Below are 68900 nucleotides of genomic sequence, written 5' to 3'. Positions count from 1 at the left end.
GTGTATAGTCTAGTGAGGGAGGCAAACAATAAAACACCCACTCCCACACACAACATATAAAATTATAACCGAGTCACATATTAAGAAGAGAGGTACAAAGTGCTCTGACAGCCCCATAGCAGGTTTTCTGTTACCTGGAAATTGCCTTTTCTGCAGACAAGGTGCCTGCTGAGCTACAATCTGAAGGATGAGGAAGAATAAAGCAGCCAAAGAAGAGCAGTGTTAGGCTGCAATTCTCCATGGGTCGCCTGCATTTCCTGCACAGCTTATGCGCACAGGCACCGGCTTCTTTGTTCTAGGCAATCTTTTTAGTGATGTTTGCACAGCAAACAGCCTTGGAAGATAGAAAGAGTGTCCCCCTCCAGACCAAAAGGCAGATTTGTTTACTGTCCAGTAATAAAGACAATGTCTCCCTTATCTTGGGCTGGCCAAGGTGAGGAAGGCTTACTGCTCAACACGAAAGATTTGGGTTCCTTAAACTAGTGATTCCTCTGCTGTGATGTAACTCATTGCATTCACAGCATCTACCCAGGCTCCTCCAACACTGCCCTTGTGGGACTTGGGGGCTAAGGGGAACTGACCTAAACATGAAGTTCATGCTGCTTGCTGTGCCATGGATAATAAAGTCTTTTGTCTCTGACCTAGGAGTCTCCTGTCTTCTGCCAACATCCATGAAACTGTAACTATCTCATTAATTTGCAAGCAACATAAAATCTCAGATCTTTCATAGTTATTTACAGGCAAGTGGATGTCATATATAAAGGCCCTGTGGTGGGAGTCAGTAGAGCAAATATAAGGATTAAAAAAAAGACATACAAGCATGAGTGGAATATAGGGAGTGTGGGGGTCATGGCCTGAGATAAGGCTGGGAGGTGGTGAGCCTATGGGACGCTTGGCAAATCCTGTCGACACAGGCCCAGGGGGTATCTTGGCCATTCGTTGTGACAAAGCTGACTTCAGACAGAACATGTGGAATTAATAAACTGAGCTGGAGGGAGCATAGGACAGCAAGGCTTGGGCCAATGTAAGCCTATGAAATAATTTTTAACAGAGGAAGATAGTGAAAATAGGAGGTGTTTTCTTAACATCCTGTGCTCTGTGGTGAAAAATTTTGCATTTGCATGCCACTTCATAATATCACTATTAGAAATTAGAAGTCCACCTCTCAGCGCCCCAAGTGAACAAGAAGAAGCTATCATTGACTATCATTGCTGTCAGTCATCTTGGGTACAAAAGGAGGCAATCATCTTAAAAAGGAAAACTGATGCCCCTTTAGTATTCACCAAGCATGATTCTGGACAAGCACTTTTTGTCCACCCCTCTTACAATGAAGGGAAGGGACTGGCTGAGTTTTAAAGGAAGACAAAAGGGAAAGAGGGAGAGAAGAGGGAGAGAGGAGAGAGACCTCACCAAGAGAGAGCTGCAAAACCAGCCTGGACAAGATTCGATTATGACCTAACATTAGTGAAAAATAAACGTCCTTTCTTGAGAAGCCCTCGGATCCATTCTGGCTCTTGGAGATCTGAACTTTTCACTCACTGTCTATTAAGCCTGCAAAGAATGGAGTTGTCCTGGATATTTGGCCAAAAAAAAAAGTATCCACAAACAGGGGCGTAATCAAGCAGAGAGCCTCGTTAAGAAGTTTTATTCTTGTCCTAGGAGTGATGAGAGATCACCGAAGGATTTAGAGAGGGGCTGTATCATCAGGCTTGGGTTCCAAAGCCTCACTGAGAAAGCCGGGGAGCTGACTGATCTGAGATGCTCCATGCAGCTGCCCTGTAGGGCCTGTACTTCTCCGTAGTGCCTCACTGCAGCACCGAGCTTGCAAAAGATCCTATCTCACTCATCTTTATGGGAATTTCAAAACGGAAACAAAATAGCACCAGGGCTGAAACCATCCTTGGGAATTTCCCCGTCTTTCCCTCTAAATAATCAGCACATAAACTGCAAAAAAAAAAAAAGGAAAAAAAGCAGACATGGGCCCAAAAGGGAGTGCTCAGTTTCAGGCTGTTTGCTTTCCTTCCTCCCAAGGCTCTCTGGCCCTTACCCAGCCTGAAGACACAGAGAAAGTGTGAGGGGGAGGGTAGGAGGGTAGGTCAGGCAGGGCAATGCTGAGCCTGGGAAGAAAACAACAGCCTTGTTTAGGGTACTGTGGCTTATGTAACTCAATTGTGCCCAGTTTCCACCTGGCCAGGGGCCTGGAGTGAATGCTGAAGATGCAAAGGTAGAGGCTGCCAGAAAAGCCAGGAAATTGCTGGCAAGAGCACCAGTGGTGGGGTGCAGGAGTGGGAGGAAGGCTGGGAAATGCGGCTGAGTCACATCTCCGGAAGCCCCCCATCATCACCCTGGTGGCTCCTCTGCTGGCAGGTGCCTCATGAAGACCTGACCCAAAGTTTTCAAAACTCTGTGGTTTCTCAACCCTCCTCTGGTAATCCATAGTACTCCCCCGCCTCCACTTGCCAGCCTCGTGATTCCTTCATTGACACATAGCTCAGTTCCCATAAAAGGGCTGGTTTGCTGCATCGGGGAGTGGAGTGGGACAGGTATATAAAGGAAGTACAGGGCCTGGGGAAGAGGCCCTGTCTAGGTAGCTGGCACCAGGAGCCGTGGGCAAGGGAAGAGGCTACACCCTGACCTGCTCTGCGACAGCCAGAATGTGTGTGAAGGCGGCTCAAACAGGTACCTGGGCTAGTCAAGCTCAATCCATCAGAGTTGTGTTTTCAGGCCCAGACAGCCCGCAGAGCCATCTACCTGCTGGGTAGGGGACTAAGGGAGTGGGGAAAGCAGGAGGGGAAGCAGAGCCAGGGGCCAGCGGAGGGACTGAGGCTGCAACCAGGAGGTGGGGGCAGGGGGACAGTGTTGGGAGGGGGTTCTCAATTGCTTGGGGGAGGGAGCAGGGCAGAAGGGCAGGATGCACTTGCAGGGGTCTGACCCTGGATTTCTCTTCAGGCTTTGTGGTCCTGGTGCTGCTCCAGTGCTGTGAGTAATCCCTCCACCCCTACTTTAAGTCCAGAGGTGTGGCAAGGGCACAGGGCAGGTGTGGAAGAGGTCTTAGATCTAGGGGAACACTTTGCCAATTTCTTCTGTGCTTTCAATGGCTTGGAAATATTCACGTTTGCTAAACCGGAGTGAGGAGTATATGGATGTTTATTTTACTATACTCTTTGGTTATGTGAAAATTCTCAAAATAAGAAACTTTAAAAGGTCCTGGTTCAGTGAAGGCTTTGACTAACAGTCCCTGGGAGCCGCTAGTACAGTTGCCCAGTAGCTGCTTGGATGAGGGACGCCCACATTGTTTGCAGCAGGAGAAAGGGAATTAGAGGCGAGGAAGGACTTCCTGGTCCATTGTGATATTGTGCCCCAGCTTGGGGGACATGCTGAGGGAGCACAGGACTGCCATTCTGGGTGGGTTACAAGTTAAAGGCACTCTCACCAGGAGGCAGAGAAAGGTGGGCCAGAGTCCCTCATGGATGAAGGACCTCACTGCAGGTCACTAAAGGTGCCAGCCTGAAAGCCAGAGCCATCTGTGACACAGGCTGTCTTGGGCCTTCCCCTCCCACAAAGCCACTGCTTCCAAGAAGCCTGTTGTGCTGGCACCAGGTCCCATTTCACCCTTATTCACCAGCTCCTACCCTTCCCCCACACAATGCCTGTAGCGTATTCATCCCCTGCATTTGATCTTTTCTAAGCATTTTCAGAACAGGCCTTATTTTCACCAGTCAGGGAACTCCCCAGAGGCAGGGGGACCTGAACCAGCTCTTTTCATTTAAGAATTATGACTTTGCTCACAATCTGCACCCCACTCCTCCTCACCCACCCCCACACCCCATTGGTGCTCAGCTCTGGGCTCAGCCTGAGGTCTCTTGCCGAATCCTGGCCTGGGCCCCACCCCTGACTTCTCCTTCAGGCTCTGCATACAAACTGGTCTGCTACTACACCAGCTGGTCCCAGTACCGGGAAGGCGACGGGAGCTGCTTCCCAGATGCCATTGACCGCTTCCTCTGTACCCACATCATCTACAGCTTTGCCAATATAAGCAACGATCACATCGACACCTGGGAGTGGAATGATGTGACGCTCTACGGCATGCTCAACACACTCAAGAACAGGTTGGGCCAGGGCTGGCCAGGAGCGGAGGGACCAGCTGGCCTGGTCCCAGGGCAGGGCAACCCCACCCAGAAGGATGGGCAAGGCCCCACCCTACTCATCTATGATTGGAGAATTAGAGGCGCTTGGCTTAAATGGGCGGAGGGGATGACCGTAGGTGCTGGGCAATATTTGGGGGTGATGAGCGAGTGTAGATGGAAGCACAGCTGAGCCCCTGTGGGAAGGGGGAACCCTCTCCCCGCCACCAACGTGCTCTCCAGGGAGCATGGAAAATGTGCATGACTCGACTTTGCCATACTCTGTCTTCTCCACTGGGGGAAACAAAAATGGGCAGCAGACCTCAGAGTAACTCCCACGAAGCCTGTGACCCCTCAGAGATCCACCACTATGAATCTCTATGGGATTCCCAAGAAGTCCTATGGGAGGACATCAGCGACCTAACCCAGCCTCTCACCCAAAGCAGGAAACCTACTATGGCCTCTAAGACATGGGGCCACCCAGTGTCATGACAACCACATTCCACCCCTGCCCTCCCCACCTCCCTGTGCCCCACAGGAACCCCAATCTGAAGACGCTCTTGTCTGTCGGAGGATGGAACTTTGGCTCTCAAAGGTAGGAGCCTCTCCCCAGGGGCAGGACGGCAGAGGATGATGGCATAGGAGTGAGGAGCTTGGGTCTCCCCCACCCACGGTATGGATGTTCCAGGGGCTCCAGACTGGTTAGGTACAAGGCCTGCCTGGTTGTCAGGGGCCTGCCTGATGTGTAGCAAAGAAAGCAGAGCCCAGAGAGGGAACGGGACTTGCCAAGAGTCACATAGCAAGTTAACAGTGGATCTCCCAATTCCCTGCTGACGCTCTATTTACTACCTTACAGGCCCAAAGATATGGGACTTCTGGGGCTACTGCCATTAGGGCTGGAAAGAGACGGATGGAAACTAATGGTGAAATTGAGGAGTGGGGAGACCCTGGGAGGAGTCTTCGGATTAGGTGGGGTTGGAGCAGGGCTTGAAATGGGGGTGGGTATGGCCATTGTTGGCACCTATGTGCTGGGTGCTCTCTCTGTCCAGCACCCTGTATCCCCATGATCCCGTGTCATCCTCACAACAGCATGGTGAGCTGTTATAATTGTCCCCATTTTACAGATGATGAAACTGAGACTCAGGTTATAACCTTTCACAGTGGCTGGCTAGTAAGTGATAGAGTAGGACTTGGAAACCTGGAATGCCTGGCTCTAAGGCACATGCATGCCTGGAGGTGACCCCTCTCCCAGTCATACCCTCCCAGAGCTGTGTGGCCTCAGGCTCCCAGCTCTACAGGTCCTGGAAACCCCACCAAGGGCCCAAGGCACCTAGCATATCAGTGCTGAGCACACCATGGGGCTGATTTGGTCCTAGATTTTCCAAGATGGCCTCCAACACCCAGAGTCGCCAGACTTTCATCAAGTCAGTACCGCCATTTCTGCGCACCCATGGCTTTGATGGGCTGGACCTTGCCTGGCTCTACCCTGGATGGAGAGACAAGCAGCATTTTACCACCCTAATCAAGGTGCTGGTCAGGTCAGGGACAGGGAGGGAGGTGGGCAGGTAGGAGGGAATGGGGTGGGCTAGAAGCTGGCTTCAGCTGCTGTCCTCCTGAGGACAGGTAAAGAGGGACTTCAGCCTTGCTGCAGTGTCCTGGGACCCTGTGCCCTGAGACCCTGTGCCCTGAAGACCTCACACAGCAAGGAAGGCTTCTTGTGACCATGGTGGGAGGTAGGAGTGGGGTTCTAAGAGGTGGAAAGTTGTGACTGAGCGGAGCACCCACTCGTCACTACCCACTTAGTGCAATGCCCATTGTCCACCCTGCGATCCCATCCTGATGCCACCCATACCCAGCATGCACTGCATCCAGCGGCTCTCAGCTCTGTCTGGGGCAGCCCAAGCATCTCCAGTTACCAGGGGCAGAAGGAAGTCTCAACAAATTGTTCACAATACTAATAGAAACCACTTTAACTTTGGGATTTCACGTACCAGCTAGAACAAAGCACAGACCGAAAGGCAAATGTCTCCCAAAGTCATCTGCAGGCCAATAGGGGTCACCCACTGTTCTGATGCTCCCTCCAGGACAGGGAGTAATTGAGTGCTGACAGGTGTGCATGGGTCTGGGGACAAGAGTAGTCAGATTTTTAGGAAAAGGATGGGTCACCTGAGGATAGGACAACTGATGAGCCACTTTATCACTTCCACTAGGCCCCAGGCAGATTGGAGATCATAGCAAATGGGATGCACAGAGACCTAGGCCCCCTCTACAAGTCTACCTCTCATGGCCTCTGGGACCCTCTCTCTCACCTGCCTGTCTCCCATCTAGGAAATGAAGGCCGAATTTGCAAAGGAAGCCCAGCCAGGGAAAAAGCAGCTCCTGCTCAGTGCAGCAGTGTCTGCGGGGAAGGTCACCATTGACAGCAGCTATGACATTGCCCAGATATCTGAGTGAGTCTCCTGCCCCAGGCAGCCTCCCCAGAACCTCTGTCAACACTCCTGTTTCCCCGCCACCCCCAGCCCTAGCACTGCATGTAGACTGAGGACACTGGGCTTCCAGTCCCAGTTCTTCCAAAGCCTTGATGTGTGACCTTGAGCAGGTCGCTTACCTGCCCTGTGCCTCAGTTGCCCTATCTGTCAAATGGGGCATAACAATCCTTGCCTTTCCTTTTTCACTTGGGCTGTTGTTGAGCAGTTGAGAGAGTTGCTATGAAAGTATTTTGGAAAGGGAAATGGAAAAAGCTATTCAAACCCTCTGGCCATTGCAGAGTATTTTCTCCATGCCAGGCTGAGCAGAGTGCTGGGCCCTGGAAAGGCCAACCGCAGCCTCTTTCTAGAGTGCTGGGGAGTCCTCAAGGCTCTCTCACACACACAGGCCTCCCCCTTTCCTGTTGGCCCCACGCCTCATCCTCACCCCGCCCCTCATGCCTGTGAGGAACAAGGAACAGCCAAGCAGCCTCATCTCTCCAGAGAGCAGAGCCATGGGTCTCGGGAAACCCAGGAGTAAGGAACAAAGACTCTTCAAAATGACTTCAGAGCTTCCTTTAGGATCCCAGGGAGGTGTGAACTCAGTGCTTAATTAAATGGATTCTTTAGAGGGTGGGAAACAGGTGGCTCTCAAACATTTGCCCCACATATCCAAAGAAGCTCGTATTCGTGCAATCCGCCCCCAGTGGGCTCACCGGGTTTTGCGGGTGTGCAAAACCTCCTTCCACCCAGTGCCTCTTAGGTTCAGGTCATCCTTTGGCCTTGCTCTTTCCCCGCCAGGCTGTCTGTTGATGCTACTTTGAATCTGCTTTCACTGAGATAAGCATGGCAGGAGTGGTGGGGGTAAGGTGGGATACAGGCCAGCTCCCAAACGTGTGCTGGGCATAACAGAGGACCCAGTCTTGACTGAAGTGCCCTTGTGGGACCCTGAGCCCGTGCCCTGGAGTGGCACAGGGTGGTGTGCCAGCAATGGGGTTCAGGCTAGCAGCCTGTCCGGCTGCTGTCTGCTTCCCTTGTTCACATCCTGCTGGAGCCTTAAATGGGAGCCCAAAAGCTTTCCTCTTCTTTTGTTTGTTTTTTTGTTTTTTTGAGATGAAATCTGATGAAATCTCACTGTGTTGCCCAGGCTGGAGTGCAGTGGTGCAACCTCTGCAGCCCAGGTTCAAGCAATTCTCCTGCCTCAGCCTCCCGAGTAGCTGGGATTACAGGCACCTGCCACCGCGTCTGGCTTATTTAGTAGAGACGGGGGTGTTTCACCATCTTGGCCAGGCTGATCTTGAACTCCTGGCCTCATGATCCACCCTCCCCAGCCTCCCAAAATGCTGAGATTCCAGGTGTGAGCCACCGCACCTGGCCTAAATCTTTTCGATTAATAATTTCCTGCCTCACCCTCCATCCCCTTCCTCCTCAGACACCTGGATTTCATTAGCATCATGACGTACGATTTTCATGGAGCCTGGCGTGGGACCACAGGCCATCATAGTCCCCTGTTCCGAGGCCAGGAAGATGCGAGTCCTGACAGATATAGCAACACTGTGAGTTCTCAGAAGAAGGGAGGGCCAGGAAGGGGCCGCAAGACCTGCCATCTGCCAGTGCTCACACACCAACCCCTCTAGTCCTCAGTACAGTCCTGCAAGACAGGGGTTATGACGCCCACTCCACAGATTAGGAAACTGAGGCCCAAAGTCTGGGCATGCTCCATGGCTTTGGGAAGGTGGTCTGCAGGAAAATGGAGTGTAGGCAGGGGGCAGAATGGGGAGAAGCTGGGAACTGAGGAGGTGGGAGCCATTGTGCCCCCAGAGCCAATCACCTGATTTCTGCATCTGTCAAATAGTAATAGTCCCTCCCTATGCCTCAAAGGATTTTTTTCAAGAATGCAACTGTAAAATTCACTTTAAAGTGACATGATCAGTTCCCAGAGGGACAGGGGAATCCCCAGTGCACCGTATACCTATCATGGCTGTCAAGACAGCAGCAGTATTAATTGCTCAATCTTCCGCACCTGCACACTAACTGCTCACGTTGTTCCCACCCTACCCCACCCAGGACTATGCTGTGGGGTACATGTTGAGGCTGGGGGCTCCTGCCGGCAAGCTGGTGATGGGCATCCCCGCCTTCGGGAAAAGCTTCACTCTGGCCTCTTCTGAGACTGGTGTTGGAGCCCCAATCTCCGGACCAGGAATTCCAGGCCGGTTCACCAAGGAGGCAGGGACCCTTGCCTACTATGAGGTAATGGAGTTAGGGAAGAAGGTAGGATTCCCCCCACACCACCAGCAGCCCTGGGGAAGGTGATTCCCCACCACCTTCTTGCTTTTTCTCCTTTGGGAATAAAGAAAATGTCCGGTTGCCCCAGCATGCCTGAGGAAATGGAAGGGAAAGGTTAGGACATTTGTTGCTGAAAGTCTCCAGCAGGTACAGGCACATGGGCCTGCACCACTAGGCCCCTGGGATATCCCTCTGGCTATAGGGCTGAAGTCTTCCTTCCAGCCCAGGAAAGAGCAGAGGTCAAGAGGCAGCTTTTTGTTTCATCTAGCCTCCGCTGCTCTGTGTGTCCTTGGGCCTGTCCTCAGTGTCAACCAGCAGGCCTCACATCTCTGTTTAAATGGAAGAAGCTAAGCAGGGCCAAGGCAGCCACCATCTCTGGGACATTTGCATCTGTTTTACATACACTTGTGTGACACATGCAGCCCGCAGACCCTGGAGAGAGTGAGGCCGCAGGATGGAGCAGGAGCTAAAAGAGATTTGGAGAGTGGCGTCTCCTGGTGACCTGCAAGGTGTCAGAACGACTCCCCACACGACCTTTCCCCTGTTATCTGCTCAGATCTGTGACTTCCTCCGCGGAGCCACAGTCCATAGAATCCTCGGCCAGCAGGTCCCCTATGCCACCAAAGGCAACCAGTGGGTAGGATACGACGACCAGGAAAGCGTCAAAAGCAAGGTAGGCTTCCCCAAGGCCACGCCTCAGGACAAAGAGAAAGAAGGAGGCCCTGCTCCCAGCAGCCAGATTCCTATCCCTTGCACTGAGGGCTGGGCTGGGCTCACAGAGCACATGTGCCCTGTACACACTCTGTGCCAGGGAACCCAGCCCTGCTCCTCTGGGCCTCCCCTGCCAGGTGCAGTACCTGAAGGACAGGCAGCTGGCAGGCGCCATGGTATGGGCCCTGGACCTGGATGACTTCCAGGGCTCCTTCTGTGGCCAGGATCTGCGCTTCCCTCTCACCAATGCCATCAAGGATGCACTCGCCACAACTTAGCCCTCTGTTCTTCTGCACACAGCCCGGGGGCCAAGGATGCCCCATCCCCCTCTGGCTCCAGCTGGCCAGGAGCCTGATCACCTGCCCTGCTGAGTCCCAGGTTGAGCCTCAGTCTCCCTCCCTTGGAGCCTATGCAGAGGGCCACAACACACAGATTTGAGCTCAGCCCTGGTGGGCAGGGAGGTAGGGATAGGGCTGCGGGGATAGTGAGGCATCACAGTGTAAGACTCGGGATTAGTACACACTTATTGATTAATGGAAATATTTACAGATCCCCAAGCCTGGCAAGGGAATTTCTTAAACTCCCTGCCCCCCAGTTCTTATCAAAGGACACCATTTTGGCAAGCTCTATCACCAAGTAGCCAAACATCCTACAAGACACAGTGACCATACTAATTATACCCTCTGCAAAGCCCAGTTTGAAATCTTCACTTAGGAACGTAATCGTGCCCCCTATCCTACTTCCCCTTCCTAATTCCACAGCTGCTCAATAAAGTACAAGAGCTTAACAGTGTGTTGGCGCTTTGCTTTGGTCTATCTTTGAGCGCCCACTAGACCCATTGGACTCACCTCCCCCATCTCTTCTGGATTCCTTCCTCTGAGGCTTGGGACCCCTGAGCTTGCAGAGATGAGGCCACCATGTCCTCTGCCTAGCCGCAGAGAGCCCCAGTAGGAGGCCAGCATCCTCAGATTCACCTGCCTTGGACTTAACCCAAGCATGGCTGATGACCTTCCAAATATTAAGAGGTCGAGTCAGGGTGGATCACAAGGTCAGGAGATCAAGACCATCCTGGCTAGCATGGTTAAACCCCGTCTCTACTAAAAATATTAAAAAATTAGCCGGGCGTGGTGGCAGGTGCCTGTAGTCCCAGCTACTTGGGAGGCTGAAGCGGGAGAATGGCGTGAACCAGGGAGGTGGAGCTTGCAGTGAGCCGAGATCACACCACTGCACTCCAATCTGGGCAACATAGCTAGACTCCATCTCAAAAAAAAAAAAAAAAAGTCACTGCCATCCAGATTTCTAAATTAAATTCCCTGTTGAAAGAAACTTTTTCTGTTTCCCGAAGGTTAGCAGGCCCTGGGAAAGAAGTCTTTTCATCCCAACGCTCCATCTCTTCCGACCCACGGGAAGGTGGTGGGAGCTCATCACAGGACCAGGTTAGAAAGCCCTGAACTCTGGACCCTCAGGGCCAGCAGGAAATGCAGATGTCATCTCATGCACCCTTCCTGCCTATTGGGACTGGAGTCCCTTCAGAGTGCTTAAGAGATGGCCCTCCAGCCTCCCAGTGAGGGGCAGCTCATTACCTTGAAAGCAACCCATTCCATTGCTGGACTGAAATCTGTCAACAGTCCTAGTGCCAGGCTTAGCCCTTTGTTCTGCTCATCCCTCCCCTAACACTCATCACTCCACCCATCCAGAGATCAAAGTACCTCTGCTCAAGCTGGACTGAGATAGGAGGTCGGGAGGATGTGATGGGGTGGTTCAGAAGAATAGACAGATTTCCAGCCTTTATGAGATGGAGATGCTCTCATCAGGCTTCTGTTGAATTCCCAGAGCCCCAGGAATGCCTTTATCCAAAGAGACTCCAGATATACACTCCAAAACTAAAGAGAATTGATTTGTGGATTCTCTGATGTTTGGATTATCTGTGACTTGGGATAATCACAAGTTGGCCTGATGGTTTGTGACTCTGGTTTGAAGTGGAGGGAAGGAGGAAATATCTGAAATCTGAACCAGCTGGAGCTGGGCAGATGCTACTGATCCCAAGGTCATAGCCCTGCTGAAGGCGAAGAAAGCAAGGACTCGGCAAGGCGTGGGGTGGGATGTGGGGAGGGGGTACCTGGCATCTCACCTTTGGCTGGTGGGGCCACCACACCAGTGGCAGGGGCAGATCCCTGCCACTGCCAACCCCACCACACAGGGATCTTTGAAACCCCAGGGCTGCAAGCCCTCATGGGCAGCCAACCGCCCTCCCCTGGGGCCACCCTTCCCCCAGCCTGGGACAGGCTCTCCAGGGCTGACTCAGGGTCCTGTGGGGTTAGTCACATTCGCTTATAGCTGCAGAGTCAGAGGCCAAGGATGGAGATCGGACCAGCTGGGCACCAGCACCCTGGCTGTTGAAGGCCAGTCGGGGTGATGGATAAGGGAGTGACTCCTCAAGGGGCCCTTGTGGTTCCAGGACCCGCTCCCTGCCTGGCAAGACATGAAGTCACCTAGCAGAGGGCAAGGGCATCCAGGGAGGGCCAGATCCAGAGGCTCCCAGGTCCTGCACTGCCACTCCCCAGCCGAGACAACAGGGTTGAGAGGCAGCCATACCCTGGTGTCCCCAGTCCCCAGGAAAGGGAAGAGCATGCATGCTGCTGAGGCCCCTGAATAAATCACATTTACTTATTTTTACATTGTGAGCACGTCTTACATGCTAAAGAGTGCATAGATGTATTTGATTTGAAGAATGACTATGTAGTGAGAACCTGTGTAACCACCATCCGGGTCAGGAAAGGAAACCTCATTAGCACCCCTGCAGCCATCATGATCACATACACCCTGTTCCTCCACCTAGAGGTCATCGCCATCCCAACTTTTGTACTGGCCTCATCTTCTTTTCTGGCCTTACCACCTATGGATGCACCTTGAAGAAGAGAGCCCGGTGTTGACTGCATTTGGATTTAATGTAGATGAGACAGATGAGACGCACCATTTCTGTGTGCCTTGCTCTTCTGCTCATCACTGGGTCTGTGAGCAGCTGAAGTTGCTCATTTGATCCCATGCTTTGCTTTATATTTGCATAAACACTCCACAGTTATTTATCCATCACACTGTTGAGGGACAGCTGTTTCCCCCACATTTTACAATTACAAAGAGCATTACCATGAACCTTCTTCTTCACGGCTCCTGGGGCAGGTGTGGGTGTTACATGAGTGGCACGGCTGGGTCACGGAGTAGGCACCTCATCCATTTTACTAGGCACTAGTAAAACTCTCACATTTTCCAGAGTGACTGCTCCAACACCAGCAATAAAAGTTCTTAATGCTCTCCCTCCTTCCTGACACATGGTGTTTTCTGGCTTTCCAGTGATTCCCAGTCTTAACATTTTATTGAATAAATGAATCAACAACTAGAAATCTGGCCATATCTGCCTCCTTTGGCACACTGAGAAAGCCCATGCCCACAGCCTGCTTGGAAGAGTCTAGAAGCTTCAGAGTGCTCTCCTCCACTGGGGCGTCTTCAAGATCTGCCTACGACTGCACCCCACCCCGAAGGGCAAGGGGTTCTCTGTAATAGGTGGAAAACTGAGGCCCACGACAGGCATCAGGAGAGACCAGCTCCTTACCACCCGCCCAACAGAGACAGGAGCCAGGGGACTAGTCCCCCTTTCCGGGGTTCCAATGCTGGAGGACCATCCTCCGAGCAGCTCCACCCTCAGCATCTCAATTCCCTCCCTCTCTAGGGCCCTCAGCCTCATACAGCACAAGCAAGAGTCCCTGGGAACTGTGGGAGCCCGGGGAATGTGGGCCCCAGAGGCAAAGCTGGGAGTGCTCACAAGGAAGACTGTTCCAAACTCTCAGGGCCCAGTCTGAGAAGCTCTGGGCACAAATGGCCCCATAGAGGCCAGACACACAGAGCCTGAGCTGGGCTCATTCTCCAGATAGAAGTTCTTCCTCCCATTGCCCTGACACCTGGCACACGGCCTGCTTGCTGTCCCATCTCACCCATCTGCGCCCTCCCCCAGCTGGGCACCAGCACCCTGGCTGTTGAAGGCCAGTCGGGGTGATGGAGGAGGGAGTGACTCCTCAAGGGGCCCTTGTGGTTCCTCCCCCAGAGCTATTCCTGGCCTGGGCGCCTCTCCACCCTCCAGTCCTCCTGCTTGACCTGACCCCACAGCTGGGAATCGTTTGCTGGGGGTGGGGCAGCCCCTGACTATATAAGCCTGGACCTAGGTGTCCCGGGCACCCTAGAGGCCCAGGCCCCCCAGCGGCTGACCCCTGCACACTCCAGCCTGGCCCCCCAGCCAGTCCAGCAATGATGGAGAAAACCACCTCCGAGGACCCTGCCTGCAGTACAGAAGAGACGGCAACTGAATCTGCCAAGGTGCCCACCGCAGAGCCTCCCCGAGAAGCGGCAGTATCAGAGTCCACCGGGGAAGAGCAGGTGCCCAAGCCACAGGCCCCTGCCCCTCAGGCCCCTGCAGCCCCCGCAACCACTAAGTCTGCACCCCCAAGTGAAGGTGACTGAAGGTGGGGCAGGGGAAGGAGGGAGGCAGGCATGTCGGGGGTGGAGGGGAGCTCTTGGCCGTGAACCTCTTCATCTCCCCAGATGTCCCCAGTGCCCCACTGCTGCTGACCCTGGAGGATGTGAGCAACAGCTCTGTGACTGTGAGCTGGGAGCCCCCAGAGAGCCTGGGGAGGCTGGGCCTCCAGGGCTATGTGCTGGAGCTCTGCAGAGAGGGAGGTGAGTGCTGGGCTAAGTCTTGCATACACCCAGGGGAGGTTGTCATGGAGGGTTGCAGGGACAAGTGCACAGGCCCTGTTGTTGGTCAGTCTGGGAGAGACGCAGAAGGGGGTGATGCAAGCAGTGGGCTCCTCAACCCACCTATCCTTTCTTGCTCCACCAGCAGGAGAGCAAGAAAGGGTAGGTAGGTGGGTTGAGGGGCTCCCCTGTCCTCAGTTCCAAGGAGTCTCTGAGTAAGAGAAGGGTAAAGGGACTCTGGGTTCTCCTTTGGCAAGAAGGGAAGGAAGTGCTAAGTCTCAGAGGACCCGGAAGTGTAGGAAGTGGAGAGGGAGGAGCAGGAGAGGGGAATGTTAGCATAAGAGACAGTGAGGAGAAAGCAGGAATGGGGTGAGAGTATGGGGGCTACATCCCTGATGCCACTGTCCCCCTCCATGGCCCAAGTCCAGCCTGGCCTCTGCCTCTGCCCCTACCTTGCTGTGTGACTTTGCAATTGTGTCCAACCCTCTCTGGGCTTCAACAACCTCATCTCTGGCCATGACTTCAGGGCTCTAACATCAGGTGTCTTTTATGCCATTTGACAAGAAGTCAGGGAAGGCAAAGAAGGGAAAAATGAGGCCCAGAGAGGGAGGCCGATTTCCCCAGATCACCAGCAGGCAAAGAAGCCCCACGGAGAGGGGCGCCTGTGGCCACACTGCCAAGACCTCACACTCTCTCCATCCCCTCAGCCTCGGAGTGGGTGCCTGTGAGTGCCCGGCCCATGATGGTGACCCAGCAGACCGTGCGGAACCTGGCTCTGGGAGACAAGCTCCTCCTGCGGGTGTCTGCAGTGAGTTCTGCAGGAGCTGGCCCGCCAGCCATGCTGGACCAGCCTGTCCACATCCGAGAGAATATCGGTAAAGCCCATCCTGGCCTTCAGCTCCCCAGCCCTTCCCAAACACCTCATCTAATGGAGAAACTGAGGCCAGCAGGTAGAGGGAGCCAGGCAGTCATTTCCCCCGTCCCACACTCACATGCACAAGCCACGCACTATCACATCTTGCCTGAAGAAAGTTCCAGGTTCCTCAGCAGCAAGGGGTCTCTGGAGGTCTAAGAAGCCATTTCCCTGAGTGGTCCAGCCCCCATGCCTTGAGGAAGGGGCTTCCTGATGCTCAGAAACAAAAGGTCAAGTTCCCTGGGTCACCTGCTCAATGCTAAGAGTCCATCTGTTCTTTCTCCCATCTAATCTCAATTCTTCCAGTGGCTATAAACACTCATTTTCTGCCCATTTCCTGTGTCCTGGGTTCCAGATTCTCTCAAAGGTCTTGAAACAGAGAGAAGGCCCTACTTGCCCCTCGTTCCACCACGGCCCTAGTGGAAAGAAAAAGAGGGTCTGCGAAAGGTCCGTGAAGACTTCTCCATCGCAGAGGGCGTACCTCACTGGGGCCCCGCAGGCCAGCTGCCATCCCCATTGCTAATATTTCTATTTGCAAGGTGCATTAGCCTCCCCCTGCTCCCCTCCCAGAGCTGATCGGGTTTCAGTCTGTTAATGACAGTGAGTCATTTGGTGTGATCTGAGGTCTCTGGGGACAGCACAGTCCCCCAGGGTGAGGAGAGACACAGGCAGGCAGGTGGCCTGAGGCCTTCTCCACATTCCTTCTTGTTCCTCCACAAGGGGATGGATGGTTCCTGGGAGAGGTTAAACAGAACTCTGTAGCTCTAGGCAAGGCCTCCAGAAGGAGAGGGGATCCACAGGAGGGGTCAAGTCTGGATTCAAAAGGAAATGTTCAGCTCTGAGGCCTGAGAGACATGGGAACCATGGGGTTAGGGAGCTTAGATTCACAGACTATTGAGGCCAAACAGATCCCAAGGAGCCCAGAGCATCCCTTGAGGTCACCCAGCCTTTTATTGGCAGTCCCAGAGTCTGATGCCTACACGGGACCACTCATGCCCCACTGCACTTCAGGGCATCTTCTCCGGTGGCACCCAAAACCCAAGGACATTCCCAGCCTTTGGCTCTGAGTGAGATGTGGCCCCACCTGGCAGCTGCAGTATGGCTGTGTCGACTCTAGTCTTGGAGGTGCCAGGAAGGCCTCTTGGTTGGGAGGGTGCTGGGCCTTCCCCATGGAACCAGGGAGCTCAGCCTCTGAGAGGCCCCTGAGGCCCAGCATTGATGGACCCAGCCAGACTCAGCACCCACTTCTCCATTCAAATTCCTCTGGCAGGAGAGAAGGGGATTTCCTGGAGAGAAGAGGGAGAGGAGGCTGTGAATAAGTGGGGAACAGCCAGGCTTGTCATGGGCAGGGCAGAGTGGGGGCCCTGTCCAGGATCCTTGACTGCTCAGCTGTCCCTCCTCAGCCACCTGGAGCTGCCAAGCATTCTTGACCCCCTGCAGCTGTCCCTAGAGCATTCCATGCCTGAGCTCCCAGAGCCAAGTGCCCACTCAGCTAATCCTCAGAGACACCGTGTTCCTTCTCACTGTCTCATCCTCCTCCGCCCTGCACACCACCAACCAACTGCTGCCACCTGTTTGCTGCAAAGGAGCCTCAGTCATGGGCCCAGCACCCGCCCAGGGGGACGGGGTGGTGGCCACTGCAGCTTCCTTTAGAATGCCCAGGGGCTTCAGTGGTTGCCCCTGACCAGGTGAGGGTCAGAAGGTCATTCCTTAGCATAACAGGTGGCTGAAATAGGACTTCAGGAAGGACTTCCCAGCTCTGAAACTAACAGATTATGGGAGGGTGACAGAGGAAGAAGGGGGGATACCTGCCCTGGCTTCACTTAGGAAGGGAAAGATCCTAATCCTCTCAATAAGGCCTGGATACAGAGGAAGAGACCAACAGGGTTTCATAAGGACTTCTCTGAAAGTCCTGGGCTTGTGGAGGGTCGGGAGTATTAGAGCAGGAAGACGGCAGTGGCCTCCCCTTCTTAGAAGTGCAGCCGGACAGGTGCAGCACCTGCTCCCCAGCAGGGGGAGACAGAGAGTCAGCTGGGGCCCATCTGGTGCTTGGGAATGCCTGGGCTGCAAGGCAAATCCCATCCTGGCAGAGTCGAGGCGCCAAGGGAGTGCCCAGGATGCTTACCAGTTCACACCATGGAGGCGCTGACCTCCTGAAACCTCCTGCTCCCTTAAGGGATGTGGGCCCCTAGACCTCAGGAGTGAAAGCTTCACCCTTCCTGCAAGGAGGGACCCCACGGCAGCCAGGCACACGCAGGACCCTCCTCCCAGCCAGCATCCCTCACCAGCTATCCCCTGCCACCTCAGAAACCCCAATCAGCCACCCCACTGCCCTGCTAAGCCCAGACTCTTGCTTTGATCCAGAGGCCCCCAAGATCCGTGTCCCCCGCCACCTCCGTCAGACCCACATCCGCCAGGTGGGAGAGACGGTCAACCTGCAAATCCCCTTCCAGGTGAGTATTACCCCCACCAAGGGTAAGAGGCTGGGTGGGAACCAGGCCCATTTAAGGGGAGCCTGGGAAGTGGCAGGATCTCCAAGGGTCGGGCTGAGACCCAGCGAGACGGCCTCATCCTCCCACAATCATGCACATGACTCATTGGTGATTCTCAGCCTGGGGATGGGCAGGTGGGCCCCAGAGCGGGCTGGACACCTGGAGGATGTGGCTCAGGGCAGCCCCTGTGGCTCCAGCCTCTGCTGCCCCTCCTGAGAAGGGCCAAAGGGACAGGCTTCCCCGAGAACAGCTCGAGACTCCTGGAGTTAAGGGGGTGTGGGGACGCTGGCACCTCCCTACACTCACCCTGGGGGCTCCTCCCTGCCAGGGGAAGCCTAAGCCTCAGGCCACATGGACCCACAATGGCCATGCCCTGGACAGCCAGCGGGTGAGCGTGCGCACTGGGGACCAGGACTCCATCCTCTTCATTCGCTCGGCCCAGCGCTCTGACTCGGGCCGCTACGAGCTCACCGTGCACGTGGAAGGCCTGGAGGCCAAGGCAGCCATTGACATCCTGGTGATTGGTATGGAGTCAGGGGAACAGTGCTGCCTCAAGGGGGACCTGGAGCCCCCGACCGCCTATCCCAGAGCTGACGGCTGATGGGAGCAGGCCAAGGGAATGTGGCAGGAGCCAAATCTTGGATGTAGGGGCTCTGTGGCCAGCCTGGCCCTCATGCTCACTTCCCCTCGCACTCTGGGCCTACAGAGAAACCTGGACCTCCCAGCAGCATCCAGCTCCTGGATGTCTGGGGCTGCAACGCTGCTCTTCAGTGGACGCCACCCCAGGACACAGGCAACACAGAGCTCCTGGGCTACACGGTGCAGAAGGCAGACAAAAAGACAGGGGTGAGGCAGAGCGGGGTCGGGGTACGAAGTGGTCAAGGTGGTGGAGAAGGCCCATCCCACTGAGTCTAGGGAGGGAGTCTAGGGATCCAGTTCTGGTCTGCCCACTGCTAACCTGACTCCCTAGGAGGCCCTTAACAAGACTTTTCCTCTCTGGACCTCAGATGCCTCCTGAAGACTGTGAGGAGGGCTGGCCCGGGCTGTCTGAAGCCTTTCAAGCTCTGGAGCCACACTTCTCAAATCTTAATGTCCACATGAGTCACCTGGGGAGCTTGCTAAGAGGCAGAGTGTGACTCAGTAGGTCCAGGGTGGGGGCTGAAGGCCTGCATTTCTAAGAAGTTTCCAGGTGATGCTGAAGTTGCACATCTGTGGGCCACACTTTGCACACGAAGGCTCTAGGATTCTCTGAGGACCCTTCAGAGGTCACCTGAGTGACCCAGGGAGCCCTTCTTCCAATTCAATGTCCCTGAGGTCCAAAGCTGGATGGTTCAGCATCCCAGGGTTGGGGGCATGGAATGAGTTCTGTGAGGAGAGGGCTCCAGGGTAAGCAGGGAGGGCGAGGACGGGGTGAGAAATGAGGGTGACGCCCAGGGCCCTGCAGCAATGGTTCACAGTGCTGGAGCGCTACCACCCAACCACCTGCACCATCTCTGACCTCATCATCGGCAACTCGTACTCCTTCCGGGTCTTCTCAGAAAACCTGTGCGGACTCAGCGCCTCAGCCACCGTCACCAAGGAGCTCGCCCACATCCAGAAGGCAGGTGGGTTTGGGCCCAGAGCTGGCTGTGCTAATTCTCTCCCTGTCCCTGCCTCTTCCTTGGCATCTCTGCACCCCTCTGTCTGGGCTTCTCCTGGGCGTCTGCCCCTGGAACACGTGCTGTCCCCTCACTCCACAGCTATGCCTACACACACACAGAATGGCTGTAAAGTAGTGGATGTGGCTGGTTGATTTTAACAAACACATCAGAGCAAATCCACACAAATGAAAGATGCCCCTTTGGAGGCTGTGTACTTATTCCAGAGATGCGTGTGCATCCGCCAAGTTTCAGGCAGAGAGTGCCTGAAGGGAATCTAAAGGGTGACCTGTGCATGGATGGGTAGTGTGCTAAAAAGGGTGAGTTTGCTAAAAACAAGCCTCCCAACCCTAATACACACCACATAGATGGACAAGAGAGATAGGAGTATTTACTGTCTCCACACAGGCACCCGACCCTCTTGCGTCAAATGTTAAACCCCGGGCCCTTTTCCCTGTCCCTTGTGTGCCCTGAGGCCCTCTCCGACCCACAGTCTGTGTGGGTTCCAGAAGGCAAACTTTTTTTAACACTAGCCTGAACTGCACAGAATTAGGAAGAAATTTTTGTTTAGAAAAGGAAAGCCAGTCAAGTCTCCAATGACAAACACAAAGGAAATATGGCATCTCTGAGTTACTAACCTCCACCTTCTGCCAAGATGCTCTCATCTCTGCTTTTTCCACCTTCTCTTCTCTGCTCACCACACTGACCCACCCAGCTACAGTCTCAGCTTTCTCTGCCTCTTTGAGATTGTCCAGGTTCCCGCAAATAAGCCATGACTTGCTATCCATAGATCATGGATCACAGTCAGTCCTAACAGGTCTCCTTCACTCCTGTAAGCTCAGATTCACCCGACTTTCTCCCCCGAACCCAGATATTGCTGCCAAACCTAAAGGGTTTATTGAGCGAGACTTCTCAGAAGCCCCCTCATTCACCCAGCCCCTGGCTGACCACACCTCCACCCCTGGCTACAGCACCCAGCTGTTCTGCAGTGTCCGAGCTTCACCCAAGGTGAGGGTCCAGGCCCTGCTGTGCCCTGGGCTAGTGGGGGCAGATGGGGACAGCAGGGCTGAGGAATCCTCCAGGCATCCGCACCTTAGCCTGGGGATAGCCTTTGAGTGCCCCGCTCCAGTCCACACTTCCCCAGCTCTCTTCTGACCATGCCTCCCAGCCCAAGATCATCTGGATGAAAAACAAGATGGAGATCCAGGGCAACCCCAAATACCGCGCCCTCTCTGAGCAAGGCGTCTGCACCCTAGAGATCCGGAAACCCAGCCCCTTTGATTCTGGGGTCTACACCTGCAAGGCCATCAACGTGCTGGGGGAGGCATCTGTGGACTGCCGGCTGGAGGTCAAAGGTGAGAGTTTGAGGATGGGAGAGCAGGAGTCAGCACCTCTCTGGAGCTGAACTACAGGCAGCGGAGAGCTTAAAATCAAGGCACAAAAGAAGGGGTAGTAAGATTGGGGTCAGGCTGTGCCAATTACTTTCCAAACGGGAGGGTGGACAGGTGTAGAAGAGGGTGTGTAACCGTGAACCTTGTCAGTTCCCCGCCACTTCCCCCAAACTCTAACTGCAGCCTCTCTTCCAGCCTCAGCCACGCACTGAAGAGCCACAGGAGGAGGCTGTGATGAGGAGCCAGGTAAATGGTAAATGGCCTGGCCCACCCTCTCTGTTACCTCTGCAGGTGGCACAGAAGCGGAGAGGAGGCCGGGAGCAGGGGGTGGGAGTGAGAAGGAAAGGTGGTGGTCAGCTCTAGGTACAAACTTGAGGACACAGGCAACTAGCACGCATGTCCAGAGACTCGCAGTGATGTTGCAGGGCCAGGCGATGCCAGTGTGGTCCGGAAGGGGGTTGATTCCGTGGACCGCCACATGACCAGAGTCTACTCCCAGCTCTGAGTGACCTTCAGCAAAGGTGTTCTGTTTGGACACATTTCCTCATCCGAAAACTGGGGATAACAACCTTTCCCTGCCTTCCCTCCCCTGGTGGTGGTTCTGAGGCTCTGCATAAGTACAGAAGTATCTAGAACTGCAGTGGGCAGAGTTCAGACCTGGGCTTGGTCCTGAGGGAGGGAGGCCTGGTGAGAAAGAGGGTGCTGCTCCCCCTCCCCTCTCTGCACCTCTTTGGCCTGCAGCTGAGGTCTGTTCACACCAGGGGCTCAGGAAGCATGTCCTCCTCCAGGTGCTGCAGGCCTGAAGGGTCAGGTCCGCCAGGCCCACAGTCAAACTCCAGAGATGTCCAAGACCCCCACTTCCATAGCGACGGCTGATGGAACCGCCCCTGGTACCTGCTGGCCTCCCTCCCATAGAGGCTGTTGTCCAGAACTCAGGACTGGGCCTGGTAGGCCCCGGGCCAGACTATCTGAGCTCAAGGGGTGCTGGAAGGCACAGAGATTGGAGTGCCCTGCGGAGTTGCACACTGGGTGGGAAGCACTCTAATAAAGATGCGTGGTGTTACAGTGCCGGGCCTCTGTGCCACTGAGCGACATCATCTAGGGGGAGGTGCTATGTCACCAGGAGGCGGGGGTGTCTGAATGTTTCACCATGAGGGATTCTCCAGATATGTCACCATGAGGAAGATGCCAGTGGGAGAGGTCTCAGGATGTCATGGCTGGGGTGGGGGGTGGGGGTTCTGGACATGTGAGTTTTCAGGATCTCACTTCCTGATCAGGGTTTGCTACCCCAAGTGTGTAACTATGGAAACAGACACACCCTCTCTGGAACCTTCCTTCCTTGAACGCCTCCACAGGCCCACTCCCGCAGCTCCTCCCGGCCCCCGCCATTGCTTCCTCTCTGCTGAAGCTGTCTTGTTGCCCTCAACAGTGGTGGGGGTGGGCGCCCAACAATGTGCTCTCCACAGGGTTCACAGTTTTTTATTAGTCACATGGGCCTCCCTTGGGAGCCAGGGCACCCCATTTCCAACAGAGGGAAGGGCCTGGAAGCAAGGCCTGGAGTTGACACTCATGTTCAGAAAGTCAACTCAATGACCACCTCCCCTCCCCCGCCTCACCCTCCCCCCACATGGGGGCTCCAGACTCCCCCGCCTTACGCCCCCTCCACGGGGGCTCCAGGTTCCCCTGCCTCGCCACCCCCCACAGGGGCTCCAGGCTTGGCAGGGCATGGGTTGGTCCTTCCCTAGATCCCTGAAGTCCTAGACCCCCAGACACCTGCAATAGAGCTTCCAAAGTCCCTGAAAACCCAGCCAAATACTAGGGGTATTGAGGGATTCACATGACAGCAAGGCCTCCCACACAGTCTCGGGGGTGCTCTCCTCTGCCTGCTGCAGCCTGCTAAACCCACCCCAGGGGGACCCACAGTCAACACTGAGTCCTTACAGACCCTTTCCTTCGTCCACTCCGTCCCCAGGCAGGCAGAATGTCTAGGGTTCTCCTCTCCATTAGGCCCAGAAGCAGCAGAGATGGGGTCACCTAGGACAGTTCAGGCCCAGCATCGGGCGGGCCAGTGGAGCTGGTGGCCCAGATGACAGGTAATTACACTCCAGGCTCCTCCCTGGAAAACTCAGGGCAAGAAAGAGGGCTCAGAGCTGCCACCTCATGGCTGTTTGAAGCCAGCACCTACCGCACCAAGCTCACTCCCCAGGGCATGCAGCCAGCACTCCAGCAAATATCAGAAATGATTTCTGAACCTACCCTTTCTGCCTCTCCCACGTACAACCCTGGGCTGACCCAGGGCAAGGAGAGCAGGCACCCTAGCACCTGGTATGGCCTGGGGTCCAGAGTCCTCAGAGGTGGGAATGGAGGCTCCTTGATTCCTGCCCCTTAGCTGCCTCTGGCCACCCTCTCCTACAGAACAGGAGAGACAGCCAGGCCAGTGCGTCCTCGACCTCTCTCCTTCCATCCGTCTCAGAGGGGATGCTCTCCTCTCCTTAAGCTTGGTTGGTGGGGCTGCACCACCAACATCTAAGACAAGCAGACTCCCCTGCCTCACTGCAGAAGCCCAAGCACCTTCTCCCAGCCCAGGTGGCTCCTCTGCAGTCTTGGCCTCCCCAGGACCTGCCCAGCCCTGAAGCGCTGGACTGCTCATGGGATGGTCAGGCAGGTGGAGGCTCAGGACACTCTTGCCTCTGGACACCCGGTCCCTCTGTAGGATCCTTGCCCTCCCAAGCCTCCTGCAGGGCCCAGAAGTATAGGGTAGTTAACTCCTAGTGGAGGGACCACACTCTGTGGGTATCTCTTCAGAGCCTCCCCCGTGCCCCTGGCCCACAGCCCAGCTGGGGCAGGCTCAGGGAGACCCCTGGGACAGTGAGCAAGTGAGGACTGGACTGAGACCCCACTGGATGTGGGCTGGTGGGAGCAGAAGGTGGGGTCTAGTCATCAGGCCTCTCTTCTGGGAGATCCTCATCAATGGGGGGTGCGGGCTGGCAGCGGAAATGGTCATTCCAAATCTTAAGGAAGGTGACGCGGAACTTCTGGATGCGGAAGGCGTAGACGATAGGGTTCATGGCCGAGTTGCCGTGCGTAAGGAAGATGGCAATGTAGGTGAGGATGCTGGGCTTGTGGCAGGACGGGCAGAAGAGGGTGATGCAGTTGAGGATGTGCAAAGGCAGCCAGCTGAGAGCAAAGAGGAAGAGGATGAGGGCCAGCGACTTGGCGATCTTCAGCTCCTTCCCATAGTACTTCTGTGGGTCACCAGAGGAGGCCGATACCTTCTTGTTGAGCTGCTTGCGGATTAGGTAGAAGACCTCCAGGTAGATGAGGACCATGAGGAGAAGCGGGGGCAGCACCCACACAAAGAAGTTGAAGTAGACCATGTACTCCATGCTGATGACCTTCTCGAACTCGCACTTGATCACGGGCTCCCCCATGCTGCCGTTGGCTGCCCAGGCCCGCTCCACTGCACTCAGATTGTTCCAGCCAAACATAGGGGTCAGCCCCACCACCAAGGAGAGGATCCAGCAGCCGGCGATGGCCACCGCCGCCCTCCGGGGGGTCACCACCATCTTGTATCTGGGGGAGAAGAGGGCAGAGTGTTAGGATCTGCCTCCTAGCTGCCTTGAAAGGCCCCTCCGAGGCACACCTGGCCTCCAGGGGCCTCTAAGAGGAGCACCCTCCCCATCCAGGAAGAGGTGCATGTCTTTTGCTTGAGGGCCGAGTTTTCAGGATCTAAGATTTAGTGCTTGCCATGCATTGGCTCATTCTCCTGCAGAGAAAGGAAATCCTGATTAATGACAAAAATAATAATAGAAAATCACAGAGGAGCTCCTTTAGGAATTTCAAGGAAAAGTAAAAATTCCTCCCATGCACTCAGCACACCCCCACTGGTTATCTCACCCTTGCTTCATGACAGCCTTCATCACGTAGGAAGTTACCGGCAGAATGTGGGCTACCCAATCGACAGATGAGGAAACTGAGGTTCAGAGTAGTCACAGGATCTGCCCAAGGCCACATGGAAGGTAGCAGTGCCGTCCCGTGCTTCCTAAAACATGTCTACACTGACCGAAACACCCAGGTGATTAACAAACCATCCCTTCTCTTAGGCCAGCAGACACAACTGCCATTTCAAAAAATCTTTCACACAACCCCCCTTCTCTTGGCCTTGTCCCATACTCCCCTGCCATACCACGTCTCCCACCTCTACATTAACCTCCTGTTTCCCCTTCCAGTCACTGTGCAGCACTTAACTCCTAACGGCTTGATCTCAAGAACCAGCCCTGCACTGTCAAGCTAACTGGAAATGATGCTCAGGAAAGAAAACTGATATTCACTGAGCATCTACTACATGCTGGATACTTTCACTCATTCATTCAAGCATTTATGCACGCATACATGGATGCATTCATTCAGCAAGCATTTGTCAAGTGCTTTCTGTGCTAGGCATTGCTCTCTGTGCTGAGAATAAGATAAAAGATCCCTGCTTCTACATATCTCACATTTTGGGTGAAGAGACAGGTAACACCAAAGCAAGAAAATAAACAAGACAACTACAGATCATGATATGTTATTTAAAGGAAATAAGTTGAGTCAAGGGCCAGAACTCTCTAAATTTTTTCATGTCATGACCCACAAAGAAGATGGAAACATCTGGATGACGAGGCTGCTCATGAGCCACAAGGGTTGGGCGTTTTCACATCTCAGGGGTTCCTGCTTCCCTTTAAACCAATCTAGCCAACAGCCATCATGGCTTCTGACTACACACTGGCCTTGGAGACAGTGCCAAGGGCTGGGTCTCACCCAGCTCTGTGCTGAGGAGCTGGCTGAGCAGCAGCAGCTTGCCCAGTTGTTATTTTCCAATGCAGCTTCTGAAATGGATGGAGTGCCCTCCTGAGCATGTAAACAGCTTCTGAGACCCGGGAGTGTGAAGGGAGAGGCTGCCGACTGTTTCCTTCTGCCCCAGGGATGCAGAATCTGCGGCTTTCTCCTGCATGGTGATGATGCTTAAAGTCTGTCTCACCCCAGACAACACTTCTCCTAGATCCTTTACCATCCATCAAAGCCCACCTGCTCTGTGAAGGCTATAGAGGTAGGAAGGGAGACAATTTGCAGAGTGGGAGGAACCAGATGCCCCCTCTCCACCCCATCTAGAAGATAAGGACTAGAAGAGACCTTTGGAATCTCATTTTCTATCCCTTCATTGTCCCAGTGAAGAAATTGAGGACTAGATGACTCCAACACCTTCGGAGCAGTTCCCCTCTCCTACTCTGTGATCATAGGATTCTTGTGCCCCAAACCACCACCAAGGGGCCTTGAGAGGTGACTGGTTCACTTGTGACTCTGAAGTTTCCTTAGATCCAATCCTCACTCTCTTGCTGTAATTGAAGCCCATTCCCTCCTCTGTATCCTCAGCAGAATGACCAGGCCTGGTGCAGACACTGTGAGTCAGAAGACCCAAACTTGGGCCGCCAGTCTGCAACTTGCTAGATCAATGTCTCCTCTGTAAAAGAGACCTACTTCAGAGGGGGAGGATCAAATGAGATACTATGTGTGCAAGTACTCTGTAAACACCCGACCAGTGTTCGTTTGCCTGAGCTCTTCTTACCCCTCCAAGCTCCTAGACAAATGGCCACCTGGAAAACTCCAGTATCTCTGGATGCTCAGCAAACACAGCCTAAGGGCTATTTAAACATCTTCCTCACATCTTGTTCCTGACCATCTCAAAGTGTTCCCCATGTGTCCTCTTAGACATGGTGGAAAAAGTTCTGGGAATGCGTCTACAGGAAAAGACCAAAGGAACGTTGGTCATTCTGAAGGCTGAGAGATGCTATCTCAGCAGCTACACAGCAGAGAGTAGGGCCAGATCCCCAGGTGAACCTCAGCAGGGAAAGAGAGCTGCTGCTTCAGAGAGGACGGGGCCAGGTGTCCTGCCTACCCCTACCACCCATCACATCTGCTATTTATTACCACATTTATCATGTACAAATCCCTTTCTCAGTCCTATCTCGGGTAATCCCCATAACCGCTGCTGTGGTGAGCACAGCAGATAAGGGAATGCCCATTTCACAGATTAGAAACTCCACTGGCCTGGGTCTCCTGACTCCAAGCCCAGCTCACCTTCAGGGTGCCAGGCTGACTGTGGGTTGCTGAGATGCAGATGATCGGCAAGTTGAAAATATCCCTTGCCTATTAGAGTTAAAAGGGGAACTTCTAGACCTCGCCCAAGGAAGGCACCACCCAGAGTCAGTGGGGTGGGCCAGGTGACCTCTGGTGCTGCCGTCCAGCCTATGGATTGAGGGATCTAGCCTGGGACTGACATCAGGGCAGTGATGACCTATGGAGAGAGGAGAGGTAGACAGTGACAGTCTAGACACTGACAGGAGAGAGGGAAGAGACAACTTCTAGCTACAGAGGTGGCTCCCTCCCCTCTTCTCTCCTCACCCCTCACCCTTCTGACCGCTTGGAGCCCCCGGGGTTAAAGCTTTTCTGGGGCTCCTCCAGTTCCCAGTCCCAGCAGACCCTGCAGCTTAGGGTATCAGCTCTCATCTGTTTTTCTTGCTATTTTCTCCCTGGTGGGAAAGGGCTGGACCCAAGACCTTGGCTGAGGTGGGGCAGGCTCTCACAGGAAGGGCTGCCTCCCAGGGCGAGGGGAGAAGCTCACCTCTCCTTACGCGTGGGAAAGGAAGCAGAGGCTGCAAGTCCTGGGGCATGCGTGGGGTGGGGGTGGGGGTGTATGGAAGGTGCCTCTGACTTGGGAATGCCCCTCCCAAGTCCACAGCATCCCCGAGGGCTGTGCTGGGAGCCAAGCAGGGAGATGCTGCTCTCAGGAGCGTGCAGCTCAGGCGTGCACGAACGGGAGAGCAATGGAACAGAAACAGGAAAACACCAAGTGGGGTCCCGTCCACAGGCCAGCAGGGCAGACAGCGCCTTAACGATAGCCCTGAGGGGACTGGGCGCAGTGGCTCATGCCTGTAATCCCAGCACTTTGGGAGGCCAAGGCGGGATCACGTGAGGTCAGGAGTTCAAGACCAGCCTGGGCAACATGGTGAAACCCTGTCTCTACTAAAAAAAAAAAAAAAACATACAAAATTAGCCAGGCATGGTGGCGCATGCTTGCAATCCCAGCTACTCGGGAGGCCGAGGTAGGAGAATTGCTTGAACCCAGGAGGCAGAGGTTGCAGTGAGCCGAGATCGCGAGATTGCGCCCTTGCACTCCAGCCTGGGCAACAAGAGCGAAACTCTGTCTCAAAAAAAAAAAAAAAAAAAAATAGCCCTGAGGCAACTAGGGAGAGCCCCACCTCCAGAATCTCCTTCAAAGTGCATAAAATCCCATAAGGAATGAGACATTCCTTTGGGTTAAGTAAGAGTTGCCTTCTCTGTGTGCTATTTATTTATTTAGTTTATTGAGACGGGGTCTCCCTGTGTTGCCCAGGTTGGTCTCGAGCACCTGTGCTCAAGCAATTCTGCCCCCTCGACCTCCTGAAGTTCTAGAATTACAGGTATGAGCCACCACGCCCACCTGTGTGTTTTTTTAAAAGCTAAAATGACATGAACTCCATAGTATGAATTAGTTTATTAGTCGGAACTTCTCATTGATGATGATAACATGAAAAGACTGAGTCCCCAGAGCAATGGGCTACAGAGACCCTGAGAGGCAAAGGGATCGCTTGAGGAAAGAAATGGAAGGCGGTTCCTGTTGAGCCTCTCAGTGATGGCAAGAGCTGGTGGCTGAACAGAAAAGGATTTCGTATCATAGCTGCTGCAAGAGTGTCAATATGGTTTAGAGGTGGAAATGAGGGAACGAAGTCTACAAATCCTGTGTCCAAATAGGGCAGGGCAGAGAGAGCCATTGGTTCTTCCCAGGACACCCTGGCAGGGCTGCCATAGGAGGGGTGGGAGATTCTGGAGGCTAAGTGAGGAAGGAGTTCAAAATAATAGTTATCTGATCGATAATAACAACAATAAAAATGCTGGTAAGCATTAACATTTATTTCTATGCGCTGGGCACTATTTATTTATTTATTTATTTATTTATTTAAGAGATAGGCTCTCACTCTGTCTCCTAGGCTGGATTGCAGTGGTGCAATCACAGTTAACTGTAACCTCAAACTCCTGGGCTCAAGAGATCCTTCCACCTCAGCCTCCTCAGTAGTGGGGACAAGTGTGGGCCACCATGCCCAGTTATTTTTAAGTGTTTTTGTAGAGATGGGGGTTTCACTATGTTGACCAGGCTGATCTTAAACTCCAGGGCTCAAGTGATCCTCCTGCTCTGGCCTCCCAAAGTGCTGGGATTACAGGCGTGCGCCACTGCGCCCAGCCCTGGGTGCTGACTTTATAGACATGGTTTTATTGATACTTCAGCACAAGCCTATCACTTAGATACTACAGGTTGAGCATCCCTAATGTGAAAATCCAAAAGCCCAAATGCTCCAAAATTCAACACTACTTGAATGCCAACAAGACACTCAAAGAAAATGTTCATTTGAGCATTTCAGATTTCCAGATTAGGGATGCTCAACCAGTGAGTATAATGCAAATATTCCAAAATCTGAAAAAATCCAAAATTGGAAACACTTCTGGTCCCACACATTTTGGATAAGGGATACTCAACCTGTGTCATTATTCTTATTTCTTAATTGCAGTAACTGAGACTTGGAGAGATTAGAAAACATGTCCAAGGCCACTCTGCCAGGAAAAAGCAGGAAAAGAATTTCTAAGACGCCAATATGTCCAAGTGCAAAGCCCATATTGGACCCGGCTCTGCCACTCTGGGAGACAGAGGACACGTGAGGATTGGAGGGCGGAAGCTTGGAGCAGAAGAAGGGAGCCATGGCTAGGGCCTGCAAGGCAAGCCTCTCCTGCCCCAGGCAAATCTCCCTGGACTAAGCAGTTGTGAGGACGCCATTGTGCCTTGCCTAGGAGCCTCACTCCTCCCGCAAAGTCTGACCTCTTTCTGAGCCATCAGAATGACCTGTTCACATGCATGTGCTGCCCAGCTATTTAGTTGGTGTCTTGTTCCTTCTGGGGGCAATCAGGTGGTTGAGACTCACCCTTTCATTTATTGAAGGGGTATTCATTGAGCACCTATCAGGTGCCAGGTTCTAGGTGTTAGGGTTCAGGAATATAGAAGAGAACAGACTCATGAAAGCATCATTCTGCAGACAGAGAAACAGGCAATAGATATGCAAACAAATAAACTAGATCATTTTAGAGAGTGAAAAGACCTACCAAGCGAAATAAGCAGGGTAACCCAGGAGTGAGTGAGTGGGCAGGGCACGCTGCTGATACGCAGGGCAGCCTCTCTGAGGATGAGACAATGAGCCGAGAGCCAAAGGACCACCAATGAGTCAGCCAGGGAAAGATCTGGGTCAGAGCCTTCTAGGCAGAAGGCACCATCGGGGAGAGGTGCTGAGGCCAGAGTGGCAAGAGAGGGCTAGTGTGAAGGAGCCTCAGGGGTGAAGGCCCGAGAGAGGCCAGCTCAGTCAGAGAAGAGGCCTAGGGCTGAGAGGGCTGCAGTAAGTATTCTGGGGTTTATTCTAAGTACAAGGAAAAGTCATTTTAAGCAAAGGAATAATATAATCGAATTTCTGTTTTTAAAAAACAACTCAGGCTGCTGTGTGGAGAATGTGTTGCAGCAGGGAATGAGGGAAGGCAAGAAAACCAGCAGGAGGCTATTTTAGCCGTCCAGGCAGATGAGGGTGGGATGCTGTAGCAGGCGGCATGGGAATTGAGAAGAAGCATATGGCTTTGAGATGTATTTAGGAACAGGGCCAACAGGACCTGCTGCTGAGTTTGGATGTTGCTATGGTTTGAATGTGTCCCCCAAAGCTCATGTGTTGGAAATTTAATCCCCAATGCAACAGTGATGAAAGGTGGGACCTTTGAGAGGTCATTAGATCCTGGGAGCTCCGCCCTCTTGAATGGATTAATGCCATTGTTGCAGAAGTGGGTTCATTATCACAGGAGTGGAGTCTTTATAAAAGATGAGTTTGGCCACCTTCTTTTCTTTCTTGAGAGTGTGCTCTTTTGTCCTTCTACCCTTGAGCCATAGGATGAGCCAGAAAAAAAGGCCCTTGTCAGATGCAGACCCTCGATCTTACACTTCTCAGCTTCCAGAAATGTGAGCTAACTTCTTTTCTTTATAAATTACCCAGTTTCAGGTATTCTGTTATAGCAGCACAAAATGGACTAAGACAGAAAATTGGTACCAGAAGCGGGGTTGTTGCTATAACAAATACCTGAAAATGTGGAAGCAGCTTTAGAACTGGGTAACAGGTATAGGCTGGAAGAGTTTGGAGGAGTAGACAAAAAAAAAAAAAAAAAAAAAAAACTGCCTAGACTGCCATAAATGGAGCATTAAGGGTAATTCTGGTGAAAGCTCAGAAGACAAGAGCTGTAGAGAGCAACTGAATCTTTTAAGGGATGATTTGAATGGTCGTGATTAGAATGCTAGCAGAAAATCTGGACACTAAAGAAATTTGGATGAGGTCTCAGATGCAAACAAGAAACAAGATACTGAAAACTGGAGTAAAGGTCATCTTTGTTATGTAGTTGTAAAGAACTTGGTGAAATTGTGTCTTGTGGAAGGCAGAACTTTAGAGCAACTAACTGGGATATCTAGTAGAAGGAATATCCAAGCAACAAAACATTCAAGGTGCTACATGGTTTCTTTTTGCCATTTATAGCAAAATGAAGGAAGATAGAGATGATTTAAAGATGAAAGTTATCATTAAAAGGGAAGCAGAATGGAAAGATTTGGAAAACTCTCAGCCTGGCCATGTAAAGAATTAAAAAGTATGTTCAGGAGAGAATACTAAGGATGTGGCCAAAACACCATTTGCTAAAGAGAATAACATGGATAGAAAGAAGCCAGATTCTATTCATCAAGATGATGGGAGAGTGACCACACAGGCATTTCAGAGATTTTCAGGGCAGGTGAGGACCTTTAGAGCAAGGTTTCCAGAGACACCAGGCGGGACCTCGGCGTTTGCTGCCCAGGGCCACCTCAGGACTCTGCTCTACCACAGTGCTCCTTGGCAGCCCCAGTCATGGCTCAAGCAGGCCCAGATGTAGCTTGTGCTGCTGCTGCAGAGAGCACAAGTGGTAGGTAGGTCTTGGCAGTGTCCACATGGTGTGGATTCTGCAGGTGCACAGAGTGTGGGAGCTGTGGGGTCATGCCAGCCTCCAGTTAGATTTCAAAGGATATCATGGACAGCCTGGAGGCCCAGGCAGCAACTTGTCACAGGGACAGAGCCACCACAGAGATCCCTCACCAGGGCAATGTCTCCTGGAGTCATGGGAGTGAGGCCACTGTACAGACCCCAGCACTGTAGGACCACCAGCATGCAACTCCAGCATGGGAGAGCTGCAGGCATGAGACTCCAGTCCACGAGCGTTGCTTCATGGGCTGAGCCCAGTACAGCCAATATGTCCAGAAGGTGGTACCTGGAGTAAAAGGCTATTCTAGACTCTTAAGATTTAATGTTGTCTGGCTTGTTGGGGTTTGGACTTACTTGGGTCCTGTTACTGCTTTCTTCTTGCCTATTTCTCCCCTTTGGAATGGGGATACCTATCCTATTCCTGTCCCACTATTGTATTTTGGAAGCATGTAACTTGTTTTGATTTCATAGGCTCACAACTAGAAGGAAATTTGCCTTAGGATGAATCCTGTCTTGAGCCTCACCCATATCTGATTTAGATGAGACTCCAGACTTTGGACTTTTGAGTAGATGCTGGATCTAGTTAAGACTTTGGGGGCTACTGGGATGGAATAAATGTATTTTGCATGCAAGAAGGACATGAAGTTTGAAGGCCAGGGCAGAATGCCGTGGTTTGAATGTGTCCCTCAAAGCTCATATATTGGAAACCATCCCCATTGCAACAGTGCAGAGAGGTAGGACCTTTAAGAGGTAATTAGGTCATGAGGCTCCACCCATATGAATGGATTAATGCCAATACTGCAGGAACAGGTTCGTTATCACAGAAGTGGGGTCCTTCTGAAGGATGAGTTCAGCTCCTGCCTGTGTGATGCCTTCAGCATGTTATGAGGCAGCAAGAAGGTCCTTATCAGACATGGTCCCCTAATCTTGGACTTCCTAGCCTCTAGAACTGTGAGTCAAATAAACTTCTGTTCATTATGAATTACCTAGACTGTGCTATTCCATTATAGCAGCAGAAAATGAAATAAGACAGATGTCCAGGTGAGAGAAAGAATCAACAAGATGACTCTGGTTTTGATCCTGACCACTGAGCAGAGGGTGCCCTATCCTTCCCCCAGTCTCCCTGACCCTTCTCTCCCCTCAGGGCCCATCCCCTTACCTTGAACTCCACTTCACTCTCCCTGAACTCCACTCTACTCTCACCATGCTAGTAGACACTCTTTTGTTTACATACCTGGGGCACTCTCCCACCTCAGGGCCTTTGCACTTCCTGTTCATCTCCTGAAATGTCTGGGAAGGCGCATTCTCCATTCACTCAGGTCTCCACTCAGATGGCAGGTCCTAAGGGAAGATCCCTGACTCTCCTGAAAAATAGTCTCTATCACTGTATCCTCTTGCCAGATTTAATTTTCCTGATAGAGCTTATCACTTCCTGATCCTCTCCCTCCTCTGTCTCTCTCACACCCTCTCTTCCCCCACTATCTATCTATCTATCTATGCATTTATTATCAGTTTCTCTCCAGTACTCCAGTAGAATGTGAGCCCCATTAGGACAGAACCTTTATTTGGCATGTTTACCACTGCATCCCCAGTACCTATATCAGTGCTCAATAACTATTTGTTGAATGAATGAATAAATACATGTAAAAATGCATTAATGAAACCATACATCCACTTATTCAGAAATGATTGCTTGAGGACCTGCCATGTGAGTACATCTCAGGAAACAAGAGATAAGGATTAAATGATAGGTGCTCAATCAGACAGTCAGATTAGAAAGGCATGACCCTAGCCCTGAAGGCAATTATGATGCCCTGGATGAGGAAAATCATTCCCTGGTTCATTCCCTGCTGTGTTGGGAGCCGTAGGGGATCCACTGCTGAATCAGACAACTCCTGGTCCCCTGCGTAGGTCCTGCAACGTAAAGCTGCTATGACAAGGGCCTCTTATGAAATGTATGAGAAACCGCCACCAGGTCACCAGCCAGCCACCAACACGTCCACAGTGGCTTGGAGTCCCAGCATTGCCCTGCACACTGTGAGACCAGCAGAGGCTTCCCTGGCCAGAACTTGCCTCCCCAGAGTCTCTTAGCCTGCACCCTAGAAAAGCAAGTCTTCATCTCATGCTAATTCCCAGCAGACATCATGAGAATGCCCAAGCTCCTCATTGGTCCTTTACCTCATGCATCGTCCTTTTCAGGGATGAGATCACTTCTAGTTGGAGGCCCAGCGGTGCACAGAGGGGTGGCCTCTCCTTGTCTATACCCTCAGAGAGCACTCCTGGATGCCATTGGGGACTGATTGTTAGGCTGATTCAGAGAACATAAACGATAAGCCACTTTAGAATAGGAAGAGCTCAGTCCGGGTGCAGTGGCTCATGCCTGTAATCCCAGCACTTTAGGAGGCCAAGGTAGGCGGTCACTTGAGGTCAGAAGTTCAAGACCACCCTGGCCAACATGGTGAAACCTCATTTCTACTAAAAATACAAAAACTGGCTGAGCATGGTGGCAGGTACCTATAGTCCCAGCCACTCAGGAGGCTGAGGCAGGAGAATCGCTTGAACCTGGAAGGCAGAGGTTGCAGTGAGCCATGCCACTGCACTCCAGCCTGGGTGACAGAGTGAGACTCCATCTCAAAAAAATAATGGAAAAAAAAAAATAGGAAGATGCCATCAGATGGTGAACACACCATGGGACCAATCAGCGAAGACACATCTGACAGAGAAAAAAGAAGGAAGAGGGAGTGAGCATAGAGGCCCTACAGAATTCTCTTTGGTGAATGCAGAACAGCCAAAGTGAGAAAGGTGTGAAGACGCCAGCCACCACTGCAGGGATGAGACTGGAGCGCGCTGGTTCTGAAGCTGTCTGTCCTTGGCTTTCTCTCCTGGCCCTGCCCTGCTTTGTATCACCACGGGGCTGACCCCGGCAGGCTGCCTTTCCCAAGCCCTGGGGCTATCCAGGTCCACAGGAAATACTGCAGTGCTGGAGCAATGGGGACGGGTGGTGGGGGGAGCTGTCCACCTCCCTGTCCCAGCCGTGCACTAGGCAGTGGTTATGACTCCTCCATGGCTCCACCACACATCAGACAAACCCACCACGGGTGCAGCTTCTACCAGCCAACTACAGCCCGTGGGCTCTGGGATCACCACCTCCTCACTTTGTCCTTCTGCCTCGGGGTAGCTTCCTGTTGTTACTCATCTCTGGGTTACTTCACTCTCCTTGTTTGTGTCTCGGCTGCTTCATCACCAATTCCTGGTATAAGGCCTTCAGCTGTAAACACCTAAAATGATTTCTGTGTTCCTGGTTAGACTCAGATGGTTCAAGAGTAAAGCTGCATCAGGAAGAACTGAGCACAGTCATCTCTAAGAACCCCCTGCCAGAGGTATAGGTATGAGTGAGCCACCCAACTCTTACAAACGCCTTCACTCAGAGGCGAGAGAACCCACACGTGGGTTTGGAAAATGCTAACAGGATGACACAGTGTCCTGTCAACTGCTGAGACCGGAGCAGGGTCCTCAGGCCTGGCCATCCCTGTTTCTCATCACCTGTTCCTCATGGAAGGACATGGGTGCAGGGAGGTGGAGGGCCGGAGGATGCCAGAGGTCCACGTCTTTCTGCGGTCCTGCGGTTTGGATAGTTAGGGACTGAATCCTCCCTCTTTCTTTCCCTCGCCCTTGGCTGGGAGGGAGTGACAGTTCATAGCTCTGGTCCCCTCCTTCCCACCTCCTCTCTTATCAAGGATCTCAGCCACTTGTAACTGGAAACTTGGATCTCAAGAGCAAGAAAATAAGGCTTTCAGACTATTAAACTACTTCCTGCAGAGAAATTCTTCCTCCCCAAGGAGAACAGGAAACCAGATATAATCAAAAGTGCTGGGCACACTCCAGGGGCCAAATATTTAACAGTAACATTGCCCAGGGGAGTCTGCTTCAGGGGCCCTGGGGAGGGGGCAGGATACCGGGCCTAAGAATCCTGCCTTGAATCCCACTGTGAGGGGCTCTGTGGCATCAGTCACCATCCAGAACATCAGTGCCCATCAGTCCCCAAAAGGAGACTCGGGCTGACACCCCAGGGCCAGCCTGCAGGGCTACAGGGATGGGGAAGACACTCTGTGTCTTGAAAGAAAAGAGCAGGATAAATTGATTAGGTCATTAGTGTAATGGGCCTTGGAAATCACTCCTGGTCACTTGCTGAGGACAAATAACTCCTCAGCCTGGTGGGAAAAATAATGAGGTTCCTGTGTGTGACTCGGTAACACCCTCTATTCTGAGCAACCTCCCCCACCATCTGTCCTTCGGATTCAGGGCCCCTTTCTGAGTGCTGGACATGAGCAGAATAAATATAGCCCCCACCATGAAGAAACTCTGAGTCCACAGGAGAGGCCCAGCACCTGAGCAAAGGGATCCCCAGTCTGATGAAAGTGGCGTGTGCTGCAACGCACAGGGCAGAGATCCCCATCAGCCCCCCCACTCAAAGGTTTCATGGATGACTGACTGCACAAGCTCCCCGGAGACCTGTGTGCCTGCAGAGAGCTCTTCTCTCTCTCTCTCTCGGTGGACGTTCTTATCCCAACAAACAGAAGTTTGGATTTGCCCTGTGGTTCTGATCCAGAGGGGGCTTCAGAGGGTGGGGTGCAAAGTGGGAGGCTTTCAGATTTGGAGGAGGCATGTTTTCAAAGTATATTTGCCTCTGATCTTCATCCCTTTCTCCCAGTCCAGGGCATATCCTATGGAATGTTTATCCACAGCCAGGAGGCCAAGGTATCGCACTTTGAGACAATGCCCTGGGCGATTTCACACTGCAGCCACCTCCTCACCTCCCAAATTCAGGTATAGCCCCCACATCCCCGTGAGGGGTTGGTCCTCGAGGAGGAGGGTGTCTCGCCTGGACAGTAAACGCAGGAAAACTGGACCCAGACCTCGGCATTCTCAGCTCTTTCTGCACTGAGATTTGATTCTCTCCACCTCTCCAAGGAAGACCAGGATGGCAAAAGGACCAAGGCCAACTGGCCCCACCTGCTATGGGTGACTGTTTCTGACTCATCCCGTGGGACAGGAAAAAACCATCCCATCTGCATTCAGACTCAATGACCTGTGAGTAGCTGCTGCAGGAAGACCTCACTGAGATGGCCAGGGTGCTAACAGGGGCAAAATTCCTTTTCCAGCGAAGTGGAAAGGCCTGCCGTGGTGGGAAGGGAGCTGATGGCTTTATGTGGCTTCCCATAGACCTCTCTGGTCTTTGCAGACTGTGGCCACTTAGGAGAGCAGCAGAGAATTCTCCAGCCCAGCTGGCACATGGGGAGAGCCCAGGCAGGTGGGAGCCAGGAAGCAGCAGAATTCTGCAGGCTCAGGAGAGCAGAGGGGCCCAGGCTGGACCCCCAAAGGAGGGCAGTCCTCCTTGGAATACCTCACTGTGGTGGGAATCGGGAGACCCTTGTTCTGGTCCAGGCTGTGCCAGAAGTGAGCTGATCTTGGGGGAGACCCTTTCCCTTTTGGGGCCTCTGTGTCCGTGTCGGGATGATGAGGGATTGAATGAGATCTTTTCTGGGCTCTAGCAGGTCACAGTTCCCTTCTTCTGGAATGCATCAAATCATCTTCTATGGAGAGCTGAGTTCAGCACTAGCAAAGGGAGGGAGGGGCACTGAGCACCGAACTCCTCATGGGGAAGAGACCAGGGGCGGTGGTGAGGGGCACCCACACCTCCCCGGAAGGGGGCCCCTCCTGAAAGGATTGCATGTTCTAGCTCTGTGCCCCATGGAGAGGAAGATGGGGGGCAAGATGGAATGTAAAGAGAAATAAATATGTATTGAGTGGAATGAATGAATGAAGTGTGCTGTGGGGTGAGATCCGAGTTCAAACTGTGACTCCACCATTAACAGCTTGTGGCCTTGAGCAAGTAACAATTCTTTGAGCCTTTGTTTTGTCTGGGCACGATGGGAAGAGAAGGCTGGCTTGGCAGTTCCCCTGTGAGGATGAGGCTGGCGCAGTAACTTATCTGGGCACTCAATGAACAGTAGCACCAGGTGACCATTGCTATCTCCAACAGGAGCATACCCCTGATTCTACTGGAATACACAATCGGCCCCTGAAGAGATACAAAACAGGCTGCAAGGACATAGATAAACAAAAAAATTACTTCTGTTTCACTCTGGAAGGCAAGTCACATGGTTTCCATATCTATTTCACAGCCAGCTCTCCTACTTCACTCAACCTCGTACAGAACGGGTCTGTATTCCCTGATCTAACTGACGAAAGTGTCTGAGTCTGGGGTGGGGGTTTGGGAACCTGCTCAGCCCAGCACTAAACCCTACACAGGGTCCTGGAGAAGCCACACTCCCTGGAGAACCCCAGTAAAGCTCCACCGGGGAAGTGGCCAGGGAGGAATACTGGAGATACGGGAGGTGGAATCAGGGGGAACCCATGCCCTTCCTCCCACCTCCCTTCAGAGCATCTCTTGGCCTGCCTAGAACCATGGGGTACAGGGCATCTGCCTGAAGGCGTATTTCCACCAAGGGTCTGTAAATCCGACCCCCGCTGGAGAGATCCCGTGCAGACTCGAGATCAGCCCAAAGGCACCAGCTGGGGTTGGGACCTAGAAAGCAGGTTGGACGCTTGCTGACAGCCTGGAGTGACAAGAGGAGGTGCCTCTTGAGCCGGGGAGATTGGGATGCTGTGCTCTGAGGAGGCGGCTGCTCTCACTGAGCTTGGGTTGTCAGGGCCCCCTAAAGATCACAGCACCTAGCCCCCTGCTCTGGAAAAGATTTGACAGACAGCAGGTAGAGGAGGACAGGAAGAGCTCACCACCTTGGAAATCTTTCCAAAGAAAGAGTCTACCCCACACTCAGCTCCGCATTCCATAGCTTGTGCTTCCACATTAGAAAGTCCTTCCCAGCCGGGTGCGGTGGCTCAGGCCTGTAATCCCAGCACTTTGGGAGGCTGAGACGGGCGGATCACGAGGTCAGGAGATCGAGACCATCCTGGCTAACACGGTGCAACCCCGTCTCTACTAAAAAATACAAAAAAACTAGCCGGGCGAGGTGGCGGGCGCCTGTAGTCCCAGCCACTCGGGAGGCTGAGGTAGGAGAATGGTGTGAACCCAGGAGGCGGAGCTTGCAGTGAGCTGAGATCCGGCCACTGCACTCCAGCCTGGGTGACAGAGCGAGACTCCGTCTCAAAAAAAAAAAAAAAAAGAAAGAAAGAAAGTCCTTCCCAGAGTCTAACTTCAGTTCTTCCTGCTGCATCAGAACTCAAGGAGACACCACTCTTGGGACCTGGAGGAAGTACAGTCATATTCTGCCTGGTCCTGGCCTTTCTCCCCACCTTGCAACCAGGCCAAGGAGTGCAGAGCCCAAATAATAGCAGGAAGGACCCCGGGACCCAGCAGTTTTCCATTGTCCCTCCTTGGTATCTCCTGACGCTCTCTTTGCCCTGTGTCCCTCCACATGAGCACTCACCAAGCCCACAGTGTACAGAGTCCCTGCAGAAGCCACAGGCCAGGCCCCATCCAGGAACCAGTCCTCCCCAGCCAGCAGCCACCCAGGCCAGGGCAGAGCCCAAGGAAGAGTTTAGCAGCAGCTACAGCCCTCCCACCCCAATGCATGTGCTCAGGGGCTTCTGCCCAGCTCCAGCGATAGCTTTGTGGAGGAGAGGCCCAGATACACAGATGCAGTGGGAGGTGGGGGGCACCCAGGCTCACTCAGTGGGTACAGGTGAGCCAGAGACCCCCCTCCCCAGAATAACACGCAGCAGGAAGTTGGAATGTGAGGTCTCCTAGATCATCTGGGGGCTGGCTCCCTTCTCTTCCCCATGTGGGACAATCAGAAAAAATCTTTATTTTTCTCCCAGAGCACATAACTGCAAGTACCTGAAGGGCAGAGACCAAGTCCGGTTCAAAATCATCTTCCTAGCACCTACCACAGTATCTGGCACACGGTAAGGACTCAATAATATTTGGGGAAGGAAATGCAATCATATAAAATGCTCAATTAAAACCAGAGAGGCAGAAAAAGAAAAGGAAAAAAAAAGAAAACAAACATAATGACTAGAAAACAGTTACAAACATGGCAGATCATTAAGCCGAGTATTGCAATCATCACCTTAAACGTGAAGAAATTAGGAGGAATTGGTAAGAGGAAGCCATCCTGAGTCTTCTTGCTCATCTCAACAACAACATCCCTACTGGCAGGCAGCAGAGCTCTGCTCACCATGGTCACAGCTGAGGGGCCTCCTACAGAATGCTCAGGGTCTCCACTTGAAGGTCCTGCCTCAACCACCCAGCCCCAATATCTCAACCCAGTTAATTAGATGGTCCTCACAGGAGTCTAGCACACTTCCTCCCGCTGCAAAACCAGCCCTTCTCCTCACTTCCCGGCCTGGGTGGAGGTGGGGAACAGCCTGTCCTCCTCCTCCTCTGGGAGCTGGTCTGTGCCCCCGTCATTTGCACGGGTAAAACGGAACAGCATGTTAGCTGCTGGCAATGTCCCAGGCCGGGAGCCTGCCAGGCAGCTTCTCCGAGGGTTGATCAATAAACTCAATTTCCGTCATTTCTTCCACTTCTGTGAAGTCCTATAAATCACTCCGATCTGCCACGACCCTGGATGGGGGAAACGCATGGTGTGTGTGGAGGAGGAAGAAGCTTATTAAATCAAATCCTTTTGTTTCCATCCACCATTCATGGAAACTTCAAGGTGCTTGCTCAGAGCTGGAAAAAGAAAATGCAGGCCGGGTGCGGCAGCTCATGCCTATAATCCCAGCACTTTGGGAGGCCGAGGAAGGTGGATCACCTGAGGTCAAGAGTTCGCGACCAGCCTGGGCAACATGGTGAAACCTGTCTCCACTAAAAATACAAATATTAGCCAGGCTTGGTGGTATGCACCTGTAGTCCCAGCTACTCAGGAGGCTGAGGCAGGAGAATCGCTTGAACCCAGGCGGCGGAGGTTGCAGTGAGCCGAAATCATGCCATTGCACTCCAGCCAGGGCAACAGAGCAAAAACTCCATCCAAAAAAAAAAAAAAAAAAATGCAGACAGCCAGTAGTAATGGGCCTTGGGGAACTCCACCAGGCAAAAATTGGGCAGGACATGCACTGCGACCAGGGGAGGGGTGGACATGAGCAGTGGCACAGAGGGCACGTGGGGGAACAGGCATAGAGTGGCTTCCCTCACCCAGTTGATAGAAACACTGACGGTCTGGGACATTTGGAAGGTTCAACCCCAGGGCCTCCAACTTCCAATTCCACAAAGGCCTGACCCCTACACTGCTCTCTCCCCTCCCAACCTCCTCAGCTGGTGCCCACCGTCTCCCACAGAGCACACTGGCTGGCTAGGGGGGCCAAGGCTCAGGGTGACAAAACACTGTGACAGACTCTTGACAGCGTTAGAGGACCTGGATTGGAATCAGACTCAGACCTGCTGTTAGCAAATCATGTCACCTCTCAGAACCTTAGGCTCCTCATCCGTAAGATGGAGTTCGATGTCTGCTGCACTGGTGATGTCAGAGCTATCATTTAGCATTGAGCTTTTGCATACAGCCCTCCTCTACTCTTCATCCTAGGAGGAAGGGATCCATCTCCACAGGTGGAGACTGGGCGACTTGCCCAAGGTCATACAGCTAGTGGCCAGAATCGTCATTGCAACCTACGCCAGCTGCCTCTAAAGCATGTATTTTTGTTGCTTGTTTTTTGCGACAGGGTCTCATTGTCACCCAGGCTCGAGTGCAGCGATGCGGGATCTCGGCTCACTGCAACCTCTGCCACTCCAGTTCAAGTGATTCTCCTGCCTTAGCCTCCCGAGTAGCTGGGACTACAGGCGTGCACCACCACGCCTGGCTAATTTTCGTATTTTTAGTAGAGATGGGGTTTCACCATGTTGGCCAGGCTGGTCTCAGACTCCTGACCTCAAATGATCCGCCTCCCTCAGCCTCCCAAAGTGCTGGGATTATAGGCATGAGCTACCAAGTCCTTTGTTTGCTTATTTCATGGAATTTTATTTCTTTTTACTGAAAAATATTAATTGTATATATTTATGGGGTACAACGTAATGCTTCAAAACATAAGTTGTGGAGTGAGCAAATCCAGCTTTCAAAATTACTATGAGTAGATTTTAAAATCAGTGTTTTGTATTTCATGCACTGCCATTCCCGTGAGGCTGTGAAGAAATTGAGGACAGGGACTGCGGTTTTATATTCCGCAGTATCCTGCATTGTCTGAGCTTCTCAAACTGTAATGTGCATGTGAATCGCCTGGGGTCTTTTAAAAATGCAGATGATGAGTCAGACAATCTGGGCTGGGGACTGAGACTCTGCATTTCTCACAAGCTCCCAGGAGATGCCAAGGCTGCTGGTCCCTGACCATGCTTTGAGTAGCAAAGCCCAGTGGCACTCAGCCCATTATCGGGCACAAAAGGAGCTCTCTCCACCCTTGTTTGGGGAAGAGGGTGACTGAGGAAGCCCAGAGAAAGAAAGGCATTGTTTTGGATCAGGAAGGAAATAGGAACACAAATCCCTGCAGGATCCATCACAGATTCACCAGTGAGACCAGTTTCTCTTAATGGATAGCCACCTCCCCGGATACGAGGAAAGGAAAGGCCAGGAACCAGGATGGGAGAAGACAGCGGAAAGAGGCTCCCTGCCTCAGCAAAATGATAGCAGTCCATCACAACACCCCTGGCAAAGCACTTCCAAACCAACGATCCTATCCAATGCACACTCCAGCTTATGAGCTAAGAAGAACAGGTTCTGTGGTTGCCACTTTACAGGTTGGAAATTTGAGACCCAGGAAGGTTCAGTGCATGCCTACAGCTACAACTTGGATGGTTAGTGTTTAAGCTGAGACTGAACCCAGTCTCCTCTGCCTCTGAGCCCAGTGCTCTTTGCGTGAAGCACTCTACCTATGGAATGGTGGCAGAGAGGGTCTCCCTGGGCCCTTCACCGTGCCTCACTCCCAGGGCCTACTGGGCTGCTTCTCCAGCCCATTTCCGCCGTTCTCACCTCTGTGGACCACATGGGATTACTCCTGCTGCCATGATGCTAGCAACACCTCCTGAGGTAGCTCCCCTGCACCTGTGATTGAGGCAGCAGACTCAGGCTGAGAGAAAGCCAGCAGGACCAACGGAAACTCAGGCAGCAGGCCAGACAGGGCCTGGCTCTGGCTCGTGCCTATAGCACTTTCCATCTCAGAAATCTCAGCCCTCTTAGCTTGGCAGTGCTGATTTCTCTGTTATCTGCAAGATCTTGTATTCTCTCTCTCTCTCTTTTTTTTTTTTTTTTTCCAGACAGGATCTCACTCTGTCAACCAGCCTGGAGTGCAGGGGTGCTCATGGCTCACTGTAGCCTCAACCTCCCAGACTCAGGTGATCCTCCTGCCTCAGTCTCCCAAGTAGCTGGGACCACAGGATCATGCCACCACACCTGCCTAATTTTTTAAATTATTTTTAGAGACAGGGACTCCCTATGTTGCCCAGGTGGTCTCAAACTCCTGGGCTCAAGCAATCCTCCCACCTTGGCCTCCCAAAGTACTGGGATTACAGGCATGAGCCACAATGCCTGGCCAAGATCTTTTATTCTGTCTTGCCCTCAGCCTAGAAACTCCCTTGAAGGCAGTGGCGAAGGGAAGTGATGTTGATACCAGCCTTGCAAGACTAAATAAAATTAAATCTGCTACCAAAGAAGTCACCTGGTGCCACCCCTGACACTCAGGAGATGCCCAACATGTAGGCACCCCTCCCCCACCAGGCTGCAAGTCTTCCTTCCTTGGGAACTTCTAGTGCCAGGCAGCCCCTTGGGCTCCCAGAGGAGCTGGAAGGAGGAAGGGAGGTGCCCATCTGACACTTCAGAGGCAGGTGCCCCAGGCAGCATACCCAGAGCAGTGAGCAGTGGCAGAACACATTCTGACCTGAGTGCAGGGCTTTATACGCCTCCCAGCCCTGCCACAATCACTTCCCCAAGGCCAGGCTTGCCAACTTCAGGCCTTGGCAGGCTTGTAAAGGAACTCCTCAAGCCACACTGTCCACCCCAACCACAACAGAGACAGACAGACACACCCGCCACTATCCATCCATCCTCCTCCCTCACACCAAACAGCAGGAAAAGAAGAATGAGCCCCTGAAACTGGAGAGAGATGGTGGTTACACATTGGTTCTCTCCACAGTCCCGTGAGGTGCATAATATTAGTCCCACTTCACAGACGTAGAAGCCGAGGCTCAGAGAGGATAGCCACGGGCACACAGCAAGCAGGTGGCAGAGCTGGGACTGGGAGACGGGTTCGGCCAGCCAGACTCCAAAGCCCAAGCTGTGTTGTGTCCCTCCAGGCTGCACTCAGCATTCTGTGACTCTCAGCGCCCCTTCCCTTCTGTCAGCCCCTGCACACACCCACCACTCACCGGATCCTTACAGGCGGCCAGACCTGCCTCAGCAGCCCTGAGAAGTCAGGCTGGGTTGCCATTCCCATTTACTAATGAGGGTGCAGGTCAGAGAGGAAGGTGGCCTCCAAGTGGGCACCATGGCAGCCCAGGCCCAGAGTTCAGGCATCCTGTTTTCCCAGCCCCAAGTCTCCCCTGTGCTGGGCAGATTGTGGGATCACTTCGCTCTACCTGGACTCAACACACTTTCCTCGTCTCCCGGTCAGTGTCTTCTTCACCTGTCTAGGCCTTGGTGTTGTGGAGAATGATAAAAGAAAGGGATTTGACATCAAGGCCACCTCTTATACACATTGGTTTATAAGTCTGGTGGGGGGCGGGGGCCTCCCCTGTCCTTGATTCTCCTCCTTTGAACATTTTTTCTTCAAGTCTTGACTGTGGACTGAATTCAAACTCCCAGGCACATGAGGTAGGGAGCCATGCCTTGGGGATGGCGGGGAGGGAGCCCACAGTGGTTGAATTGCACGCTGGCACTGGGCTGGAATCCCTTGAGGATGAGGTGGCTCTGGGGCCTCTGCACAGGAGGTGGGTGTGAGTCGGTGTCTCTCCCACAGCTGAAGTCTGCACAGACAGGGAGGGGACATTCTCTAGGCCCTACTCTTCCTGTCAGGGCAACCCCTCCACAGGCACACTCAGAGCCAACTCACCCCTGAACAATGAAGCCATTCTCCCTGCCCTTCCAAGAGCACTGCCTCACAGACAGCTCTGCAGCGGGGATTGGAATGGTGCCCATCCTACAAACTGAGACCCGCAGAGGTAAGTGATTTGCTCAAGGTCACCCAGCAGCAAGCACTGGAGTCAAGGCTCAAGTACAGATCTTTTCATTCATGCATTCAATTATTCATTCAGCAACTCTGGTTATACTTAGCTGGGTGGCTGTTACCCGGTAGTTTAATTTCTCTGAGTCTCAGCTCTCTCATGTGGAAAATGGGGATATATTATTTAATTTATTAGTATAAAATACTATTAGGGCCTCTTCATAAAATTGTGCAAGGATTTCAGCAAGATAATCTATGTAAAGTATTTAGCACAGGGCCTAGCAATCCTAGGCACACAAGCGTCACTACTATTACCATTCATTCAGTGATTCATTAATACTGAAACGGCAGAAACCATCCACCACTGTGGGTAGAGAGATGAAGAGGCTTGGACCCCACCTTCAAATCGCTCACAGGTCAGTGCAATTTGATAAGGGTTATGTTAAAGGGGAACACAGGGAGCTGTGGGAACATGCAGGCCAAAACAAGGACGGCTTCCTGGTGGAGGTGTCATCTGAGCTGAGTGTTAAAGACTAAGTAGCAATTAGACAAGAGAAGGGAACAGCTGTGTGTGTGTGTGTAAGAGGCGGTCTTGATGTCAAATCCCTCTCTTTTATCATTCTCCATAACTCTTAAACAGGTTAAGAAGAGACTGACTGGGAGACAAGGAAAGTGAGTGTTGAGTACAGGTGGAAGGAGGTGTGGGGCTGCGCCTCCAGGCCGGGGAGGTGGCCTTGCACTGTGTGCCTGGACGTGGGCCAGGCCTGCTCAGGCCTCCTGCCACTGCGGCAGTTGGAAACGTGTCTGTCTCCGCACTGACTGTGGTCTATGTCCTTGAGGACAGACTTATGCCGTCAGAAAACACTTGTTGACTTGAACATGTAAACCACATCAAGAAGGATTAATGGGTGGGGCACAAACAGGAAACCATTAGACTCTTGTCTTGCCCATGGAGAATGAGGGACTAGGGGCAGGGGCTGCATGGAAGTGAATAAGCAGAATTGAATGAAAGGTCTGGAAGCCAAGAATGTCATTTTTTTGACTTATAAATAAAGATCAAAAAGCTATAACCCCCTACACACACACACACATAGACACACAGGTGTACATCTGTGAATACACACCCCACTAAGAACCTGAAGCCACTGTGGCCGCCTGTCATGATTAAAGGTGGTGGTGGAGGGGGGCTTCATGCCTTCACACCTGACTGTGTCACCCAAATTTCATGTGTTGAAAACTTAAATCCCCAAATTCTTATGCTGATGGCATTTGGAGGTGGGGTCTTTGGGAGGTAATTAGGATTAGATAAGGTCATCAAGGTGGGGGTCCCCCCAATGGAACTGGTGGCTTTATAAGAAGAGGACAAGAGGCCTGAGCTGACATGCTCTTGCCCTCTCACCATGTGATGCCCTCCACTATGACACAGCAAGGAGGCCCTCGCCAGATCCCAGCACCATGCTCTTGGACTTCCCAGCCTCCAGAACCATGAGCCAAATAAACTTATTTCTTTGTAAATCACTCCATCTGCGGTATTCTGTTATAGCAACAGAAAACGGACTAAGACAACACCCCTCATTCTAAGCTGTTATTAGCCCCTGGGACCTGACACAGCCACTCAGAATGTTGTTTGCATCACTGTTATCAAGGCCACTCTATCAGCTCTCCCAGTTATGGCCCCAGGAGACCATGATGGTGGGTTGGGGGTTGTGTTTACAGAGAACAGGGCATTACGGCAGGTGTGTATGCTGGGCACAGCCTGCTGAGTCCCCAAACACACTGAACAGTTTCCTCCCTAGAGTCAATTTACAGAGCTGCCAGGCCCCAAGGGAGCCCTCACTCCAGCTCCCTCAGAGCCAGCTCCCCACCAAGAGCAGACAGGACAAGGCATCCAAGAGAAGGGGGGATCAGGAAGAACTACTCACACCCTGGAAGCAGAGTCACGTCAACACTCTTCCCCGCATACAAACAGGCAGCATGGGGACAGCAGGGAGCCAAGGTGAGAGTCAGGAGACCAGGATACTCACAGCCTAACTTGCTGTACAAGCTCCGGTGACCCCATTCACCCCTCTATGCACCCCACCCTCTGAACTCTTAGGGATATTTTAATTAAATAACCTTTCCTTCTCCATTACCTGCCTTTGTCTTCTGTAGGTGAATATAAAATATCCAAATGACTTCTTCCCAACCTGGCTACTCAGTCTTCCCCACTAAGGTGTCCTTCCTCCATTGGAGCATTCCCTCATTTCTTCACTCCACAGACATTGATTAAGCCACCTACTAAGTGCCAGTCAGACACACGTTAGGTGCTGGTTACGATGGGCAGGAGAGTTGGATGGTACCACGCCCTGCCCTCATAGTGCATGCAAATCATTTTGACACTGATCTGAACCCACAGGGATCACAGTGGTCACATAACATCAAGTGGTAAATAAAAAACAAACCGGATTATTTAACAACAGTAACAGCCCCACTTATGGAGTGCCTACTATGTGCCAGCCCTTGAACGTACACTATCTCCCAGCCTCACAGCAACCCTAGGAAGGAGGCATTATGAATCCTGCTTTACAGAAGAGGAAATGGAAGCAGCACAGGAGGGTTAAGCAACTTATCCAAGACAACACAGCTCTAAGCACCTGGACTATGATTTTTACTCCAGTCTGACTGCCTGGGGAGACTGCTCTTACCCTTCAGTTCACTAGAGTGTCTCTGTAAAGCAGCAGGAGAAAGATGTCTCCTGGAAAGGGGGGTCATTAAAAACATCCAGGTTAGGCCGGGCGTGGTGGCTCATGCCTGTAATCCTAGCACTTTGGGAGACTGAGGCAGACAGATCGCTTGAGGCCAGGAGTTTGAGGCCAGTCTGGACAACATGGTGAAACCCCGTCTCTAACAAAAATAGAAAAGAATTAGCTGGGCGTGCTGGCATCAGCCTATAGTCCCAGCTACTCGAGAGGCTGAGGCAGCAAAATCGCTTGAACCCAGGAAGCAGAGGTTGCAGTGAGTCGAGATCGTGCCACTGCACTCCAGCCTGGGCAACAAAGCAAGACTATCTCCAAAAAAAAAAAAAAAATCCAGATTAGAGGAGCTTTTTCCAAACAGACCATCCCATCTCCTGCCCCCGAGAGAATCACTGGTGCGTTACCATTCCAGCAGGGTGGGTATGCATCAGAGCCCTCAATTCTGTTGGCATAGAGAAAAGGAGCTGAGAACCGGCTCTTGCCGTGCTAGAGTCTCAGCCCCTGCTCTCCCAGTGGTGAGGAAGTGGGAATTGGAAACTGGTGGCCTCTGAGAGCAGGGTGCATGGTGAGAGTTGGGAGGTCTGGCTCTCACCGCCCACAGCAACCCTGCCAACTGCAGTGCAAAGTGTTCTCTGCTACATGAGGCAAAAGGAGATGATTTCTGCATGTAGGAGCTGACAGGGCTGCCACGAGCAGACCAGGATGACTGGGACACAGCGTGACCCCATGCCAACCCTGGGGCTCCCCCATCCCTCCTGCTCTGCCATCAGGGCCAGGCTAGAGCTGGCACTTGTCAATGCCTGCTTATTGATTGACCAGGTTCTCTGCTACATTAGCTGAAATGGGGCCACTCAGTGCTCTACAGCAGCTATGAGAGGACCCTGATTGTTGCGAGTCAGAGTAGGAACCACTGTGCAGGAGTTAACACAATCCACAATGCAGACCACTGGCTGGGTTCCAGCAATGATGAGAAACGAGACCCTGGAGGCACACAGAGGCCAGGATTCTCCTAAGCATTACTGGGGAGGGGCAGAGGCCTGGGGTAGGGATAGGAGGCCTTAATGTCCCAGAAGCCACTGTGCCACATTCTAAAGGAGCCTAGCCAGAGGGCCCCCCAACTCTGCTGTCTCCTTCTGAAAGCTTCAGGGAGCCTGAAGCCTCATGTTCCTACTGCTGTGGTCCCAGTCTGAAAAAGCAATGGTTTCCTGAGAAGTAAGGTGGGAAGAGAGCAGCTGGAATGGCTGAAGGCATCTGGGAATGTCTGGATTGGTGGGTGTTTAAAAGACCCTTCCATGAGGCTGTGTGAGGCAAGAGAGAGCCCCTCCGCCTGACCACATCAGCGGAGGAGAGCTGGGGAGTGGTGAGAGAGAAGACACCAGCGGCCCTGCCATCACAGTGCTTCCATTTGGATACCTAATAGGATCTGAATCATCCTCCAATTTCTTCTTCCTCCCCAGCTTCCCCATCCCCAGAAACAGCACCACCATCCACCAGGGCCTTAAGCCATAAGCATGGATCGTCACATTGGATTCCTTCTCCCACATCACACCTCAACCCATTTCCAGTTGGTTCCAACTCTAACATGCCTGAAATGTTTCCAGTTCTGTCCATCTCCACGGCCTCCTCCACTCCCTGCCTGCCTCAAGCCCCACCTGCTGCCCCCCCAGTCCTAACTGGGCTCCCTACATCCTCTCTAACCCCACTAACCCCACTCCAACCCATCCTCCACAGAGCAGGCAGAGTGACTCTCTTATGTTAGTGTGATGAATGACACTGATTGATTTTTTTCAAATGTTAAACCACCCTTGCCTAGATGGAATAAACCCTTTCGGGTGGTGATATATTATCCTTTTTATATCACCGGATTTGATTTGCTAATATTTTCTCAAGGACTTTTGACCTTTTTAAAATGTAATTTGAATTATGTCATTCCCTGCTTAAACCACTCAGAGGCTTCACAGCGCACTTAGAAAAAAATCCAAACTCTTGAGCAGGAACCACAAGGCCTCCAAGGCCTTACTGAAGCCGTGGTGGGTCTCTCTGGACGTCCACGTGGGATTTTGGAGAAACCAACAAGGGCCCGCCCCAGAGAACACCAGCACGGCTCCCTCTAAGTTCACAAATGGCAGTCGAAGGCACCTGCTTGCTGGTGTGTCCCTGGGCTCTCGCTCCCTGCTAGCCTCTAAGTTCCATGAGGGCAGAGACCCGGGTCCCCTTCTTGCCCGTGGTAAGGTCCTTAATCTCATCATGAATCTGGCATTCTGAGTTAATGAAGGAATAAACTCTCTGCCTCCTCCACGCCTGGGCTCGTGCAGCTGAACGTGGCTGGTGAGAAACACACAGCCACACAGCTGAGTTGCACTTCAAATTCATCATCGCGAACTTAAGGGGGGCCCTTCATGCTGCCCTCACTTACACTAGACTTCCTGAGCCTAGTCACTCTCCCACTTCCTAGAGAATTATCTCACACTTGCTGCTCTCTCCAACACCTCCTACTGCATCCTCACTCTTAGCTGGTGACCTTGCTTCCCAATTCACTATGAAAATGGAAAGAATCAGGAAAGAGCTTCACCTACCAGCATCTGCACCCACAGATGCTGCAGGTTGCCACAGAAGAGCCTCCAGGATCCCATCTAAAGCCAGTCTCGCCATGTATGCCCCGCTAGCCTAAACCAGGACATCACTTTAGAAATTCTCTCCTTTGTTTCATCACTAGTGTTTTACTCTCTGCGGGATCATTTCTGTCAGCACACAAACTCACTAACCTCCCTTTTATCTTAAAAAACAACACAGGGGGCCAGGCGCAGTGGCTCACGCCTGTAATCCCAGTTGTTTGGGAGGCCAAGGCGGGAAGATCACTTGAGGTCAGGAGTTTGCGACGAGCCTGGCCAACTTGGTGAAACCCTGTCTCTACTAAAAATACAAATATTAGCCAGGCATGGCGGCATGCAACTCCCAGCTACTTGGGAGGCTGAGGCAGGAGAATCACTTGAACCTGGGAGGCGGAGGCTGCAGTGAGCCGAGATCATGCCACTATAGTCCAGCCTGGGTAACAGAGTGAGACTCTATCTCAATCAATCAATCAATCAATCAATAAAATCCCAGTGTAAGACAGCTCGCTTCCACTTCCCCTGACAGCTACTGCCCCATTCCTTTGCTCTCTTTGCAACAAAATTCCTCAAGAGTACTCGATACCAGTCCTCTTTTCTCTTGAGCCTTCTCCATTCAGGCTTTGCCCCCATCACTCCTTTGACATTGCCCTTGTCAAGGTCACCAATGGCCTTGCAAAATCCAGTGGTAATTCTCAGTCCTTATCTCACTTCACCCATTCGTCGACCCTCCTTGGTGGAATGTCTACACTTGGCTTCCAGGGTACCACACTGGCTCTGAGTTTTCTTCCTGTGTCTGGAGTTCTCCTTCAGTCTCCTTTGCTGGTGCCTCCTCTTTTCCCACCTTCTCAATGCTCGGTTATTGGTCTTCCTCTCTTCTGTATCTGCGCTGTCTCTCTTGGGGACCTCATCCAGCCTCATGGATTTAAACCCATCTACGTGCCATAGCTCTCACACTTACAATCACCCGTCTAGGCCTCTCATTCTTGTATATCCAACCACCTGCTCAACATTCCACTCAGATATCTGTTAGACACGCCAAAGTCAGCATGTCTAAATCTGAACTCATTTTCTTACTTCCACCACCTGCAGCCTTTCCCACCTTAGATGATGCCAACTCCATCCTCCCAGTTGCTTAGAAGTAAAAGTCTGGTCATATTGACTCTTCTTTCTCACATCCAATCTATAGGAAAATTCCCACATCCAAGTCATAAGCAAATTCTTTGGCTCTTTTTTTCAAAATACATCATGAATTTAAACAAATCATGGTACATTCATACAATGTATGAATTCTAACAGCAATGAGGGGAAAAATCCTACTCAGTAACAGGGATGAATCTTGGCAAGAATTTTGAGCTTCAGAAGCCAGACATAAAAGGGTATAAACTGCTTGACTCCACTTATAAAAGCTCAAGAACAACCAAAATCAATCTATAAGGATAAAGGTCAAAATAGAGGTTGGCTTTTGGAGGGTAGTGACTGGGAGGGAGCCTTGTACAATGCTGGAAGTGTCCTAAATATTGATCGGGGTAGTGGTATATAGGTATATACATATGCAAAATTTTACAGAGCTGAACACTTGAGATTTATGCACTTTACTGGATAAAATTTTTACTTTGATACAAAGTGAATTAAAAGTTAAAATTTTTAAATGCACATCCAGAATTAACCACTTCTCACCACCTCCTCTGCTATTGTTCAGCTTCGAGCCACCTCCGTCTTCCCTCACCTGAATCACTGCAATAGCGCCTAACTACTCCCCTGTTTGCACCCTTGTCCCTAAAGCACATTCTCAACATGGCAACAAGAGTGATCTTTTAAAGCTTAAGTCAGATCATGTCACATCTCTGCTCTAAATCCTGCAATGGCTCCCCATTCCCCTCAGAGTAAAAGCCATTGTCTTTCCAGTGGCCTCCATGCTGTACCTGGGCCAGTGGCCCATAATCTCTGACCACTCTCCCATTTATCTGTCCATCTCAGCCCCATAGGCCTCTTTGCTAGTCCCTAAACCCTTCAGGTACATTCCTATGCTAAGGCCTCTGTTCTAGTTCTTTCCCCTGCATGGCATGCCCTCCCTATATATGCATGGCATGTTCCCTCACCTCCAGGGTTTTGGTCAAATGGTGCCTTTTCAGTGAAGCCTCTTGGACCACCCTGTTTAAAGTTGCAACCCTTTCCCCCAGCCCCATTTTGGGCTGGGGCATCTCCAGTCCCATTTACCCTGCCCCCTTTTTCTTTTTTCAATAGCACATTCTAGCTTCTAACACTCTACATGATTTAGGTGTTACATTTATTATTTAGCATCTGATTTCCAATTCATTAGAATTCATTCTCCATGAGGGTCTCTGTTTTATTGATGAAAATATCTCAACAGACCCTGGCTCATATGAGGCACTCAATAAGTATTTGCTGAATACATGAACAAATGAATGAGTTAATGAATGAGTAGGTCTATCTGTACCAGGGCCCTGTGTAGGGACAAGTCAGCTGCCCTCCTCTCTCAAAGGGGAAGCAAGAGGCAAGAAGGTAATTTCAAAGAGCCTTTCCTACACAACCCGGGCTGCATGGAGTGAGTGTGGAGTGGGATCCAGCTGCCCAGGCCAGCTCTGCAAGGCATCAGCTGCTAGTCTCCTGCCATCCCCACTCCCACCACAGGTGGGGTGAGAGTTTCCCCTTGGCCACCTTGTTCCATGGGAATCCATCATCTCAGCAGAGACTCTGAGCTGTCAGACAGAGGTAGAGACCAGATCAGCCTGCCCATCTTTGTATCCCTAGGCCTGGCAAAGTGCCTGACATATAGCAGGTACTCATAGCACACTTATAAAATAGATAAATGGATGTTGCCAGCCCCTCAGCCCCACACCTCTCTGCAGTTCTGCTGGGGAATAAACTTCCAGGATAAGGAGCAAGACAGGAGAAGGTACCCCCATGTCCTCTCCCTTGGGGTCAGGGAAGCCCCTTGCCAGCTGCCCCCATCTCCCTGCCCACCTTCAAGCCAGTATTTCTAAGAGGATGTGTATGCCAAGACCCAGCCGCCTGCCTTTTCTTCTTCTCCTTATCCCCACGGCCACCTCCAGGCTGTTCTTTGGAGGGTAGCAGGTGATAGTTCCCTGTGGGCTTGAATTAAGAAGGCTGAGGTTAAAGGAGTGATTCATGCCGCCCAAGGAGCCGCGTCTCTCCACTTCCTTCCTCTCTGCTCTGTGTGTCTGTCCCCACTTGCCGAATGAGGCCAACCAAGATGTGCCTCATCCAAGTCCTCTCCCAGGGACACTGATTCCTCACCATCAGGATGCCAAAGACTTCAGGAAAGAGACCAGGCGATAAGGACTAGACTTGGGACCCACACAGTCCTGCCCAACCCAGCCCAGAAGGGGAAGTGGGCTAAAGAATGCCAAATGCCCCCTGGGGATTTGCAGTGTGGGTAAAATTGGTGAGGGAGAAAGGAGAGTTGGAGTAAAGGGAGTTGGGAAATATTTAACCTCACAAGGCATTCCTTCCAGATAGCACCTATGCTATTTACTGGGTGACACAGCCCAGGTTCTGACTTGGCTCTGACCCTATGAACAAAGTGAATCATTAAAGTGTTTTTTTGTTTGATTTTATAATTTCATTTTTTTTTTTTTTTTGAGCAGAGTCTTGCTCTGTTGCCCAGGATGGAGTGCAGTGACCTGATCTCAGGTCACTGCAACCTCTGCCTCTTGGATTCAAGCATTTCTCCTGCCTCAGCCTCTCAAGTAGCTGCGATTACAGGCGTGCACCACCACGCCCGGGTAATTTTTGTATTTTCAGTCGAGACAGGTTTCACCATGTTGGCCAAGATGGTCTTGAAATCCTGACCTCAAATGATCTGCCTGCCTCAGACTCCCAAAGTGCTGGGATTACAGGCGTGAGCCACTGCACCCAGCCTCAACTTATATTTTAATAGATTAAGGGGTACCTGTGCAGGTTTGTTACACAGTAAAGCATTTTTCATAACAATAAATAATCAGAAACAATTGAATTAGCCAGTGATATAAGAATGCATAAATAAAATATGATATTCAAATATTCATTTATTCAAAAAAGGTCTCCGGCATGCCTGCTCTGTGCCAGGCATGGGGAAATGGGGGTATGTAAGCAGATGTGGTCCTGGCCTTTGGGAACTTACCAAGCCCAGAAAGAGTGACATTAAATAGAAAGCAACCAAGGTGATGAGTGGTGGACTTGGAAGGAGAAGGAGATTCAACCCAAGTGCCTAACAGAGGAAACTAACTTGGTCCAGGTGGGGTGGGGCTCAGGGAAGGCCCCCCTAAGGAGAGCCCATTTTAGCTGAGCCCCAAAAGATGAGTAATAATATAATCCAATATTATACCGCCATAAAAATCCTTACAAAATAATTTTAGTTGACACAGGGAAATGCTTGTAATGTTAAGTGAATAAAATAGGATATAAAACCATGTATATATAGATGTTCTCAATATGTAAAAATAATATATCTATATATACATGTGTGTGGAAAAATTTTCTGGAACACTGAAATGTTAATGGTAGTTCTCTGTAGGTGGTAGAATTACTGGTGATTTTACCGTCTTTATTCTTTCTTCCATTTTTCACAATCAACATGGATTACTTTCATGCTCAGAAATAAACAGCAAATGTCAGGGTGCGGTCCCTACAGCTCCGCCTCTGGGTAAAAGGCATCCTGGCCATTCTCCGGCTTCCACGCAGGGCTGACACCTCGGCAGGTTGCTCCTCAAGCACTCAGAAACTTCCGGGAAGCCACACGACGCCAGCTGGGGGAAGCTTTCACACTTGAAAGGAGGCCAGATGCCTCTTCAATTAAAGGCCATGTTCTCCCTTGGCCCAGCAAGCTGCTTGGCCTAACCCACCTGAAGGCTATCCCTAATTCAGAGAAATTATTTTTCAATCACAAAGCAACTTCCCTCCGTCTCATTCCCCTCTAAGCCTGCCACTGATCTGCTGACTTCACCCACTGAGGCTGCATATTTTCCTTCTCTGTTCCTTGAGGGGCGGGTGACTGCAAAGAGCTCTTCTGCTCAAGCTTTTTACATCAGAGGTGGGGGAGCAAGTATTCAGATGAGAGGAGGAAAGAACTCCCAGCCAAGCAATCTTGCGTAAGCTCCTCCTCTCTCCAACCTCGGTTTCCTCCTCAGTCCACAAGTGTGAGAGTTTGGGCTTCGGGGCTTCCTCCAACTCCTCTTCCCTCTCAGACACTCCAGGCCTATGACTAATCCATCCTTAGACACAGGATCTGAAGACAGCCTACCTCTCTGAAAGTGGATGGCAAGACCTGAGAACAAGTGTTCTGGGACCCACAAGCCACAGACAGTCACCTGCGGGGGCATGACGGCACACAAGGCATGTCAGGGTTGTCAAGAAAAGCCCAGGCTAGCCAGGGTGGGGAGGGCTAAATTGATGCCTAAAAGTGAACATGCCCTAATTTACCAGATTTCTTTCCCCCCTCCAGCTCAGCACGCTGGGCTCCTCCACCACTCCTTGCTATGCTTCCCCGGGTCAGCAGCCCAGTGGGGCAGGCTTCCAGCTGTGGACAGAGGCAGGACTGCCAAGGGCTCAACTGCCCACTGGAGTGAAGGTAGAGGGAGGGAAAGATGCTGGGTGGGGGCTGAGCAGTGTGTAGAGGTCATTGGCAAAGATCAGAGGAGAAAAATCACCCTACTGACAGCTTCCTAGAAACGCCTCCAAAAATCCTACAGCTTCTTGGGCTGACGCAAGATACACATGGGCTTACTGGTTGAAGGCATCTGTTAGGCCTAGAGTCAAATCCTGCTTCTGCCCCAACAAGCTGTTTGGGCAAGTTACTGAAACTCCCCAAGCCTTAGCCCTCAATTTAGCTAAATAATTGTCTATAGAGAGGCCAGGTGAGGTGGCTCATGCCTGTAATCCCAGCACTTTGGGAGGCCAAGGCGAGTGGGTCACCTGAGGTCAAAAATTTGAGACCAGCCTGGCCAACATGGTGAAACCCCGTCTTTACTAAAAATATAAAAAATGACCTGGGCATGGTGGCATGCACCTGTAATTCTAGCTACTCAGGAGGCTGAGGCAGGAGAATCACTTGAACCTCGGAGGTGGAGGTTGCAGTGAGCTGAGATCGTGCCACTGCACTCCAGCCTGGGCAACAGAGCGAGACTGTCTTAAAAAAAAAGAATTGTCTATAGAATGGGGATAACAATAAGCTCTACTAGTGAGACTATGAACATTGAATGAGATGAAGTATATTAAAAACATAGCATTGTTCCTAGCATACACTCCCTAGGAGCTAAAACACACAACACAACAAAACCCTCCCAGGATCCCAACACAGCACTGGCAGGAGTCAGGATAAGGAAGAAACACAGAATTAGAGCTGATAGGAACCTCAGAGACCTAAAATCCAACCCCTTCATTTATTTCTTTTTATTTATTTATTTATATTGAGACAGAGTCTTGCTCTGTTGCCCAGGCTGGAGCATAGTGGCGCGATCTCAGCTCACTGCAATATACACCTCCCAAGTCCAAGCGACTCTCCTGCCTCAGCCTCCCAAGGAGCTGGGATTACAGGCATGTGCCACCACGCCCAGCTATTTGGTTTTGGTATTTTTAGTAGTGATGGAGTTTTACCATGTTGTCCAGGCTGATCTCAAACTCCTGGTCTCAAGGGATCCACCCAGCTCGGCCTCCCAAAGTGCTGGGATTACAAGCATGAGCCACCATGCTCCGCCTCCAACCCCTTCATTTAACAGATGGTGAAGGGGAAAGGCTCAGAGAGGCTGAATAACTTATCAAAGGTTGCATAGCTAATTAGTAACAGAGCAAGGTTCAAACTCAGTTCTGCCTGACTCGCAAACACCCACCACCCCTCACTCCACTCCAACCCAGCTGGCCATGGACAGCCCCCTTGCTGGGGTCTCCTTCCCACAGAGAGGTTTGGTCAGGGAGCCCTCTGTTAGCACCCTTCTCTACAACTAGCCCCCGGGAGTAGGCACCAAATTGCCACAGAGTGCCACCAAGAAAACTCTGGGCGAGTGAGGAGGTAGGGGACAAATGATAGAGATTCCCCAGAACTAGGAGCTGAGGGGAATAGGATTTCAATTACCAAGCATGTGGAGGTGCTATGCAAATAGCACGCAAACCATAAGCAAATGACCACAGTTACTGATGAATCAACAATTTGAGCTTAAAAAAAAAAGTTTGTAACTGGATCATATTATATGATGTGAATCTCTTTTCTCTCTTGGTTTTCTGCCAAGTAGAAAGAAAGAAAATTCCTGGTTCACTGACCAAACCACGCCCCACTTGGTGAGAGCCAGCAGACACCTGTATCTGGGTGCCCCAGACCCACCTCGCCAATGCTCAATCAGTATGACTCTCTGTGCCCAGGGCCACATCTACCTTTGACTGGCATGGCAGGACAGCAAGCCTGGTGCCCGGGGACCTCTGGCCAAGGGGGGTTTCAAAGACCCAGCAGCCTGCTGACTCCAGCCACGTAGAGAGGAACAGAGCATGTTGTTCCTCCTGAAGGGGACGTGGGCAGTGGCACGCAGGAGCCCAGAATGGCCCAAAACTTCAGCCAGATCCCTGCTTGAGAAGTGAGGCCCCAGCAGCCTTTCCCTAACTCCGGAGAAAGGCTCCTCTCCAACGTGCCAGGACACTCGTGGGCACTGCTGCTGTGTGGCTGTCAAGGAGCCACGCTGAGCTGGTGGGGGCATCTGTGATCATGGCCCTGAATCAGAAGTGGGGACAGGTCTAGCCCACAGCAAGAAAGTGAGAGGTTAGACTTCTGGAAGATCTGCTTGAGGCTCAACTGTGTGTGCTCCGGAAACCTGGCCAATTCAATCAATGTTTATGGAGGGTCTGTGATGTGCCAGACACTGAGCTGGGCATTCTGAAGAATTTGCAGAAACAAGTAAGATGTGGTTGCTGCCCTGAGGCACCAACACTCCACCAGAGGAGTAGAAACATGTATAGATATAACTTAACAGTTCTTAGACACCTCCTTGGAGATGTGTTGTGTATGTGTTTGTGTGTGTGTTTCTTCGTGTATATGTGTTGACACCGAATGACACCTAAGAGCGTGAGTGGCAGGAGTAGGGCTTGCCTATCCAGCCACACTTGAGCCGTATGTTAATAGTGACAATAAAACTACAAATAAGACCTCCCTATGGCTTGCATATATTAGACATAATATTAATACAAGTGCTTTGCATATATGAGTTCATTAAATTATTCCAATAACCTTAGGGAGTAGGCACTATTATTAATGTTCCCTTTTATACATAAGGACATTAAAGCTTAAAGCGGTTAAATAAGTGACTTTTGCACAGCTAGAAATTCCCAGCAAGGATTTGAACTCAGGCCCACGGCAGCCTCTGTGCAGGCCCCTGCCTCCACCCTCAGAAGACAGCTCCCCAGGACGCCAGCTCCAAAGCCACAGCAGCTGCCTCCTGAAGGAATAAGCCTGCTGTCCCCACCAGCACAGCCATCCCAGCCCCACAGGGCAAGTAGGGCACATTCTGTCACTGCAAGACAGGACCTTTGGCACACCTTAGCACTCAGCAGACAGACTTTCTCCAGCAGCCTTCCTACAGCTGAACATCTGCATGAGTTTCCAAATGTGGCAACACTTTGTTATAATGGCCAGGCTCAGAGGCCCTGCTCTTCTAATGCGCTGAGACCAGCTTTCTATGTGCAGCCCAGCAGCAACCTAGGACTAATGGCAGCATGTGGGCCCCTCAGTGGATGAGCCTATGGGGCTTCTGGCTGCGTTCCCTTCTTCACCCCACCTTCCCTGGAAAACCTGGAGGGCGGAGGGAGGTAGACAGGGCAGAGAGACTGGCATCAAGCCGCTGGGCATGGGGGAATCAGGAAGGAAGGCAGATAATTAGATCACACTTCTCTCCGAGTGAGCTTCAAGGAGACCCTCTGAGTCTTAGTTACCCCTTTAAAAGCTCCTGTCCCACCTCCCTTACAGCAGCACGATGATAACAGGAAAAAATAACGCATGTAAGAAAGGCTTTGAGAAGTTACATGTGCACAAATGTAACACAAAGGGAGAAACATGGGTCCCTAGGCCTACCCGGGCAAGGGGCCAAGTGAGGTCAGAGGCCCTACATCCCAGAGAAGCTATGCCAGGGGTGTCAGGTGCTGGAGATGGTCAGAGCTCCCTAGGAGAAAAGGAATCTACTGGGGGCAAGAATTCAAAGAAGGGGCAAGCACGCCTCACAAGAGCGTCCCAGCAGGGCCAGTCCCTGGCAGTATGCCCAGGCACTCGCTGGCACTTGGTGGCCCAAGGCACTGCCTGGTGATGAGATTGTGGCCTGGCAGCTCCAGGCAGGGAGCCCCAACGTGGACTGGACACTCACACTGAGGACAGCACCATCAGGCCACCCATCCCAGTGCTGCCTGGAAGCAGCACAAGCACCTCTAGTATGACCAGCAAAGACATGGTTTTGCAACATAACAGCAATAAGAAGAGTAGGCACCAGCATTTTTCCTTCCTCCTGTCTGTAACAGAGATCCCACAAGTGGAAGTGAGGCAAAGGTAATCAGACCATTGGGTTCAGCTGGAAAGCCCTGGCAGGAACAGCTGGCTAGCACAGAGATACCTGGTGAACAAGAGAGCCAAAGCGTGCCTTCAGGAAGCCTGCTGGGGTCTGGCTGGAGCAGCAGCGCTCCTGCCCCTGTTGTGCCACCCTCATTATGTTCCCACCGCACCCTAAATCTCTTCTCTGCGTCTTTCTCTTCCTCTTCCCTGGGACTGGCAGAGCTCAGCTCATTCCTACCCAGCACTCACTGTGACCCCATCATAGTGGCTCCTCCAAACCTTTCACCTCCACCCCAGGCCTGACAGGCAGCCTTAGGTTCCCTGGCTGCAAGAGCTTCAGTCTGAGGTCATGGGCACTGGTAAGTTCACAGTCCAGTCCTCCAGCCACCCATCCCCCTCCTGCTTCTCTGGCACTGCAGAGCGGAGCACAGGAAGGCAGAGTGAGGACTGGAGCACAATAGCCCAAAGAACATCTGGCTTACTTGGGGTCTTATGCTCTACCTTTTATCCTTTCTAGATGGCCCTCAAGCCAGCCATCATGCGGTGCTGTGAGTACCTTCAGCGGATGTGGACTCACCGGAGAGGGATCTTGACCCGGAGGTAGCGGTCCACGGCAATTGCCAGCAGGGCCAGGATGGAGCTCTGGGTGAGGATGAGGACCGGACAGGCAACCATGAGGCAGGTGTGGAAGTAGGTCTGTGGCCCAATGTTGATGAGGATGGCGAGGGGAATGACCAGGGCACCCACGGCCACATCAGCCACTGCCAGCGACACGATGAAGCAGAAGGTGGCATCCCGCAGCGCCTGGTTCACCTTCACCGCCCAGATCACCAGCACGTTCCCAGGCACAGAGACCAGGGCGATGAGCACCTCGATGCCGATGTAGGCGGCCTGGAAGGCTGAGATGGAGGGCGGCATGGCGGGCACAGGCTGGGCACATCAGCAGACGGGCACCAAGGGGCACGAGGCAAGCACCTGTGTGGTCAGGGAAGCCTGGGATGGGGAAGCCTGTCTGGGAGGGGCAGGGAGCTCAAGCTGCCCTGGAACTCCAGGTACCCCACGGAAATGTGTCCCACTTGGCACATGCAGCTCCTACCCAGGCTGGAGGGGCACCTGGCTCCTTCTCTGCCTAATCTTTGTCCCTTCCCTTTATCATTCCCAGAGGTTCCATTCAGCAACTTAAAATAGCAGCGCTCACTCCTCCACTGGCTTTTTTATCAGGTGTGAGGCAGCTCCCAGCTCGCGCGCGCGCGCGCGCGTACACACACACACACACACACACACACACACACACACAGGGGTCTCCCATGACTGACTCTGCCCACCCTCGTGCACAGAACAGGATACAGGGAGCTCACCATCCTGCCTGCTGGCCGGCAGGGGTCCCAGAGGTAGTGCCCAAAGTTCCAGGCAACAGAGCTCCGGGCCGCGCGCGGTAGGGCTAGGCTGGGCGGTGGACACCGCGCGGCAGCTCATAGTCCTCTGGCTCCCGCCGCAGAGCTCCCAGCCCGGCCTTTCAAGCAATCACATGGTGCGGCAGAGACTCAGCCCCGGACACTTTTAAAGAGGTAGCGCCCCTGTTTCGCACCTGGGACTGGGGTGGCAGACGAGGGTCTGGGGACGGAGCCCAGGACAAGGCTGGGGCGTTTCTCCCTATACCCTAGCGTGCCCGCACCTGCCCTGCGCCACCCACTTGAGACCCGTCTGATGCCTGGATCTTAGCAGTCCCCGGGTCCCGCTCTGTCGGGGACCCTTGCCCATGGCCTGCCCCAAGGGGGCATTCCGGTCTCTTCTTTCAACCCTTTCCTGCACCCCCATTGGGGAGCCCCAGGGGCTAAACGAGACTCAGACTTACCCAAGGTCACCAAAGCTAGCAGAGTTCCCGGCTACCTGAGCTGTTCTGTCCAAGTGCCCCCACACCTTGACGCCTTCAGCAGCCGCTCGCTCCAGGGATTCCTGGGGAAGCCAAGGCCGGCCTGTAAGGTCCAGAGTGATGGTAGCTGGCTGGGACTCGACTCGGGCGCCGGCGGCTCTGTCGCCCCCGGCGCGGGAGCTGAGTGACAATCGGGCTCCGCACACCGGGAGGGGGCGGGGGCGGCGGCGACACCCGCGGGCCCCTCCCTCCTCATCCTCCGTCTCCTCCCCCACCCCCTCCTCTTAACAAAGGAAGTGATACTGGGTGAGAAAAGCTGGAAAAAATGTGAGCTTTTCGAAGGGCCTGGTGTGTGCGCCCAGCCTCAGGACTGGACAGAGGCACAGCCTTCCTGTGTCCACTCTCTCCCTTCTCAATGCAGGACTCCTGGGAGCCCTGGTCTGGCCTCCAGCGACCCCTCACCCCTCACGGCACAGCATCTCTTCTGCAGGACTTCAGAATGCCCCCACTGGGATCTCCCAAAGCAGTCAGTTTGTAGTCCTGGCACCCTCCCCCAATCCTAAAACCCTGCCCTCTCTATGAAACCAGTCCCTGCATCTTCTCATCCCACACTGTTTTGCAGGCTCTACCCTGAGTCATTATATTTCTTTCTCATCCATCTTTCAGAACTGCCATTTAGTCTATTACCAATTTCCATTTTGCAGATGAGGATGCTGAGGCTCAGGGAAGGGACCTGGCTTCCCAGGATCGCCTGTCGGTGTCACTGGCTCTGCGCTCCTTTTCCTTCCTCCTTCTCCCTCTTCCTAGCACAGGGCTAAGCCATAAGGCATCCAGTCCAATCCCCTCATGTTATAGATAAAGAAGCAGGCTCAGGGAAGGAAGGGAATTCCGGAGGTCACAGGGAAAATCTTAACAGGAGCAAAATAAGAATCCCAGGCTCCTGACTCTCTCCACTGTGTCCAGACCCCTCCCCTGGCCACCTTCTGCCAGTTTCAGTTTAGGCAGTCCACTGGTATTAACTCATGACCAGACCCTGGAAATGAATGGATGCCTCACAGAGACCCCAACCTGAGAAATCCTTGTTTGTGGGTATTGGGCCAGGGTCCTAGGAGGGCAAAGAGAGTCAGGCTGGGGACCCCAATGTTAGCTAGCCGCAACCCAACCCGGCCTCTAGGGGCACTGCCCCATCACTGGATCTCAGAATGCAAGGAAAAGGGTTCTGCCCAGATGAGGGTGGGCACGTTGCTTCCGTTGGGGGCTGCACTGAATCACAGTGAGGAATGATGTGGGAGCCGGAACCTGGGTAGCTGGGAGGCAGGGAGGAAGGGCAGTTGAGTCTTCTGAGGAGGAGGGGAAGCCCTCTGTGGGGAAAGATAACTTCCATTTCTGCCTTTAGGGGGAGCAAGGAATCAGTGCCTCAGACAACAAAATTACATTCCTTCTAGCAGCTAGCTGGAGAAATTAGGAAGTGTAAACTCTCCTTCCTCCTCGTCCCCCTGCACTTCCCCTGCTGACTTTGTCAAAATGCCCAAGGGCACCTGACATCCTGCCTACTCCCCTTGCCACCCAGACATGCAGGCCTTTGCGACCATCCCCTGCCCCTCCACCCTTTCCTTGGCTTAAGCCATTTTTGGCTCAAGGCTTTCTCTCTCAGTTTACACTCAGTTTGCCAACGGTCACACATCTAGATGTCAGAAGAGACTGCGAAGACCCAGATGGGCCCGGCTTGGGGACGGGGATGGGTGAGTGGGGTCACCCTCTCTAACTATTGGCAGCATCTTCAGCTCTGCAGGGCACCTGAGCACCCACCACCACCTCCCACACACATACACTCCCGCCTCCTATTCGTCTTACCACACAGGTTGCTGACATGTAGTGGATGCATTTGCACAATACCTGTAGGTAATTTGTTTGTTTCACAGTTCTGGGCAAAATAAGCCAAAATCTTCTTCTTCCCTTCTCTTCTCCATCCTTCCACTCCTGCCTGTTCTCAGACCTCAGGGATTAGACCAGCCTATCTGAAAACAGAACTGGCCAAGGCAGGGTCTATTCCAGAGAGCAGCCTTGGGGGAAGCACAAGGTCTCCTCAGTCCTCTGGCTTGACACAGAGGTGGGAGAGTCGGTGCTAAGATCTCCTGGGCGGCAGGGTCACTCGGTTTGGTGAAAAGAGCACTTGACTGAGAGTCAGAAGAGCTGGAAGCTGGCTTCTAGGCTCTATTCTGCCACTCACTGGCTGTGTGACCTCTAGCAGGCCACTTTTCCTCTCCTGGCCTCAGTTTACCCATCCTACATCAACAGCTGGTAAGTCCATTCCAAGGTGGGAAAGATGGGCTGAGATGGAGACCACAGAACTGGGTCCTTCCCCCTAGAAACCTTCTAACTACCAGCTCCCCCATGAGGGGCAGATAACAGGGGTGAGAGAAGGGGAAGTTTGTGATGGAGGCAAGAAGAGAAAGAGGCAAGGTCACAGATCTATAGCAAGGAAAGGACAATGAGGGAGGCTGTAGGCAGAACAGGTGGAACCAAGGTGTCCGGAATGTATCCTGAGCCAAAACTCTCTGGCTTTCACAGTGTGTCCAGGACCCTTAGACAAGATGACCCTCCCCACACCAGGGTCCCATCACACACTGCAGCCATGCGACCCTCCAAGCTTCACCTGCCTTCAACAGCTGAGCCTCAGTTTCCCCATCTGTAACAGCAGTGTAGGAATACCCCTCTGTGTAGGATGGTTATGAGAACATAATGAGCTGGCTTTTGGAAAGTGTCTAGCACTGATATTTTATCAAAAAGGCAAGCAGGTAGCACCAGGCCAGTGAAGCACAGGGGTGGAAAGGGAAAAAGAGTGCAAAATTATGAAATCTGCACTGTTCAGCCAGGGATGCTAATGTTGGTACCAAATTCCACAGGGACCAAGATTAGGTGCCCTCCAAGATGCCCAATGCAAAGCTTCTATTTTCCATGTGGCTCAGGGGGTGAGATAATGCCACAGTTAATGTAAAGATCCCCTAGGGTCCTTTTACCTATTGATCCTACTTCTTTTCTTCCTGAGCCCCTGTCCTGGGTCTCTCCACTGGCTCCTTGTAGCTGTAGCATCCCCACTCAGGGCAGAGGTGGGTGGGGAAGAGGGAGGGCTGAAGGGGAAGCACTCCTGGGTGAGGGGAACCTTGCTGAGCAGCCCTGCTCTTCTTCTCCCTGGAACTCTCCAAATTGGACTAGACTTCCCAGGTCAGAAAGGGCTGCCCAAGGAGGTTGAAGTATCCCAGCACACCCCTCGGGAGCCCAGGAAAGAAGGCAAGGAGTAGTGGCTGTCAAGGCTTGGCTCAGCCCTGTGGGGAGAGCTTGGGGATTGGAGGAGGTTTGTAATTTTTCTCTGTCCTTTCCAGCAGGCAGAAGGATATTTTGGTCCCTGTCTTGTTTTTTTCAGCATTGCTCTGGCCAGTGTGTGCACAAGGAGGAGAACTGTTGGATAAGAGCAGGCAGTTGGGACAAAAAGATTTCTAGGTGTCAGGAAAGCCCTTAGCTCTTCCCCTGAGGGGTGCATAACCATGCCTGTCTGCCCCTGCAGTGAATTCCTGGAAGTTTCCTTCCTCTCCTTTTCTACCACCCTCCTTCTCATTTGTACTCTGGAGCTCTCTGCCTCCTTCTCCCTCCCTCCTTCCAGCTCACTTCTCCCCAGTCAGGACTTCTCTGGGCCAGATACTGGGCCTACGGGAAGAACACAGGCAGCGTGTTTCCCCATGTGTTTGTGAGGTGGCAGGGAGGCATGGGGTAGGTCAAGGCCATCTAGTTCCTGCTCCTCCAGACAGCATGGAACTGTTCGGACCTCCTAAAGCAAGGTTGTCGTTCACATTTCTTTCCTAATCTCATCATCATTCATTTATTCTGTTGGGTAAACATTTCCTGAGCCCCTTTTGTGTATCAGACAGTGAGCTGAGCATTGAGGGTAGAGGCATAAGAAAGCCACAGTCTCTCCTGCAGGCTCCAGAAAGAGTTCACACTCAGGTAGGGAAGGCATGAAGGGCCTCAATACACAGTCCCTCCAGTGAGGATCAGGACGTGTTTCCTGGGTCTTGATACACTGAGGACCCCTTAGGGCTCCACAGAGGAGCTTCAGGACCTCCAAGGCTAGGAAGCAGGGTCAGGTCTTGGGGGCTCAGGGAGCCACCCTGTTCTAGATGAAGCAGCTCTGATTATTTCATATATGGGTTCCTGGTATAAGACTTTCTTTGAACATAAGATTTTATTAGCTTTGTGGCTCTTAAAAACAAAAAGTGAAAATCTGGGCTTCAATCCAACCCCTCCAGATAAGGAAACTGAGACCCAGAGAAGGAATGAACTTAGCCATACCCATCCAGCAGTGAGGGGCAGGGCTTGGTGCCCGGGAAGGTAAGCCTCATTTTGAGCCCTGGTCCCACCTATCCCTCAGGGAATTCCTCGAGAATCCCTCAAGCATCAGCCCTTTAACCTTAGAACCTGATGAAGTGAGGATTCTGGGCTTTCACACCCTCCCCACCTTAGAGCAGAGGGAGGCGGTGTCAGGTGGACACACCTGTATATAATTATAAAGCCCCTCACAGGTGCACAGAAGTTTAGTGTTTTATTATAAGAGAATTCCCTTCAAGCTCATTCTTGTTGGTATAATAAAAATACAGAAATTCTCACAGACAGTATCCCATTGAATGCTCACTACACACCAGGGAGATAGCAAAGCAGGTGTTATTAGTCCCTGGTCACAGATGAGAGAGGTTCAAGGGAAGCCATGTGGCAGAGCTGACACTAGAACCTGGACCATCTGAGGCCTGAGCCAGGTATAATGTGTGGTTTTTTGTTTGTTTTGTTTTGTTTGTTTGTTTTTTGTTTTTGAGACAGACTCTCGCTTTGTCACCCAAGGTGGAGTGCAGTGGTGCGATGTCAGCTCACTGCAACCTCTACCTCCTGGATTCAAGTGATTCTCCTGCCTCAGCCTCCCAAGTAGGTGGGATTACAGGCACCCGCCACCATGCCTGGCTAATTTTTGCATTTTTAGGAGAGAAGGGTTTTCACCATGTTGGTCAGGCTGGTCTCAAACTCCTAACCTCATGATTGCCCACCTCGGCCTCCCAAAGTGCGGGGATTACAGGTGTGAGCCACCATGCCCGGCCATGTGATGCGTTTTACCCATGAAGGTGTATGTGACGGTCGGGAGGTGATTGGAACTGCTGGGCCAATTGGTCTGAAAGGGCTTCCTCAAGGAGGAGAATCTCGGGTAGCCCCATCCACCATTTTTTTTTTGGCATTTGTGGAGGACCTACTATGAAGATGCCCCCCAAGGGCTGCAAGCATGGGGGCTGGAGGCCCAGCTGGGTCAATTCCTGCTCAGAATCAGCTGGAGCTCCCAGCGGTGTGTTCCAGGGGTCCCAGACAAGGGAGGAGCATACTGGCTGGCAGGGGCTGGGAAGGATTCTCGAGAAAGCAACACGTAGCCTGGGCCTTGGAGGAGGCGCCAGATGCTCTGTGCTTGCAGAGACGGGCTGGTGGTCTGGAGGAGGACTTTGTGGGCAGAGAGTGAATGAGCAGCCTGAGCAAGGAGTGTGAGAAACTACTCGGTGTGTTTTGGGCAAAACCAGGGGCTTGGCAGGGGCACTGGGTCCAGGCTGGGCAGCAGGGTGACAACGAGGGGCCACACTGCTGAGGTCCCCAGGGCAGACTGAGAGGACTGTAGTAAGCGATGCACCCACTTAAAGGCCTCACCCACAGAAGGCCTCAGCCCCAGTCCTAGATCTGCCCTGTAGCACTGGGTGAAGCCCGACCACTCCCCACACAACCCTGAGCCTCAGTTCTCTTATGCATAAAAGAAGAAGAATAACATTACCTCTCTGACTTTATGTGAAAGTGCTTTTTAGGTTGTAAATCACTAGACAAATATACTCTACTATGTTGATAATGGAAAGCTTTTGAGGATTTTTGAGGATTTCCTGACGGACCTGAAAGATGCTATAGGAAGATCATCCAAGATGCCGTGCAGAGGGGAGGAGGAGGGGGTGAGAGCAGGCAGCCCTGCCAGGCAGCAGTCACGGTCAAAGATGATGAAAAGCTAAACCTAAGAGGAAGCAGTGGGAACAGAGACGAAGATGGACAGGAAAGATGTCTCGTGGGAGGACTTCCGGGCATAGTGGCTAGGGGACAGAGGAGGCAAAGATGACTCTATTTCAAGCTGAGTTCCCAGGGAAATGCTGATGAGGATAAGGAAGATATGATGGACAGGCTGGTTGGGGGGATGGGGGATGGGATATGAAGTCCACTCCTGGAGAGGTTCGGCTTGCTGTGCCCATGGGAGGGGTCCAGCAGCCTTCTGGAAATGGCCAAAGGGTGATCCGAGCTGGAGCTGGGTCATTGCAATGGAGGTGACAGTCAAGGCCCTGGGAGAGATGAGGCCACCCAGGAGAGGATGCAGAGAAGAGGCTGGGGAGAAGCTGGGCTGTGCCCACAGTAATCAAGAGGGAGGGCAGCCAGAGGGGAGGAGCAGGCTACCAGACGTTTCAGGAAGCAGGGGTGCTGAGTGGTTCAGGGCTGAGAGCTGAAGGGCAGCTGTGATAGGTCTGAGGGGGATGTGGTTGGATTTCGTGAAAAGAAGGGTGTGGAGACCTCAAAGAAGCTTCACGGGATGGGGGAGTAGGAGCGCCTCTCATAGGTTGATGCTGCAGCAGGTAGGCAAAGTGGAGGCCGTGGGTGCAGATGAGTCTAGTTTGAAAGAGTTTGGCAGGGAGGAGAACAAAAGATGGATGGTGAGCTGCAGGAGAGAGGGGTCAAAAAGAGGTTGGTTTTACATGGGGAGCTCTGAGCATGCTCACAACCTGAGGGAGGGAAGCCGTGGCAAGGAAGAGATGAATCAGAGGGAAACGAGGCTGAGCACAGACCCCAAGGAGCTAAGCAGTTAACGACAGCTTGCTGGGCACAGAGCTCTGGATGTCCCCAGAACTGGAAGTATCTAGCTCTCCACCAGTTCCAAGCCCTCCCCCACTGCCACTGGGTCATAAGGGGAGGCTCCCAGGTCTTCAACCCCAACCTGGCCCTT

General features: G+C 52.4%; 3 protein-coding genes across 8 annotated transcripts; 2 read left to right on the top strand and 1 right to left on the bottom strand.

The window, feature by feature from the left end:
* The first annotated feature begins 2427 nt into the window (after window positions 1-2427).
* CHI3L1 (chitinase 3 like 1) lies at window positions 2428-10378 on the top strand. Of its 3 annotated transcripts, none has more exons than XR_002725307.2 (10): window positions 2428-2679; window positions 2950-2979; window positions 3908-4109; window positions 4663-4719; window positions 5501-5651; window positions 6453-6574; window positions 8022-8145; window positions 8657-8839; window positions 9298-9548; window positions 9724-10378. XR_002725307.2 is itself a non-coding variant. In XM_023186859.2 (10 exons), exons 1-10 carry the CDS (start codon window positions 2655-2657, stop codon window positions 9862-9864), a joined length of 1152 nt encoding a protein of 383 aa, XP_023042627.2. In that variant the 5' UTR covers window positions 2428-2654; the 3' UTR covers window positions 9865-10378. The 3 variants fall into 3 exon arrangements, 2 of the variants coding, with proteins under 2 accessions (XP_023042627.2, XP_023042629.2); XM_023186859.2 differs by having other exon boundaries at window positions 9432-9548; XM_023186861.2 differs by lacking the exon at window positions 9724-10378 and having other exon boundaries at window positions 9298-9565.
* A 3071-nt stretch (window positions 10379-13449) lies between these two features.
* On the top strand, window positions 13450-21732 carry MYBPH (myosin binding protein H). The gene is made up of 11 exons (XM_023186993.3): window positions 13450-14090; window positions 14180-14314; window positions 15040-15207; window positions 17610-17698; window positions 18066-18261; window positions 18444-18583; window positions 19182-19341; window positions 20246-20382; window positions 20543-20729; window positions 20961-21011; window positions 21554-21732. The coding sequence occupies exons 1-10, from the start codon at window positions 13886-13888 to the stop codon at window positions 20975-20977; spliced, it is 1434 nt and encodes a 477-aa protein (XP_023042761.1). The 5' UTR covers window positions 13450-13885; the 3' UTR covers window positions 20978-21011; window positions 21554-21732.
* A 1663-nt stretch (window positions 21733-23395) lies between these two features.
* ADORA1 (adenosine A1 receptor) lies at window positions 23396-62050 on the bottom strand. 4 transcript variants are annotated; one of them, XM_023186997.2, is made up of 4 exons: window positions 61829-62050; window positions 61332-61486; window positions 60551-60948; window positions 23455-24338 (listed from the first exon to the last, which is right to left on the bottom strand). In XM_023186997.2, exons 3-4 carry the CDS (start codon window positions 60889-60891, stop codon window positions 23699-23701), a joined length of 981 nt encoding a protein of 326 aa, XP_023042765.1. In that variant the 5' UTR covers window positions 60892-60948; window positions 61332-61486; window positions 61829-62050; the 3' UTR covers window positions 23455-23698. The 4 variants fall into 4 exon arrangements, with proteins under 4 accessions (XP_023042764.1, XP_023042765.1, XP_023042766.1 ...); XM_023186996.2 differs by lacking the exon at window positions 61829-62050 and having other exon boundaries at window positions 23396-24338; window positions 60551-60872; window positions 61332-61453; XM_023186998.2 differs by lacking the exon at window positions 61332-61486 and having other exon boundaries at window positions 61829-61855.
* Between the last annotated feature and the right edge of the window lie 6850 nt (window positions 62051-68900).

Source organism: Piliocolobus tephrosceles, chromosome 1 (assembly GCF_002776525.5).
Source record: "Piliocolobus tephrosceles isolate RC106 chromosome 1, ASM277652v3, whole genome shotgun sequence".
Classification (NCBI taxonomy): Eukaryota; Metazoa; Chordata; class Mammalia; order Primates; family Cercopithecidae; genus Piliocolobus; species Piliocolobus tephrosceles.
The sequence above is the reverse complement of the archived record's forward strand: the minus strand, read 5'-3'. Positions and strand labels throughout refer to the sequence as shown.

What these genes read in the sequence shown, in the direction of transcription:
- CHI3L1 (XM_023186859.2), top strand. Translation starts at nt 2,655, where the DNA reads ATGTGTGTGAAGGCGGCTCAAACAG. An exon ending in ATTTTACCACCCTAATCAAG is followed by an intron (nt 5,652 to 6,452) that starts GTGCTGGTCAGG and finishes TCTCCCATCTAG; the next exon opens with GAAATGAAGGCCGAATTTGC. An exon ending in CTGACAGATATAGCAACACT is followed by an intron (nt 8,146 to 8,656) that starts GTGAGTTCTCAG and finishes TACCCCACCCAG; the next exon opens with GACTATGCTGTGGGGTACAT.
- MYBPH (XM_023186993.3), top strand. Translation starts at nt 13,886, where the DNA reads ATGATGGAGAAAACCACCTCCGAGGACCCTGCCTGCAGTACAGAAGAG. An exon ending in CATTGACATCCTGGTGATTG is followed by an intron (nt 18,262 to 18,443) that starts GTATGGAGTCAG and finishes CTGGGCCTACAG; the next exon opens with AGAAACCTGGACCTCCCAGC. An exon ending in GTGTCCGAGCTTCACCCAAG is followed by an intron (nt 20,383 to 20,542) that starts GTGAGGGTCCAG and finishes CATGCCTCCCAG; the next exon opens with CCCAAGATCATCTGGATGAA.
- ADORA1 (XM_023186996.2), bottom strand. Translation starts at nt 61,449, where the DNA reads ATGAGCTGCCGCGCGGTGTCCACCGCCCAGCCTAGCCCTACCGCGCGC. An exon ending in GCCGGCCAGCAGGCAGGATG is followed by an intron (nt 60,873 to 61,331) that starts GTGAGCTCCCTG and finishes CCTCCATCTCAG; the next exon opens with CCTTCCAGGCCGCCTACATC. An exon ending in CGGGTCAAGATCCCTCTCCG is followed by an intron (nt 24,339 to 60,550) that starts GTGAGTCCACAT and finishes CTTCTCCCCCAG; the next exon opens with ATACAAGATGGTGGTGACCC.